The sequence below is a fragment of the Bos javanicus genome, chromosome 24, assembly GCF_032452875.1.
Source record: "Bos javanicus breed banteng chromosome 24, ARS-OSU_banteng_1.0, whole genome shotgun sequence".
Taxonomy (NCBI): domain Eukaryota; kingdom Metazoa; phylum Chordata; class Mammalia; order Artiodactyla; family Bovidae; genus Bos; species Bos javanicus.
Window position 1 is genome coordinate 22,071 of NC_083891.1, and position 64,298 is coordinate 86,368.

The window sequence follows — 64,298 nt, forward strand, 5'->3', positions numbered from 1 at the left end:
AATTTCTTACTCTTAATTTGGATCTAAAATAGAATGAATACCATTTTTGAATTTTCAAGGCTGTTCCACATTTGGTTTCACATTTAGTAAATTTAGTCATAATATTCCCAAACCCAGTAGGATACAGTTTCTGTGGTTCTCAGACCCTTTGTAGAGTGACAGAGATTGGAATTCTGAATCTCACGAGTCAAATTTTGGCCTTTGACTCTGTTCCCCTTTCACACTCCTTGCTAAGCTTGGGCTGTTGCTATGCTTGAAGGCTTGTCAGCTAGAAGGTTCCTATGGTAACAGGAATGGAAATTTCAAAGAAGAAAGAGAATAGGAGCACAAAGGCTTGGTTGATTTGAATTTGAACAAAAAATACAAGGTTTCCTGTCTTGCACCTTTGTTGAAGAAACCAGAAATTTGATATTAGAAAGTTATTTTTGAGTTTGTAAACTTCATATACCCTGGTCTTAATTTAGTGAATAAAAGTGCTGCTGCTTAGGGGAGTACTCAGTAAGAATCTTCTAAAAACTTTATCAGCTGAAGATTCTTTTTTCCTCCTTTATAGAGCTTTGATAGTCTGTGTTCCTTATATATATTCTCAACTTGGCAGTATGCTGGCTAACATTTAATTTTTACTTTGATGAAGTTAAAAATTGTGAAGAGTTCTAATCAGGGCAGTTTGCTTATTTGAAAAATATTAATGTTTTTTGTTTTGACATAATTGTATTGAGGTATGATTTGTATACAGTTAACTGTACCCATTGAACAGTGTTCAGCTTGAGTTTTGACAGAAGTATATATCTGTGAAACCATCATCACTATCAAGATATCATACATTTCCATCACCTCAAAAGCTTCCTAGGGATCTTCCCTGTGGCTCAGACACTAAAGAATCTGCCTGCAATGCAGGAGACCCAGGTTCGATTCCTGGATTGGGAAGATCCTCTGGAGAAGGGAATGGCAATCCACTCCAGTATTGTTGCGTGGAGAATCCCATGGACAGAGGAGCCTGGTGGGCCACAGTCCGTGGGGTCGCACAGAGTCCAACACTACTGAGCGACTAACACTGCTGCTGCTGCTAGGTCGCTTGAGTCATGTCCGACTCTGTGCGACCCCATCGACGGCAGCCCACCAGGCTTCCCCGTCCCTGGGATTCTCCAGGCAACTGACACTACTACGCTGCAAAAGCTTCCCTGTGCCCATTGTAGTCCACCCCTCTGAGTTGACTCCCTGCAGAAACAGCCACTGATCTGCTTTCTGTCACTGTGGATTAGTGTGTTCATTTTCTAGAGTTTTATATGAATGTACTTTTTTATGTCTGGTTTCTTTCACCCAGAATTGGGATTTAGATTTTAATGCATGTTTTATTTTGCTTCTTAAAAACACCATTCCAGTTGACAATTGACTTTTTCACTTGGTAGTTGATTGCGCACAGGGAATTGAGCAGGGTTCCTGGTGCCCATCAAATAGGCCTTCTGCAGCTTTATTAATTTGTAACTCTTTCCTAATCTGTTTTTAAGCTGTCATTTACTAGGAGCTGTATCCTATTTTATATATTCTTATTTGTATATGTTGTTGTTGTTCGGTCGCTAAGTTGTGTCCGACTCTTTGCAACCCCATGGACTGCAGCATGCCAGGCTTCCCTGTCCTTCACCATCTCCCGGAATTTGCTCAAACTCATCTCCATTGAGTCTGTGATGCCATCCAGTCATCTCATCCTCTGTCATCTCCTTGTCCTCCTGCCCTCAGTCTTTCCCAGCATCAGGGTCTTTTCTAGGGAGTCGGCTCTTCACATCAGGTGGCCAAAATATTGGAGCTTCAGCATCAGTCCTTGCAGTGAATATTCAGGGTTGATTCCCTTTAGGATTGACTGGACTGGTTTGATCTCCTTAATACTTCTATATATATTAACACCATTTTATAGAGGAAAAGCTGAAATTTAGAGAGGTTACAGAGAACAAACTGGTTAATAAGCTCAAGGACTCTGGACAAGAATGCCAAGGTTGAACTCTTGGGACTGTCTCTGTAGCTCTGTGATCTTCGGCGAGCTACTTAGCTTTCTGTGTCTTCTTTTCTTCACATTTATTATCAAATGGTATGACTAATGATAGTACCTGCCTTATGGGATTGTTGAGAAGATTAAGTTAGGTGTGTGAAGCACTTACAGCACTGCCCAGCCTGTAGTGAGTGTCCATCAATGCTAGCTGAGCCACAGCACAAGATACTTACAGCTAGTGAGTGACAGAAGCATACACTTAAAGCCTTATACTCAGTGCAAACAGCACAAAATGGTGATTCAAGTCAGTTTTATAATTCATGATGGGGCTCACAAATGCAGGTTTTACTAACATGGTAACATATCAATATCAGATTAGTTGGTATTGTATAGTTGAGGACTAAGCAAGTTTGAGACTTACTTAAGGCATACATATGCTTGTATGTATGATGTCTATACATACATCAGCATGTGAATATAATGCGTTTTTAAGCTTTGAATTTTTTTTTTTTTTTTGGTGGCACTGGGTCTTTGTTGCTGTGCACAGTCCTTCTCTAGTTGTGGTTTAAGAGGTTCTCCGTTGCAGGGGCTTCTCTTGTTTCAGAGCACAGGCTCGAAAGTGCATAGGCTTCAGTAGTCATGGAGCATGGGCTTAATAGTTGCAACTTGCAGGCTCCAGAGCTCGGGCTCACTAGTTGTGGCCCACTGGCTCAGTTGCCCTGTGGCATGTGGGATCTTCCCAGACCAGGGATTGAACTGGTGTCCCTTGCATTACAAGGTGGATTCTTAACCACTGGACCACCAGGGAATCCCTAAACTTGAAAATAGTTATAGACTCACAGGGAGAAGGCAATGGCAACCCACTCCAGTACTCTTGCCTGGAAAATCCCATGGATGGAGGAGCCTGGTGGGCTGCAGGCCATGGGCTGGCTAAGAGTCAGACACGACTGAGCGACTTCACTTTCACTTTTCCCTTTCATGCATTGGAGAAGGAAATGGCAACCCACTCCAGTGTTCTTGCCTGGAGAATCCCAGGGACAGGGGAGTCTGGTGAGCTGCCATCTATGGGGTCGCACAGAGTTGGATGCGACTGAAGCAACTTAGCAACAGCAGCAGCTCAGGAAATTAAAGGAGTATAGAAATTCTATATACTGTAGCTAGTTTCACTGGGGGCAGGGGGCTGGGGAACTGTGCCTTGCTCTTATGTAGCCATTAGTATCAAAACTGGGACCTTGGACTTCCCTAGTGGTCAAGTGGTTAAGAATCCTCCTGCCAGTTTGATACTGGGGGCACCAGTTTGATCCCTGATCCAGGAAGATCCCACATGCTTCGGGACAGCTGAGCCCAGGTACCACAACTACTGAAGCCTCTATTCCCTAGAGTCTGTGTTCTGCAACAAGAGAAGCCGCTGCAATGAGAAGCCCGCACACTGCAACTAGAGAGTAGCCCCCAGTCACTGCAGCTAGAGAAAGCCTGCACTCAGCAGTGAAGACCCAGCACAGCCAAATAAATAAATAAAAAGTTTTAAAGGCACAGGTGATCTAAAAAAAAAAAAAAAAAGGAAAGTTATCATAGGTATACTCTTTAGCCCGTTATCATACTTCACCCGTTTTTACATGTACTCATTTTTGTGTCTGTATATGCACATGTCCATGTATTTTTATTGTCTTTGCATTTGTATCACATGTATAAGTTCATGGAGCCATCACTTTGGTTAAGATACTGTGGAAATTCCCTGGCAGTCCAGTGGTTAGGATTCTGTGCTTCCACTGCAGGGGGCACGAGTTCAGATCCCTGGTTGGGGAACTGAGATCCCACAAGACCCCCAGCGTGGCAAAAAGAAAACAAAACCCCAAAATGATACAGAACTGTTTTTATCACCACATCTTTCTTGTGCTTCCTTTCTCCCTACCACTCTTTCCTGTTCCCAGGCAACCACTAATTTGTTCTCTGTCCCTATAATTTTGTCAAGAATGTTATATAAATAGATTCATACAGTGTATAATCTTTTGATTGACTTTTTTCGTTTAGCATAATACCTTGAGACCCATCCAAGTTGCTTCATGTACCAGTAGTGACTGTTTTTAATTGCTGAGAAGGATTCCGTTACAGAGATGTTCTGCAGTTTGTTTAATCGTCCACTGAAGGATACTGAGTTGTTTCCAGCTTTTTGCTATTGCAAATAAAGCTGCTCTGAACATTCATGTACAGGTTTCTGTGCAGACGTAAATTTTCCTTTCATGTAAATAAATGCCCAGGAGTGTGATTGCTGGGTTGCAGGATAAGCATGTATTTGAATTTTTAAGAAACTACTCAGCTATTTTCCATAGAAGTTCTACCATTTTACATTCTACCAGCAGTGTATGAGAGACGTATGTTCTCAGCATTCTTACCACCGTTTGGTATTTTCACTATTTTTTATTCAGCTTTTCTCAGATGATGTGATATCTTACATGATTTCAATTTGCATTTCCCTTATGACTAATAATATTGAACATCTTCATGTGCCATTCATGTATCTTCTTTGATAAAATGTCTGTTCATGTCTATTGTTCATTTTCAGTTGAATTGCTTTTTACTTTTGAGCTTTGAGAGTTCTTTATAGATTCTAGATACAAATCCTTTGTTGGAAATATAGTTTGTAAATAGTTTATTCTAGTCTGTAGCTTGCTTTTTCAGCCTTTTAACAAAGTCTAGGAGACTAGAAGTCTTAAATTTTAACAAAGTCCAGTTTACCAAGTTTTTTTCCTTTTAGGGACTGCATTTTTGGTGTCGTTTCTAAGAATTCTTCAGTGGGTCTGCAAATTCTCTGAAGTTTTATAGCTTTATGTCTCACATTTAAATCTATGATCAATTTTGAGTTAATTTGTATCAAGTGAGTTTCATTTTTTTGCCTGTGAATATCCAATAGCTTAAGCACCATTTGTTGGGAAGGCTATCTATCCTTCCACCATTGAACTGCTTTTGCTTCTTCCTCAAAAATCAGTTATCTGTCCTTGTATAGATTTATATTTGGGTTCTCTATTCTGTCTTGTTGATCTTTGTGCCTATTTCACCACCAATACCACAGTGTCTTGATTTTTGGAGCGCCAAAGAATTGATGCTTTTGAACTGTGCTGTTGGAGAAGACTCTTGAGAGTCCCTTGGACTGCAAGGAGATGCAACCAGTCCATTCTAAAGGAGATCAGTCCTGGGTGTTCTTTGGAAGGAATGATGCTAAAGCTGTAACTCCAATACTTTGGCCACCTCATGCGAAGAGTTGACTCCTTTGAAAAGACTCTGATGCTGGGAGGGATTGGGGGACAGGAGGAGATGGGGGACCACAGAGGATGAGACGGTTGGATGGCGTCAGCAACTCAATGGACATGAGTTTGAGTAAACTCTGGGAGTTGCTGATGGACAGGGATACCTGGCTTGCTGCAATCCACGGGGTCTCAAAGAGTTGGACACGACTGAGCAACTAAACTGAACTGAATATTAAGTAATCTGGACTTCATAGAATTGGTTTGGATTAGTTCTCTGCTGTTTTCTGGAAGAGATTGTGTAGAATTGGTATCCCTTTAAAATTGTTAGATTTTACCAATGAAAGCATCAGGCCTGAACATCTTTGTTCAGGAGATTTTAAACTACAAATTCAATTTGTTGAATCGTTACAGGACTGTTCATATTATCAGTTTCATCTTGGGTGAGTTTTGGCAGTCTGAGGAATTGGTCTACTTCATCTAAATTGTCTGGTTTATATGCATAGAGTTGTTTGTAATATTACTTAGGTATTTTTAACATTTTTATTGGAAAGTGAAAGTTAGTTTTGGTTGTGCTGGGTTTTCATTGCTGTGTGCAGTCTTTCCCTAGTTGCAGAGTGTGGGGGCTACTCTTTGTTTTAGGCTTTTCATTGTGGTGGCTTCTTTTGTTGCAGAGCCTGGGCTGCAGAGTGTGTGGGCTTCAGTAGTTGTGGCACATGGGCATGTCACTCTGAAGCATGAGGGAATTTCCTGGACCAGGGATTGAACCCATGTCCCCTGCATTGGCAGGCAGATTCTTAACCACTGGGCCACTAGGGAAGTCCTTCCTTATTATATTTTTAATGTCAGTACGGTCTCTAGTGATACCCTCTTTTTCATTCTTGATATTGGTTAAGTTGTGTTTCTCTGTCGTTTTAAATCATTTGTACTAGAACCTTATCAATTGTACTAAAGTTTTCAAAGAACCAGCTCTTGGGTTGTGTGATTTTTTTTAAAAAATTGATTTTCTGATTTCAGTGTCATTGACTTCTCTTCTTTGTTATTTCCTTTCCTTTGCTTGCTTTTGCTTTATTTTGCTCTTTATGGTTATTATGAATAACACTGCTCTGTTATGAACATTCATATGCACATTTTTGCTTCAGTTCAGGTCAGTCGCTCAGCCGTGTCCAACTCTCTGCGACCCCATGGACTGTAGCATGCCAGGCCTCCCTGTCCATCACCAACTGCCAGAGGTTGCTCAAACTTCTGTCCATTTAGTCGGTGATGCCATCCAACCATCTCATCCTCTGTCATCCCCTTCTCGTCCCGTCTTCAATCTTTCCCAGCATCAAGGTCTTTCCCAGTGAATCAGTTCTTCCCATCAGGTGGCCACAGTATTGGAGTTTCAGCTTCAGCATCAGTCCTTCCAATGAATTATTCAGGACTGATTTCCTTTATGATAGAGTGGTTTGATCTCCTTGCCGTCCAAGGGACTCTCAAGAGTCTTCTTCAACACCACAGTTCAAAAGCCTCAATTCTTTGGCACTCAGCTTTCTTTATAGTTCAATTCTCACATCCATACATGACTACTGGAAAAACTACAGCTTTGATGAGACGGACCTTTGTTGGTAAGTAATGTCTCTGCTTTTTAATATGCCGTCTAAGATGATCATAACTTTTCTTCCAAGGAGCAAGTGTCTTTTAATACCATGGATGCAGTCAGCATCTGCAGTGATTTTGGAGGCCCCCAAAATAGTCTGTCACTGTTTCCATTGTTTTCCTGTCTATTTGCCATGAAGTGATGGGACTAGATGCCGTGATCTTAGTTTTCTGAATGTTGAGTTGTAAACCAACTTTTTCACTCTCCTCTTTCACTTTTCATGCAGAGGCTCTTTGGTCCTTCTTTGCTTTCTGCCGTAAGGGTCGTGTCATCTGCACGTCTGAGGTTATTGATATTTCTCCCAGCAATCTTGATTCCGGCTTGTGTTTTGTCCAGTCTGGCATTTCACATGATGTACTCTGCATAGAAGTTAAATAAGCAGGATTATTTTTGCTTAGACATGATTTAAAATTATTTGGGGTATATTCCTAGGAGTGGAATTCTGGATCACGTGGCAGTTTTATGTTTAACTGCTTGAATAGTCACCAGACTGTTCTCCATAGTGGTTGCCTCATTTTACATTCCTATCAGCAAATTGTTTTTGTACCTAGTCCAGCAATCTTACTCTCTTATGTAGTCAATAGTTCATTTATATATAATGCAATTGGTGATGTACTTGGGTTAATATCTGCCATCTTATTATTCGATTTCAGTTTTTCCAAACTGTTTTTCTTTTTCTCTCTCCTGTCTTGACTTCTTTTGTATTATTGTATTTCTCTCTCTGATTACCTAGTTAGTTGTGCATTCTTTTATTGCTTACTCCAGAAATTATGATATGTACTCTTGACTTACAGTATTCTAATACAAATAATAACTTGGATCACTCCCATTAGTGTTCCTCTGACTCCTGTCTTTATCATTTTATTATTACACATAATTATTTTGTATTTTATATGTCTCTTAAGGCATTATTTTTTGTTTTTACAGAGAATATTCATTTCTGTTTTCCCACATCTTCCTATTTATTTAGGGGCTTCTAAGAGGCTCAAAGCATTTTATGAAAGAGTTACACATTTCAAAGTTTGTTGATATTTCTGGAAAGCCATTCACATGTAACATATTTATTAAGAACATGGGGTTTACAGTCCCATCTGTAACACTTTGAGTCTCAGTTTCCTCATGGAAATATAGGGAATAATATGTTAAATACAGTAATATCTACCTCATAGGTGGCTGTGAAGATTAAATGAGAAAATAAAGTTAAGCCTCTTACTAGAATGCCATACACAAAGAAAAATTTCATTATTCTGTTGTGGCAAGTACATAATTCCTGAGGTTTAAAAAAGAATTGTTCTTATATTCTGTATTAGAATCATCATTTTGTCTTTTAAACACTGATTTTCAAAAGAACATGTTTCCTTTCCTAAAGTTTCCCCCTTCATTTTTTTCTCTTTCATCCATCTAATCCAATTATCTATGTCCCAAGGAATATTGATACTAGAACCTGTGTTTCAATAATAGAAATGTGTTACCGTAATAGAAGCAGCTTAGCCAAGACTGTCAAGTTCACCTTAGAGCCATTTGTAGAATTAAAAAAAATTATTTGTGTAGAAAACAAACAACCCATTATTTCTATTTTCAGCCACAGAAGGCAGCCCATCTGTTGTTTATCTAATCTTGATTCAGAAACATACAAAAATAGAACAATAACATCATATCTAACTTATAATTTTAGTTTCATTTTCTGATAACAGTGTTTCCCCTTCACCAGACAATAACAGAAGGACCTGACAGAGGAGCACAGAACTAGAGAAACACTGTTTATGTGTTTAAAAGACAAACTAGAGAAGCATTGTTTATGAAAGGACCATAAGGAAATGGGTATGTTTTGCTCTTCCAACATTAATGACAGCAAGTAATTCTCTATGAATATATAGTATATACTACTAATCTTTTTTTTTTTTTCTGCTACTAATCTTTAAAGTTGGTAAGTATCCTGCCTGTGACTTCCTAGCACCAAACTGATTTTTCCTCAACATTGTTCAGTGCCTGTCATAGAGGGAAAGAGGGAGAGTTACTGAAAAAATATTCAAAGTCTCTTATAGGAAAATATTTTGAAATATTATATTTTAGAAGTATAGACTATTAAATTTATTTTAAAAGTATTCATCCTATTATGTACAGGCTGTAAAATGCTATCAAGGGGCACTTTTGGATAAATACTTTAAAATATACGAGTCATTTTGGCCTGTGTGAAACAGACTAAATAGCCTAAGCCATGAGTTCCGTTTTAGTCTTAACTCAGATCAACTGGTGGTGGTGGTGGTGGTGGTGGTGGTGGTCATTCGTTAAGTCGTGTCCGACTCTTTGTGACCCATGAACTGCAGCACGCCAGGCTTCCCTGTCCTTCACTATCAAAGAGCCCTGTCTTTTTCACTATCCAAGAGCCCTGTCTTTTTGGGCTACTGTTGTAAATCCCGTAGACTAGCTGATAAACAAGAGAAAGTTGTTTCTTGTAGTACTGGAGGCTGGGGAGTCCCAAGATCATCAGCAGGTGCCACGTCTGGTGAGTCATGTTTCCTGGTTCCTAGACTGCCTGCTGCTTCTCCCTGTCCTCGCAGCACGGGAGCCCATTCCTTCCTGGCCTGACCCCTCCCAGAGTGCCTGCCTCCTAGGATCATCACCACGTGCGGGGTGAAGTTTGAGGGCCCATAAACTGTCAGCCCATTGCAGTCCCTAAGTATACTCTGCATTATTTCAGTCTTTTGAAATAATTCGAGCTTTCCTAATAGCCCAGTACATGTTCTTTTTGTTACATGTTCGTTGGGCTCTTGAAAATAATATGTATCAGTGGGAATGCAGTGTTCCGTGTGTATCCGTTACATCAGGTTTGTCACTCATGTAATTCAGATTCCAGTAGCCACGTTGAGTAAAAGCAGAAGTAGGTGAAATTACCTGTAATATATTTTATTTTAACACACCCCAAATATTATCATTTCAGTGTGTAATCAACATGATAAAACCTAATGCAATAGTTCACGTTCTTTTTTTCATGCTAAGTCTTTAAAATCCAGCATGTGTTTCAGGCTTGCAGCGCATCTCATTGTAGAGCCAGCCACATTTCAGGTACTTCATGGTTGCAGGTGACTACGTACCAGGGAGCCCAGTTCCAGGAGAGATGTGTCTTTAACGTCTCCCACTGGGATTATGAACTCGGCTGTTACTCCTTTTCTATTTCTGTCAGTTTTTATGTATTGATATTTTGAGGTTATGTTATTAGGTACATTCAAGTTTAGAATCCTCATCTTCTTGCTAGACTGAACTTGTATCAGTATGAGATGTTCTTTTTTATTGCTAGTAATGCTTCTTTCTTTAGACACTATTTGACAGTGATGTTGCCACGTCAGTTTTCTGTCCGTGTTAGCTTGGGTATCTTTTCCTTTCACCTGTCTAAAAGACCTTCCATCTTAACATGTACCTCTGAATAGTGTATAGTTTTCACTGGAATCAGTTTGAGTATTGGCTCTGTTTATAATGTTGATATTTCAGTGTGTAGACACCATGTTGCTGTGTGATTTCTGTTTGTCCCACCTAGTCTGTGTTCTTTGCTCTTGCCTTCTTTTAGAAGTATGAAGTGTTTCTCTAGTTCTGTGCTCCTCTGTTAGGTTGTTGGGTGTACATTTGCAGACACAGCGTGTGTTTTACATTCAAGTCTAACTTAGTACTCTTACTGCCTCCCTGACACGACTGTTTCCTCCTTGTCACTGTCACACTTTAAACGGTTAGATATATTTTGGGCATTAACATCATTGTTTTGTAGAGTTAGTATTTACCCTCACAGTTACCTCATTGTTGGTCTTTACTTGTTTTTTATATTTCCATCAGAGACTACTTTTCTTTTTCCCAAAGCACTGCCTTAATATTTTTTTTTAGTTCATGTGTGTGGGTGATGAGTTGTCTCATTTCCATTTGCCCTCAAAGTCTCTATTTTGCTTTCACTTTCGAAGAGAGTTTTTGTTGGATGTAGAATTCCAGGTTGGTGGTTATTTGTTTTTCAGCATTTTACAGATGCCAGTCCATTATCTTCTGACTTCCTTGTTCTTGGAAAGTCAGCTCTCAGTGTTGTTGTGCCGTTAAAAGCCACACCCTTTTTCCTCTGAGTGCTTGAACATTTGCTTCTTGCCTTAGGCACCCGCAGAGCTGCTGAAACCAATGTGTGGTTTTCATTTTTGACTCAATGGTTTGATTCTTGAACCAACTCTTACCACTGTCCCTGTCAGTCAGTTCAGTCACTCCGTGTCTGACCCGTTGCAACCCCATGGGCTGCAGCACGCCAGGCTTCCCTGTCCATCACCAACTCCTGGAGCTTGCTCAAGCTCATGTCCATCGAGTCGGTGATGCGATCCAACCAGCTCATCCTCTGTCGTCCCCTTCTCCTCCTGCCTTCAGTCTTCCCCATCATCAGGTTCTTTTCCAATGAGTCAGCTCTTTGCATCAGGTGGCCAAAGTATTGGAGCTTCAGCATCAGTCTTTCCAATGAATATTCAGGACTGATTTGCATTAGGATTGACTGACTGATTGGATCTCCTAGTAGTCCATGGGGCTCTCAAGAGTCTTCTCCAACTCCCCAGTTCAGAAGCATTGATTCTTTGGCATTCAGCCTTCTTCATGGGCCAACTCGCACATCCATACATGACTACTGGAAAAACCATAGCTTTGACTAAATGAACCTTTGTTGGCAGAGTAATGTCTCTGCTTTTTAATATGCTGTCTAGATTTGTCATAGGTTTCCTTCCGAGGAGCAAGCATCTTTTAATTTCACCATCTGCAGGAATTTTGGAGCCCAAGAAAATAAAGTGTGTCACTGTTTCCACTGTTTCCCCATTTATTTGCCATGAAGTGATGGGGCTGGATGCTATGATCTTCATTTTTTGAATATTGAGTTTTATGCCAGCTTTTTCACTCTCCTCTTTCACTTTCACTAAGAGGCTCTTTAGTTTCAACCCCTGGAGGCATTTCTTATTCCCCTTTCTGTCTTTTCTCCACCATGAGGGTCCCCATTTATAGTTTTTAACAACATAGTTTAACAACAGACTCCTTCAATACATTCTATCCCTTTTCCCTCTTATATATATATTGTAACCGATCCGTCCTTCAGTTCACTGATCGTCTCTTCAGCTACGTCCAATCTGATGTTAAGCCCAGAGACTGAGTTCTTAAATTCAGTCACTGTTATTGTAAAGTTCTAGATTGGTTTTGATTCTCAGAAATTTTTCCTTTTGTCAAGTATATTTTTCAACAGGTGACATTTGCATGATACCTCTAGCATACCTCTGATACGCTGATATATATCTCATACCTCTGGATCTGGTTCAGTTCTTTTTCTCTTGGTCCTGTTTGTTGTTACACCCTCTTTTGCTTCTTTGGTTGCATGTTGGACATTATGTTTGGAAAACCCTAGAGGTTCTGAGTGATGCTGCCTTCTCCAGAGTTTCCTCTGACGCAGACCTCCAGTGGGGACAGAGCTGTCTGTTCACTCAGGGCCTGAGGGACTTGAGGCTTGGGGGTCCTTTTAAGCTCAGTCTCAGCAGCCTTCACCCACCTTCCCCCCCGACCCCAGGGAGGAGCTTTCCAGCGTCTCCAGTGTCTGGAAGCCTGGGGTGCCTCCCAGGGCCCCACGTTCTCGGCGGGTCCTGAAGCCCACCGTCTCTCCTGAGCACCACGAGGTGACTGATAGTCAGCCCTCAGCCGGTTTGGGCAGAGTGTTGGGTACGTTTTCTGACATCCGGACTGACTCGTCAGGCCTGCGCTTGACTTTTTGTCTCCACAGCCCAAGGAACCCTCCAGAGCTGTGTTAGCCAGCCCCCTCTGCTTGACTTTTCCCCTTCCTTTTCTTCACAGAGTCAGCTTTGCTCAGATGCCCCGAGGGAACGAGCAGCCCTCTCAGTCTCCAGCTCCCTCACTGAGCTTCGCTTTTGTTTGAAATCTTGGATTGTGGCTGCCTAAGGACCTCTTTTAAACCTTATTTAGCTTTTCTAGCTCTTGGTAGGCTGACCTACAAGATGCTTGCGTCTGTCACTGGAAGTGGAGACACCCTGGGGGGGTCTTCTGTCATCTGAAGCCACATGTAACAGTCACAGTAATTGTCTTGATCAAGTTTATTTGATACCAGGGAAAACAAGAACCAGGGGTCCTTGCTTGGTACCCATGGTTGTGTTTCTGGTCAGAGTCCCCAGCTTGCCTGGGCTGTTTCAGTGCCACGTGAACTTGGGAAGGAGGTGGAGCAGGCGGCCCACGCGGCCTGGAGACAGAGGAGCCGGTCTCCCCTCTGCCCTTGCCCCTGGCGGCCCAGGGCAGGCCTTGCAATGCCGGGCTGCTGGTGGTGGAGGCCAAGGCTGAGGAGGGAGGGGTTACGTGACCTGTATTCTGTGACATGGTCACATGTGGGTTTTCTTTTTCAGTTTGAAAAAATGACTGCTTTTAGTCTTCCCTCCAGTTTCACTTTAAGGTGGAAAATGAAGATTTTATTCGTAAAGTTGAGCACAGTGACCTTACAATCTTTTTGAAAGCAACAGTTGATGTTTCAAGAACACATCTCAGAGAACTCCAGTAGATAAAGCTAAAAAAAGAGAACGTGTTCAGGGTGAACTGCGGGTGGGACCCCAAACTGTACCCTGTCTCTCCCAGAGTGTGTAATTGGTGAGATGGGTGGATATAGGACCCCAAGCACCCTGGGGACCGAGGTCCTCAAATGACAGCAGAGGTCCGGGCTGAGCCAGGAGCAAGTGGCCTGTGCCCTGGCGAGTGGAGAACCGCGAGGGTGGGAGTGGAGCCAGGAGAGGGGTGGGAGACTCAGGCGGGGTCTGGGAGGCGCTGGCTGTCGCGGCTCGAGGCAGGGACACCCCTGAACCTCCACCATGCAGTCCCCACGGGGCAGAGTCGTCTGGCAGCCGAGGGTCGAAGTAAAGAGGGCGAGTTCACAGCAGGTTGAATGAACCCCTGTACCCACTGTGGGTTCATTTTAAGTGCCTGGAGTGAGGTTGGTCAAGCCGTTGCTGAGCTCGAGTGAGGGAGTCCGACAGGGAGGACCGAGCTCAGGGTGAGAGTGAGGGGCAGCTAGCGTGGTGAGTCCTCCTCAGCTGAGTGGGTTCTGGGGACGCCCTTGAGTTCAGGGCTGCCCTTTCAGTAGCCTCACTGGAGGCTTGTTTGGGGGGTAGAGGGGGCAGAAGCCCACTTAGAAGACGTGCTCATTCCCAGGGGTGGTGGTTTCTGAAGGAGTTTATACTGGTTGGTTCGACTGTGACCCAGTACCTTGCAGGGTCGTGTTTGACAGGGGGCCTGAGCTGTGGGCACAGCCTGCCTTCTCCTGCACTCCACACTCAATTGTTGTCTTTTTGGCAGCCCCTCCCCCCTCTCTGCACCCTTGACAGTGGACCTGAGCCCAGCCCCCCTGTTGCCACGGAGCCCCTTGTGACCGAGTGGGTTCCAGTTCTGGGCTCCTGGGAGACGTGCTGGAGGCGGAGCCTTGATGCCATTTGGTGGTCATAGTGTGAGAGCAGTGGTCATAGTGTGAGAACGGTGTGTGTGAGAGTGGTGTGTGAGAGCAGTGTGTGTGAGAGTGGTGGTCGTAGTGTGAGATTGGTGGTGATAGCTCGGTAGCTGAGGTATCCTACCGTGAAACAGCGGTTGCCCCCGAGTGGGGGACTGCCCCTATCCGCAAGGATGGGTCGCAGAAGGGCCCGCCTTTGGGCGTTATTCCAGCGCTGCAACCCCAAGGCAAAGGCGAAGACTAGGAAGGACTTGGCCTCGGCCCACGTCCTGGAAGCAGAGCGGCCTGAGGTGAGAGCAGCCGGGGGCTGGGCCCGTCAGATTGGCCCTCACCCGGCGAAGCATTGGGGTTGTGTTTCATTTTGTTAGCATGGTTGTGGGCCCTGCCGGCCAGGGCATTCTGGTCTTAGTGGGCAGGATCGACCCCAGCAGGTTTACCTTGTAAGAGGTTGTGCAGTTGCTGCATGGAGGATGGGCGGGGGCCCCACAAGAAGGGAAACACTGGCTGGAGAAGTCACTGGGGCACATGGACTGAGCTATAGAGTCAGTCCTTGAAGCAGAAAGGGTAAGGCCCTTAATGTCTCCCTTCTTGCAAAGAAAGGATATACGGGCTGGAGGAATCTCTGGGGCATGAGGATCGAGCTAGAGAGTCAGTCCTTGAAGCAGAATGGCTAAGCCCGTTAATGTCTCCCATGTTACAAAGCACAGACCAGTGTGTCCAGTATTTTAATGACAGGTACCTACTGCTTACGTGTATGACATACACCCTCATAACTACACATGTCTACTGCATGCCTCTTACAAGTGCTGGGCACTGTTCTGGGTGCTGAACACTCAGTATGTAGTAGTGGATACGTAGCCCAGGATTTTTTTAATTTCTGCAAAGAAAAACAGAAGAACGAAAGACTCCTTGTGGTTCAGTTTGAGCAAGTTCACCACGTGGACGGCCCCGCATGCACGCAAATTGTGGTAAAGTACATATAACATAAATTTAACATTTTAACCAGTTGATTGAATGACTGGGTGGCTTCTGTGGAGTCAGGCTAACAGATGGCTTTGAGGTGCCATCCGCCTTTTTCCCAGAGGAACACTCCAAAGCCTCGTGGCCTTGTAGACCTTCCTTTTTTTCTTCACTTTCCCCAGTGGCTCCAGGTCTGTGTGTCGTGTAAGAATCTCTTTATCCACTTTGTTGTTAGGTTTACGTTTTGGAAAGTTTCTCAAATGTCCCTGGGTCTTGAGAAGGCAGGCTTGGATTCCAGGTTCTCTCCTGCCGCGTGCCTGCCAGGTCGAGGTGGAGGCTGAAGGCCGGTCTGAGTTGTGGTGGTCTGTGTGGTCTTGGGGTCAGTGGACCCCTCTTCTCTGGAGGGGCATGGAGATCCTTTGTGTGGAGCCTGGAGAGACTTGACAGGGTCAGTCTTCACAGTCTTGCTCTCTTTTAAATTTATGTTTGCATTTAGTTTCTCATTTAACTGTTTTCTAGGAATTTCCAACTCCCGAAGGATACACCTACAGGGAGCAGCTTTGTAAAAGCAAAGAGGAAATCGCTCAGCTGAAAGCTGAAAGAAACAACACCAGGGTCAGTAGGGGGATTCTCACGTGTTGACATTTGCCCCGCGGGGGTCACCGCTGGCCTCCGTGTGCTGTCTTTAAACTTTGTCTGATTTTCAAGTCATTTTCCACATCTTCCCACTGAACAGACCAGGGTGGATCAGTTCTGGGTTCTCATACCTTGCTTCAAATTTCTGATGAGAGCTAATGTAATTTTAGTACATATGAGGGGGGAGTTCTCTTAACTTACATTTTTGTCCACGCTACACTTTGTGTGGGATCTTAGTTCCCCGACCAGGGGTTAAAACCCATGATCCTTGAAGAAGTGTGGAGTCTTAACTACTGGACCCCTGGGGAAGTCCACTCTAACTTTCGACTGAACTGGCAGGATTCCGACGTGCCTTAGCATGTTTCCGGCTATAGCGTGAGGCTGAGAGGAGTTATCGGCCCGGAATTCAAGCATGAGGTTGAAGGTGTTCCTTTGGCCCTGCCCTGCAGCTGCTGCTGGAGCACCTGGAGTGCCTGGTTTCGCGATATATTCCACCCGTCGGGATGACAGCAGGCAAGCGGCAGGCGCAGTCCCCAGCCGGCATGAGGAGTGAGGTGGAGGTGCTCAGGGCGCTGAAATTGCTCTTTGAACACCACAAGGCCCTGGACGAGAAGGTACCAGCCATCTGGCCGTCCTGGATTTGTACACTTGCTGCCTTGTTAGGCGGATGATGCACATATTTTTGTAACTAGTTGACTTTTGAGCGTCTTGAATTCTTGTATATACATTTTTTTCTGTAAGAATTCAGAGTTTTATATGGTTAAAAAGCGTTGCCTGCATACATGCTCAGTCGTGTCCGAATCTTTGCAACCCTGTGGACTGTAGCCCACCATGCTCCTCTCTTCATGGGGCTTCCCAGTCATGAATACTGGAGTGGGTGGCCATCTTCTACTCCAGGGAATCTTCCTGACCCAGGGATCGAACCTGCCCTCGTGCATTGGCAGGCGGATTCTTTACCACTGAGCCACCTGGGAAGCCCCCAGTTAAAAAGCATTAGTTGGCATGAATGTCTCAAGATTTATTATATTCTGTATATCAATTTGCAGTTAAAAACTGGGTAACAATTAATTTGGGAGAACATTTTGTTCTCTCAAACTTAGAATTTAAAGCTGTTAACAAGCAGATTCTCTTGACGTTAAGATCAATGAGAGACATTCAAGGTATTCTGTGACAGTATCCATGTATTAGGGTGAGTATACACTAAGAAGTGTACTAACGTATATACACACATCAACACACAGTGACTCGGCCCCTTTTATTTGAGTTGAGAGCGTGATTACGAGTAGCACTCGAAAGGTGTAGTTTGTCAGAAGAAGAATTAGGTGCCACACATAAAGAGGTAAGTTTGATCAGTCTTTGTGTAATTTCCGTGAAGGGTTTGTCATTTGAATCCTTTCATTTTAAAAAAGAATGGAGGCTGTAGTGGTGGGCATCAGATGTTATTTATCTTTCTGATTGAGGACCCGCCCACCAGGGTTATTTTAATGACTAGTAAACTAGACTTGTGGCTCAGAGTTGCAGGATCTCTTAAGTACCCCTTTGTCCAGTAGAAGACAAATTCTGACTCTAATCACCTGGTGGTATTCGGGATGGATAGCATCACCATGTATTTTCTTTTTATGTTGTGTTTTCAGTTTAGAGTTGAGTTTTCCAGGTGGAGTTTTGCTGTCTTTACTTATTTCTTTACTCTGATTCAATTTTTTTGGTTTTAGCAGATGATTCTTTCAGAGGAGAATAACCAGGAAAAGATACTAACGGACAGGGTGCTTGATGTACATCATGAGCAAGAAAACATGCCAAGTGCCAATGGAAAGGCAAGTCCTTGGTCTCGCTCTCTGTCTGGTTCTCGTCTTACCATCCAGTCTGTGCGGGGCTGTTGGGACCTCTCACCGATGCACCATGTAGGTCTGAGTGGCCACGAGGGTCCTGTGAGCTCCCAGAGCGCAGAAGGCAGTTTTGACCTCACAGATTGCCCGGAAGTACTGTGTTCCCTCCCTCCCAAAACCAGGCTGTGTAAGGCTTCCTTTCCCCCTTAGAGACCCTCCGACGGCTCTCTAAGCCCCAAGGAAGACATGGTTAAGAAGATGGAGCTCCAGGAAATCATAGAGAGGCAGTTGCGGGAGCAGAGCCAGATGGAGGAGTGCCTGGCAGCCCTCTCTGCCCACGTGAAACATCTGGAGGAGGACCTGGACACGGCCAGGAAGGACCTCCTCAAGTCCAAGAACATGAACAGAAAACTTGAGCGGGACGTCCGCGAAGTGAGTGACTGCAGCTGTGTCTGTTGTCCTGAGGTGGAATGTGGGTTTCTTGTTCTCCCGGGGATCTCAGCCTTGGGATGGCTGCGTGAGTAAGAGCAGAGCACTGGAGAGACCACAACTGGCTGCCTCCCTGCCTCTGCGTCGAGGTCTCTGGGGTAGAAGAGGCCTGGTCCAGGCGGTCCGTTGGCAGTGGACCAACATGAGGGCAGCCCTGACGCTGTGCCGCACCCTGGGTGTGGACTCCTCATTTCCACAGGTTCTAGGGGGCCCACTGTGTTCCTTTTTTAAAAATTCATTCATCCATTCATTCATTTATTGGCGTATAGTTGCTTTACACTGCTGTGTCAATTTCTGCTGTACAGCAAAGTGAATCAGTCATCTATCTATCTATCTATTTACGTATCTGTCTCTCTTTTAGATTTCCTGCCCATTTGCTTCACCACAGAGCACTGAGCAGACTTCCCTGTGCTGTACACTAGGTCCTCACTCGTTGACTTTATGTGTAGTATCAGTGCTGTATATATGTCAACCCGAGTCTCCCAGTTCATCCCTGCCCCCCGCTACTGCCTGTCGAATGTGTTCCTGATGATGCTGAAATTTGCTTCTGATTCACTCAGGCGAGTCTGGTGACACCTGTGGAGCCTGTTCTCTCGGAGAGATGGGAGCATGCTGTGTGGGCTCTGCTGAGGCAGCTTGCCTGGCCATCTTCTCGAGTTTTCTGAGGTTCCGCTCCTTGAAGGGATGTGTGACAGTGATACCGGCGGTCAGACAAGTCGAGTGGTGTTTGCTCACCCTCAGATCCTCAGGCCCGAGCTGTGTAACCATGTGGAATCATGATGACTCTGGCGGTCATGTCTGCGGGTGTCCTGATTTATGAGAAACTCCCTAGCGGTCACTGTGAAAACAGAGAGTGCTGGGGACTCAGGCCTCTTCCTGTGAGCCTCGCCTCTCCTCTGTGCACAGACAGACAGCACCCACCCGGCCCACCCCTCCCCCGTGAGACCGTCTCAGAGAGAACCCCTCCAACATGTGGTACAGCAGGTGTACTTGTTTAGTAGCTTGGTGTGAGTAATTCTGTGTGAGAACTCAAAACAGAAATATTTGCACCGGTTTGCATAAGCTATTCACACTACTGTTTGGCAACAGGAGATTAGGTGGCAGAGTTTAATACGTATAGAATTCTAGAAAACGCGTTTTCAAGACCTTTCACTTTTAAAGTTAGGGCTTTGCCTACATTGGTTACTTAGTGACCAGGGAGGGACCTGAAGTGGATTTTGAAGTGGCGGACAGGAGTTGCACCAGCAGCAAGTTCTGGTCCTGATTTGAGCGTTTCATCCATGTGGTGTAACTCTGCTTTTGAGGAACTAGGCTTGAGAAGGCTGCTCCCAGTTGTGTACAATTTGACTTCTGTTTCCACTCATTAATATTCTACTTTAATTCTGAGGAAATTGCATGAGACTTTTCCAACTTTCACTCGAGGAAACGAGCCTCAGAGCTCCCCGTTGGATCTGTTGAAGGTCCCTCCTTGTTCTGGGTCAAGCCCGCCTGTATGGTGTAGCAGACAGAGGTCCTGACTTCATGCCAGATACCTTCCCTCCTGGAATTCTTGCAATAACAGGGTAGTTTAGTATACTTTTCGTTTGCTGTTTGGGTTTATTATGTAGAAAAGAAGCTTGGTAAACCAAGTGGCTGGACAGAACGTTAAGACAGATGGGTGCCAATCGTGACCTTTGGGATAGGCGCATTTTTGCTCACGTCCGAGAAAACTGCCGTGTCTAGGACTTTTATTCTGAGGACGTTAACTTTATGTTTGATTTGAAACTTAGGACGACATCAGTAATAAACTTGAAAATGAAATTGCAAATAAGGATTCTAGGCATCGACAGGTAATGGCTTTTATGAACTGTGTCTGACTTTTATAGTAGTGAATTACTGAGGAAGGAAGGTAAAGATCTTTTCATGTGACTCCCACATTGGAAATCAAGTCCCAGTGTAAAGTTCTTATGACCCTAAAATACTGTGTTCAGAAGTGTGGATGTACATCATGGTAAATCAACTGTACTGGAAGGAAATACATTTTTAAAAAATTGCGGGTGACTGCAACTTACAGGTTTGAATTATTTGGGACTTGGTTTAACCATTTTGTGGAATTCCATTCCTGACTCTTTTGTTTTACTTGAAGGTGAATCTGTTGGCTTGTTAGAGTTGTTACCGAAAGAGTAGAGAGCAGCAGGGAACTTCACGGCAGCTGGCTGCCTGTTGGGAACTGGGGTCACTGTGACAAAAGGCAGGGTTAGAGCTCCGGTCTGATTAGGGTTTGTACTTCCTGTGGTGTGGTGAGCCTTACTCGCTCCTGTTCCCGAGTGGTCTCAGATAATCAGGACTTAACCAGGAAAACCAAATCTGGCTTCTCCAAAACAAAGTGAGTCAGTCTGGTGTGTGCCAAAGTGTATCATTGTCCCCACCACAAAAATAAAATACTAGAAAGCCATTGAAAAGTAAGATGGGGAATGCTAATTAAAAGCATCACGATATACAAAATAATGGCTGTAAAAGGCAAATCAGAAAATACTATGTACCATATGCTATTGTTTTCTGCAGGTTTTAAAGCATAGCATATTGTTTGTGTACGTACATAGAGGAATACGCACACAGAAAAAGTAAGAAAGCTGCTTAGAAACAAATGCTAACCTCTCAGGAACCTGAGCTTATAGATAGTTTAATTTTTTTCTTTTTTAAGAAAGAATCTGTCTAAATGTTCTACATTGAAAGTTTTTCAGAGTAAGAAGATCTGTTAAAAGAATAATCGTGCATTTACAAATACTAGTTGACTGGCATTTCACCAGGCATGCTCTTATCAGGTCTGTATTTCAGAGGAGATGAAAGCCATATTTTGGCTTACACGCCCGTAGCCATCTGCGGTCGGTAGGGTTCCCTCTAAATGATGATTCTGGTGACGTTTTAAGAAGGGTCTGTAGTGAACCCTTCTTCCCTTAACTTGTCAATAAGAATGAATAAGATTCTACAGATCTTCTTTAATATAGAAGAACTTTTTTTTTTTTTTTTAAGATGTCCTTGGGGAATGTTTAGGAAAAGCAAATACTCTGGCAGGAGGCGTTCTGCTCACTGAGACCAAGCCCAGGAACACTGAGAGAAAATATACCCTGAGGGAGCTTCCGAAACAGAATGAATCCACTAGACACGTGACGTGCATTTAGGTTTTGTCTCAGCTTACTTAAAGCGACAGTGGCTACACCTCTCGGCCTGTGTTGATCCTCTGCTCTCCCTTTGTAGACAGAGGATAAGAACCGCCAGTTGCAGGAGCGCCTGGAGCTGGTAGAGAAGCTGCAGCAGAGACTGTGGAGGGCAGAGACGCTGCCCGAGGTGGAGGCGGAGCAGGCGCAGAGGGTGGCCTCGCTCTCCAAGGTGCTGCTCTGGGTCCCTGGGGGGCGGGCACAGGGAGGGCCTGTTCCCCTGCTCTCCCACCGCGCCCCTGCCTGTGCTGCTCAGTCCACACAGGAGCGCAGACGTGGGGGTCATGCTGCCCGTCTGAGATGGGAGTGCTCCCTGAGTGTCAGGCACGCCCCACTTCTGCGTCATCCCTACGTTAATTTCCCTCCAGTTTTGTCCCGAGTTCTGTGTGTCCCTAGGACGCTTCAGCTCCGAGTCACTGCTGCTCAGAGTTCAGTCAGCCACTCAAAGCCTAGCAGGATAGAGACCTAGAAAAATCCCATTCTCGTTTAAGAGATGGCCAAAATAGCTCTGTAATGAACACAGTTTTAAGTTGTTATCCATACACTTGTTAAAGAAGTCCCAGCAGGGCACGTGCAGACCCGAGGCCCCACTCCCCACTCGCCGTCCCCAGGAGCCCGCGGGTGAGAGGCCATGTCCTTGGGATGTGGCGCTGCTGGGGGCACCGACCCCATTGCCAGCCAGCCAGCCCACCCTGTCCTTCTGATGGGAAAGGTGTTGCCCTGCGCTGCCAGTGTGCACTGGCTGAACATAGAGAGTCGGGCCGGGTCTGTGCTGACTCGGCTGTCGGAAGCCTTGCCAGGAGCTCAGTGAGCGCCTGAGGGGCCATCACGTCGCGGGAGGCCGCCGGTGTCCGGTGCTCACAGACCCTCCCAGAGCAGGGGCACTAACAGCCGCCAGGGGGCACCCTTCTGCCTGTGATCTTCCTCTCCAGGCTTGGTTTCTCCTCTCCCCTGGCATCTCTGCTGTCCATCCCCAGTCGGCCTTGTAGTCCGACCTTTTGTCTTCCAGAAGCTCTACCACTCAGGAGGCTAAACGGTTCGAACTTCCTTCCCAGCTTAGGAAGGTAGAACGTGTGCCTCGGGTTTGCCGCTGTCTGCTGCCCACGCGGGCTCATCACAGGCAGTCCAAGGAGGGAGCGCAGCGGCCATGGGTGTGGGGCCTGGGGCACGGGGAGCACGTCTCCTCTCACGAGCTGGTCACCAGCATCCTCCGTGAGCCATGTGTCACACACGAAGCCACGCAGGCTGTGTGAGCAGGCATGCGGGCGTGCCCCCGGCGAACCCAGGGCCCGTGGTTCGCACAGAGCATGGCCCGCTTGCCGCCCCTGCGATCACAGCCCGCGTGCTGTCAGGACAGGGTTGTTGTGAGCGGAGCTGATGCTGTTCTTGGCCGACAGGCAGGAGAGAGAGACACAGCAGCATCGAGGATAGGCTGCGCCAGATGGAGGCCCAACTGGAGGCAAAGAACAAGGAGCTGCAGCGGGTGCCTGTGCTGACAGGGAGGCGGCGTCTGGGCAGGAGACGTGGCTTGGGCGGGGGCCAGCACTGCCTTTCTCCACCACTCCCGTCTCTGGCATCGAGTGTGTGCCTGTGTGGCCGCATCTGCTGATCCGGGCACCCACCTCCTTGGGAGCAGGGCCAGAGGTGGTCCCCCATAGGCAGGGGGTAGGAGCCAGGGCTTCCCCACATTCAAAGAGGCTGCTTGTTGCTCTGACCAGCCAGTCCGGGGAGCTGCTTGGGATACAGGTGGACCTCCCAACTGCCCCTCAGACAAACCTAGGGGTGCCAGCCTGGGGCCCATGAAACTGAAGGCATGGCACCCAGGTGTAGAGCCTGCTTGCCTCGGACATGGCGCTGGAGTCCCACATGCCAAACCGCTGGTCCAGACACGGTGTGTGTGTAGGATGGCTGCCTCTAGACAGGAGAACCGCAGTTGCCCTGCAACAGAAGGCGCATCAGGAAAGGGTGATGGTGGAGGCTCACATCACTGAGTCCTGAGAGAGGTTTCCTGGAAAGGTTGGCCACACGGCAATACAGACCATCCAGGAAATGGAGTGGGGATCCCGGGTCCAGCCTCACGTGTCAGTACTGTCCCCACCATACCTGTGTTCTTGGGCCTGGACTGCAGAGCCTCACAGGCGGACTTCCAGGGGGCAGTGGTTCTGACTCCCATCGTGAGACCCGCGGTGAGGCGCCCTCCCCGCTTAGGCAGAGAGCTCAATATCTCCCGATCAGGTGTGCACTTCTTACTTTCATAACTGCTGCTCAGAGGCTGTTGAGATCGGGATGCTGTTTATGACTAGACTAAGCCAATTCAAAGTCAACTTTTGTTTTGCTTTAAAAATCTTTGAATGCCGATGCCTTATTGTGGAAGCTGTGACAGGTTTTGTTTCCTTGGGCTCAAAAATCACTGCAGACGGTGACTGCAGCCATGAGATTAAAAAATGCTTGCTCCTTGGAAAGCTATGACAAACATAGACAGCATATTGAAAAGTAAGAGACATCACTTTGCCGACAAACCATATACTCAAACCATATATGACAAACCATATACTCAAAACTATGGTTTTTCCGGTAGTAACGTATGGGTGTGAGAGTTGGACCATAAAGAAGGCTGAGCACTGAAGAACTGATGCTTTCGAATTGTGTTGCTGGAGAAGACTCTGCTTTAACAGAAAATAAACTTTTTAAATGTATTACGATGGAGAATTGCAAACATGCACAAAAGTGGATGGAGTAGTATAATAAATACCCATGACCCGTCCCGTCAATTAGTCTCAGCAATTTCTCATACAGAGCCAATCTCAAATAGATCATTCTTTTGTCTTCTCTCCATTTTTTTTTAATACAGTAGGTCCTAAAACAGCTTTTTAAACCTTGAAATTGATGCTCATCTTATAAAACACAGACTTGGCAACTTTGTTATTGCATTTAAAAATTGCTTGAGGTAATTATTTCCAGTTTTTTAATATGAATTTTCATATTGGAAAAGACCCTGATGCTGGGAAAGATTGAAGTCAGGAAGAGAGTGGATGACAGAGGATGAGATGGTTGGACGGCATCACCAGCTCAGTGGACATGAGTTTGAGCAGATGCTTAGCAGAAGTCAAGTTACATTTTCCTTATGGCTAGTCCACTGCTGTAACACGTATAGCACTTCTGGTTTTGAACACTGAATGTGTTTGCATTAGATGGATTTAGAGTGTGTGGCTGTTGTGTGTGGTTCAGAATTCTGAGTAGTCCTTTCAGGGATCACCCAAAAGCTCAGACAAAGCGTGAGCCATTCACTGGACTGTGCTGTGCGTCAGAAAGATAATACGAGCCACCTACACAATCTAAAATTTCCTAAAAACCAACGGGCTACTCGACGTCCTTCTTTCACCACGAGTCTTGAAATCCTTTGTGTGATTTCCACATCGGGCTTTGCACCAGCCTGTCTCATGTGCTCAGGGACTGCACGAGGCGAGTGACTGCCATGGCCGACAGCACAGAGCTTCCAGGTTGAGTTGAGTGACTCACAAACTTGGCCCGTTTGACTTGTTTTACCCCATGAGCAAGTGAAGTGGGCTGTAGAGGAATGAATGTGAGGAATGCAGGTGAGCTCCATGGAGACAGTTTAAAGCAGTGAGAGGAGGGAGGGCAATAGAGTGAGTCGTGTCCCCCTGACCCGAAACCCCCGCCTGAAGTCTAGCTTCTCTCTACAGACTTCATCGTTGTTAATGGCTTGCCATGTTTCCTCCAGAGAAACCTTTTCTACACCTGAGATGGAACTTCCTCTTCATTATGGTTTATAAGGGTTAATATTGTTCTGAGTGTTTCTATTTGCTAGGGACCCTTAGAGAACATTTTCTCAGAATTACAATGTTGAGGGTTGATACCTACTGATGTAACCTGTTCTGCACATTTTGGTGCAAGTCACTTTACATCCAGAAAGCAAGCGGTGCAGGCTGTGTCATTTGCTGTTTCGTAGGACCAGCTGATTCTAAACCTGGAAACCCTGAGAGCCGAAGTGGACCAGACGAGACTGCGAGGGGCTCCCTTCCACCACAGGTAGGCTGCTCCCCCGGGCAGCTCCCCTCAGCGCTGTCGAGTGTGACAAGGGCCTGTCTGGTGTGTGGACAGTATGACTGGGTGTTGCTCATGGTCGCACCTCAAGGAGCCTGTAGCTTCGTGGCCAGCGAGAGGGAAGAGACAAGCATCGTTCCTTAGGGTCAAACTTGGTACCACGGAGTGGTCGTCACAGGATTGACAACACTCAAAACCACAGGCAGAGGTTTGGAAGTAGGGGGCCGACCAGTTGATATTTGGGCGTATTCATCTGAGGGGCCTGACAGACTGTGACACTGACGTTTCTGAAGAGTCGCAGAAAGTTAATGACCTGTAGTCTTCTGACTGCGGTGGGAGGAATCACCTTGCTTGTGAATGAGGAGAGCAGATTACTGAGCATCCTGATTTTTTCTTCCTCGTTGTTATAGGGGCGGTAATTCTTATTAAGTATTTAAATGTTTCTTTGGCTTCTTCACGGAAAATGGTCACAAGTGAGAGATAAACTTTAGCAAAGGTTATTAAGTGCTTACTGGTGACATTCATTCATCTGTAGGAAATGGACTACTGCTTGAATCCTGACTTAGGAGACAGTTTGGAGCCCATACGCATATTTCTGTGTTTGTGTACTTAGGGGATCCTCACAGTCCAGAGCCCCCACCCAGCCTTCTTCTAGAGAAAAGGAGATGTCATTTGAGACAAAGGCAGAGCCAGAAACTGGTCCTGTGTCTGAAACCATGGTGGGTGGAGTTCAAGGAGAGCACGTGCCCTGCAGAACAGGAGGGGACGTGGCCGGACTTGGTGGCAGAGCTCCTCCAGGGTGAGGGGCTGGGGCTGTCAGAGGTGGGGAACCCCTGCTCCCGGGGTGGACGAGGTGAGTGTGAGGAGGACTGCGTAGACAGTGGAGGAAGAGGAGGTGGACACGGCCTCCTCCTCTTGGGGGTTTTTGGGTAACGAGGAGGGACCTGGTGCCAGGAACCGAGGCCTGACACAATTGGGGGCTTCAGATGGAGAAGCCTGGGGCCTGGTCACCAGTCCCGTGTGTGTCAGTGAGAGTGAGAGACGAGAAGAGGAAGCAGCCGCAGGGCAGGAGGAGCCGCTGTGTCTGAAGACAGTGGGCCACAGCGGCTGGTGCGAGGGAGGGGTGTCTCCAGGAGGCAGCTCTGGAGGGGTCACAGCAGTGACTTAGCAGCACAGGTGGGGCCTCAGAGTGGGGCTTGTGGGCAGTGTGGGCTGGGTGGGGGGCACTGTGCTGCCTCAGGAGGGAGGGAGTGGGGACTGAAAACTGGCTCACAGGCAGGGCAGGCATGGCAGGCACGGCGTATTTGGTGGGACCTCCCAGAGGAATTGGTCACCTTGTCTCTGAGACCTTCTCCCGGAGGAAAGAGCTTCGGGTGAGGAGGGGGAGAGAGATGGAGGCTGCACCCCGCGAGGGGACTGGGAGGTGATGGTTGGGGGTCGACCCAACCCGGAGGCCTCTGTGGCCCTCAGAGGACCCTCGAGGGTCCCCAGTCCACAGCGGGACTGTGTCGTACCCCCCACTCAGTTCCCAAGTGTGCTCTAGCCCCAGGCCCTTGGGTGGAAGTGGAGCAGAGAAGGGAACAGTTCTGTCAGGAGGGAGGGGAGATGGGAGGGAAGACAGGTGTGGCTCCGGGAGATTCCAGACTTCCATCTCCTGTGCAGCACAGTGTTCGCAAAACCGTCGAGCAGAGCAGCCTGTGACCCCGAGCAGGCTGAGCTGGTGGTTGGCCCTGGCCACTCTGCAGACGTATGGGGTGTCCTGTCCTCGGAGGAAGGCCCTGTCTCCTGGGTTTAGGGAATCCTGCACATGAAGGCACCACCCTCGTCCCAGAGACAAGACTGAGCAGAGCCCGGGCGGTCCTGCAGTGCAGGCTGCTCACAGTCAAGGCGGGGCTGCCCTGCCTCCCAGCAGGCCCCTGCTGAGTGAGCTCCTGGCACCTGCAGGCCCAGGCCTTAGTGCTCAGGGCCTGAGCATCTGTGCTGGGCCTTGTTCAGCCCAGACTCTGGTGACACGCTCACCTCTGCTTTAATGGGAGACACCAGTGGTGCTCAGCTCCGAGCTGTGGGTCCGAGGCTTTTCTGCTGCGGGTTGTCTGAGGCACCTTTAAAAACACTGAGAGCAGTGCAGACAGTGTTCCAGGCAGACTGGTGATTGTGATCCACAGACTTCCCGTGGGAGAGGGAGGTCAGAGCAGGCAAAAGGGGAGGTGGGGTGCCAAGGGGAAAGCAGAGCAGGTGCACGCCCTGCCCTGGGACCTGAGAGCGGGCTCCAGGGGGACCCTGGACGCCCCAACCCCAGACAGCCGATCCTGTCCTAGTCAGCTCCACACCCTCGCGTCAGCACTGCCTTCCCCACATACCGGAGTTTTCCAGCTGCTGGGGATGAGCCCTGAGTGTCTGCAGAGCAGCGGGCGGCCTGTTGCTATTGGAGCCAGGAGGGCAGTGCCCTCCCGGGGGCCCTTTTGCTGTGAAATTGCCGATCTTCCAAATGGACAGGCTTTGGCTCGTCTGACAGAGTGAGCTCTCTTTTCTTCTAACAGCGCTCTTCTTCCCCGTGTGTTTCAGCCGACCCCACTTGGGCAGCGCCCCGGACCTCAGGTTCCCTGTGGCGGACCAGCCGGCAGACTCCTTGGGCAACGGGGCGGTGCTGCGGTGCCCCCAGAAAGGCCGGCTGGCAGCGCTGCACGATGAGCCATCCGAGGCAAGGACCCCGCTGCCCTCTTCCCATCCCTGGTGGGCACCTTGTGAGGCACCTGCCCCCTCACACTGTGGTCCTGAGATGGGTTTGGAAAAAAGCGCTGACAGATTGCTTTACGTCTCCCCATTTTCCTTTTTCTGGCTAAGAGTTTACTTTGAAGGCATGCTTTTTTTCCTTAACCAATTTTGATTATTTGTGGCCTACTGTGAGGCCCAGCATGGTACTAATTAGCACAGTTTTGAAATCATCCTACGAGTAAATGGATACACATATCCATCAGCTTATAGTGAGAAGAATTCTCATTGGGAGTTTAAGTGCCTTTATCTTTTCGCCTCATTCATGCCATGTATTTGTTCATACACGTCTGTGTTTTGAGCTTCCATATTCAGTGAGCAGTTAGTTTGGGCCAGACATGGTCAGAAGTAGGACTCCAGCAGTGAATTAAAAACCATGTGTGTCCTTTATCCACTGCTACGTAACAAATCATTGCAAAGCTTAGTGACTTCCCAGGGAGCAGCTCACAGTCCCCAGTGCCTGTGCATTGTAGCAGGCAGGCCTGGTTCAGGGCCTCCTGAGGGCAAGGGAAGGCCCCCCAGGGCTGGATGGCAGGCTTTCAGACTCACCTGGCTGCTGGACAGGCCGAGGTCCCTGCCGTGTGGCTTTCCCATGGCCTGGCTTTCCTCGGAATACCGTCTGAGAGCGAGAGCGTGGGGTTTAGCCCGGGGCCTTTCACGCCCTGGTCTCGAGGCTGCACACCTTCACTTCTGTTTGCAAGAGTGAGCTGCAAAGTCCTGCCTCGCTCAGGGGCTGAGCAGGAGTTGCCCCTTCTGCCTCTTGAAGGGAGGAGGATGGAAGAATTTGTGGACGCCTTTTTAATCCCGCACAGCCTGTTGAACAGTAATGAGCAGGGAAGGGAGACCAGAGTGCCTGAGTTGTCCAAGGAGGATGGGACGATCGTGTGTAAACAGGGTGGCCAGTGAGGTGACACCAGGAGGGTGACCTTGAACCAGAGACCAGGAGGCAGGAAGAGAAGTAGCCACTTGGAGAAAGAAAAAGGGTCATGTCAACCAGCAGGGACAAGGGAGAGAGCGGGCCACATCAGGGAGGAGCCTGGGCTCAGGCCTGAGCAGCTCGAGGCCAGAGCCTGTTTCCTGAGGTGAGGAGGGCTGCCGGGGCAGGAAGCTAAGAGCCGGGCCTCAGCCCTGTTGAGGTGGACGAGCCCATTGGGTGTCCCGGGGACGTGTCAGGAGAACAGCTGAGTGTTGCGGCCTGCATCCGGGAGAGAACTCATTCAGCTCAGGGTGGACTTTGGGTTGTGGGCATACAGATGGCATTTAAAGGCACGAGCACAGTAAAGTCACCAGGCGGGTGCCAGTGGAGAGAGATGGGGTGCAAGGGTAGGGCTGTGGGGCATCCTGCATTCCAAGGTTGAGAAGGGGCGCAAGGGACTGAGGAATAACCACAGGGAGGGCAGGGCCTGGAGCCCAGGGAGAGACATGCTGGGGGCGGGGGGTGGCGTGGGGGAGGGCAAGGAAGGGAAGGGGCTTGGTAACACGGGTTCCTCGAGCCCCCGGGGAATTGCCCTGCAGGGCGGGGCTCACCGCCTGCTGGCAGAGAAGTGGAGACCTGGCGGGGAGGGGGACCATAGAGGCCACTCCCAAGGAGCTTTCAGAGACCCGCAGTGGGCGCTGCAGGGAGCCCTGGAGGAGGACTCTGCTGGTTCCCCTTGTGCGATTGGAAGGCGAGAGAAGGGAGAGGACATGCCGACCGGGCTGATGGGGGTGAACCCATAGGCAGCTGGTTCGCTGGAGCAGAGGAGGAATGATGGCAGGTGGTCCTGGAGCCAGCGAATGGGGTAGCCCAGCCCTGGGGCGGGGTCGTGATGAAGACAGGAGGCCAGGGCCCTGGCCACAGGGGTAGGGAGCCAGCAAGCCAGCACCTCGAGGCTGCCCCTCAGTTCCTTTGAGGTCATGTCTGGGAAAGACAGCAGGACCTGGGTGACAGTGTGGCAGGGGGGACGTTTTCAGAGAGAAGGGTGTGAGGTGTGAGAGCGGGAGGGCGGCACGGGGCCCCGCAGGCACTATCCCATGTGTCTCTGATGACAGAGCCACCCTTGCGGTGCGAGGAGCCATCCCCCAGAACAGCCCAAGGGCCTGTGTCCCGAGAGGAGAGCCGCGGAGGGGCTGGCCCTCCCGTCTCCTGGCTGCCCCTGCTCGCTCCTGTCTGTGGGTGTTCAGACCAGCCTGGGAAATGGAGGTCTGGGAGCCTGGGAGGACGGCACACTCTGGTGAACTGGTACCAGTGATGACCGCTGATAGGGACCCAGCGGCTGCCGAGCTGAAAGGTTCTTTTTTCTTATTTTCCTCCAGCCTGGCTGATGGAGGCATGGATGTATTTTTGTAATTTTCAGTTTCTGTCTCTGACTCCATCAGCCCACCCTTTTGAATAACCTCATAGGATTGCCTGCCGTCCACGCTGAGACCTGAGTGTCACCAGGCCATCTAGGAACTGGATTCTCCCCCTGCCTGTTTCTTGAGTCCTGTTCGCTTAAGAGATGGCAGTGTCTCATGAGCATGGCCCATTTATCCAGAGTCAGGACTTCCATGTAAAATTGGGTTCAGTTCCTGATAGACTTGAGCTGCCCTGAATGTCGCTGATGAGATGTGGTCCTCTCGTGCCTAGGTGCAGACCCCAAAGGAGCAGGACTGCGAGCACACGCAGCAAGCCAGCATGCTGGCCGACGTGGCCCAGGCATTTGAGAGTGACGAGGGCGTGTCTGACGACGAGGGCGACAGGGTCACCCTCTTCAGCTCGGCCACTCAGCTGTCGCCCGGCAGGCAGGCTGATGCCAAGACTCTGACCGTGATGATGCAGGAGCAGCTGGACGTCATCAATGAAGAGATCCGGTGGGTGATCCTTAACTCAGCACCAGAAACTCGGTTTCTCTGAGGAGCTGTCTTCTCCTAGGGACGTCTGAGTGTTCCATAGTAAGAAACCTGACCTCAGGTCTGCGTCAAGAATTTTCAGTTTTGAGATGGCCCTTGATTACAGAGCTCGGTCAGCCGGGGCGTTCTGTCCATGGTGTGGTTTCCGCACTCTGTGGGGGCGGCAGGAGGCATTGTGGGGTGTCCCCCCTCAGCTCTGAGCACCAAGGTGGGTGAGGTGCCGAGGCGGTGTCCCCTGCGGCCCGTGGACCCTCCTGTGTCCCTCAGAGCCCCCCATGTTCTGGTGAAAAGCCACCTGGTGAAAGCTGGGGTTTTGGGGTTGGCAAATTCCCACTCAGATCTGCATTTTCCTTTTTAACTTAATGCAGTGTGAAGATTGGCTTGTTGTAAGACAGTGGTCCAAGGACATGTGTTTGAGTTTTTCTCATCTCATCAGTATATTTAAGATGTTTTCTTTAGACACCGTCTTGGCAGTTATAACAATTTTCAAAACAGGATAGAATCCAAAGGCCTCCCTCGTGGTGAGCAGGGGGCCTTGGGTCTTGGTGCAGCCAGGTGGCTGGGGGCCCCGAGGCTTGCCTGGTGCCACACCCTCACAGCTATGCCCGTGTCCCGAGTCCACCTTCAGAATGGCCGCAGGCCGGTGACCCTGCACAGGACCAGGCAGAGCTGCTGCTCAGACTGTTCTCGCCACGTCAGCCCAGGCCGAGGTGCCCGTTCCTGTTGGCCGAGCGGGATGCTCCGGGGGAAAGGCAGGGGGTGTATGGGACAACCAGCAAATGCAAGTGGTGTCACCTGCCCATTTGACGCCAAGACAGACAGCTTTGTGGGCCGTGTTTGAGCACAGATGAGCTCAGAAAGATGGTCTTTCCACATCCCTGCAGGAAGTACGGAACGGTTATAGATTAATATTTTTATTTTTACAGCAAGTTGTCAGGTAAAAGTGATTTTTCCTTATTCGACAAGTAGACTTGATGTAAATGGTCAATTCTATCCATCAACTTGTTATCAACAGTGAAAAACTTTCCAGATGTATGAGTAGAAGTGAAGCTGGAGAGTTTACTTCCTGTAAGAATCTTGTATTTTAATTTGAAAATCATTTTATTTGCATAATCGTGTATTTAAACTGCTATATAAAAACATCCACCACACATTAGGGGAGAAGAGCAGAAACTGTGAATTCTAGGTTAATGCAGCACATTGACATGAATCCAGAAACTCAGACAAAACTGGTGGAGAACTTCATCAAGTGATGCGTTTGTATATATACAACCTTAAAAAAAAAAAAAAAAAGATCAACTCAGCACTTCATCTGGTCTGGAGACTTGTGTTTAGAAACTGCAGCTTGTTTGTGAATTGCTGTTTTGATTATACAGAGTTCCTGATTCCCAGTGGAAAAGACTTGAGGCACTGACGTGCATCTCTGCCCTGAGAGCAGGGGAGGTAAGGGTTGTCAACTTGAGGTATCTCTTCACAGGAAAGAGAGTTGCCACCAGGGCCCCTTCAGAATGTTAGAGTAAATAAGTGAAATCAAGCGTGAATGATCAGGGCCAGTTTTGTAAGACTCAACGCTAAGTTATTCTAAGTTTGAGAATATTCAAAAGAGGAAACGTAGAACCTTTTGGCTGAGATGTTCATTGAGCAACTGTTTCTGGAATTTGCTAATCATGACACAGAATGCCAGCCCAAATTTATTGTCCAGACAGGTTCCTCTGCTGACAAAGGCAGGTGACACATTTTATTCTATTTTAGGTTGATTGAAGAAGAGAAGGAGAACACAGAGCAGTGGGCCGAGGATACTGAGAGCAGGGAGGGCAGGGGGAGCTTAGGCAGCCTCCGTCGTTTTAAATCAGTGAGCTCCCTCAACCTGCTTCCCACCTCCTCTCATGCTGGCTCCTGCCCGCCCCTGCCCAAGCCCAGAAGGAGGCGGCACAGCCTGGCACAGGAGCGAGACCAGCTGGGCATCATGACTCTGGTATGTGTCTGCCTCCTCCCTGCCGCATCCCTCCCCCAGCAGGCTGTTTTCTGTTTGTTTTTTGTTTTTTCTCTTTATACCCAGAAGAAAATCAGGTACATTTGCTACGCTCAGAGGTCTAAAAGTTTTTAAACTGCCTAGTCTTTAATCATTCCACAATGGCACAGCGACAAATTAGTCTTGATATTTGGACCACTACTTAGCACGTCATCATGAACTCAGCCAGAGCCTGCCTCTGTAACGTTGGGCCTGGCCTGTGCTGGGCACAGCAGCTGCAGGGAAGTTTCTGCTCTCAGGGAGCAGACAGCTTCATGAAAGTAACCATAGGCAGCTCTCATGGCATGGGAAAGCCGTACAGCAGATTTTCCATTGGGGATGCCTGGCTGCAGGGTGCAGGGCATGCGGTGGGTACAAAACCAAGAATCTACACTGGTCTGCTTGCTGATGGACCTGGCCACGTGCTCAGTCCAGCTCTGCGTGTGAAACCAGGTTAAAAGCCCAGGGCCCCAGGGCCCCAGGGAAGACGTCAGGCTGCCTCACTTTTCCAAGTCTAAAACTGGGATGATGACCTAGGGCTTTTGGTGACAGAGTGTGCGGCTCTAAAGCACATGTTCCAGCTTTCTTGCGTGTTTAGCTTAGGTGTTGTGAGTGTATTGCTGTTTACCCCATGAAATCACGTGTACAACATTCTGCTTTGTAACTGGACTTGTATTGTCTCTTTTTTCTGTTACCACCCATTTCATGTTAGCTGCATTGTTAGTCAGCTTATAATTAAATTAACCGTGAATCATTTTAGCGGCCTGTGAAGTGGTAACTAGTCCATTTTGTGGTCTTTTGACACTGTTTTTATAATTTGCATCATTGGCTAATTAGTTGATATTTAAAATTCTTTGATGATTTCTCTGCGGATTCATGCTTGATTTCTTTCCAAATATTTGGCAAAGAACAGTTCTGTATGTTTTCCTTGCTGTTGGAGTTCTCTGACAGTGTGTCTGCTTTCATCATTGGTTTTGATTCCCTCTCTCATCCTGTTGTCTGCTTAGTCGTCATGAATCCAGATCCCCCACCAGCCCCCGAGGCTGTCGTTTACCTATCCATCTCCCCTCCCCCGTCCCCCCACTTCCTCTGGTCATAGCCGTTCTGTGGTCCACAGCATGTGTCCCCTTAGTCGGGTTTGTGCTTTGTCTTCATGTCTCATTAAATGGTGTTTTTCCCCCATAGCAGTAAGTCGAATTGGTGTATCACTGTGCAGTTACAGGAGAAGGCAATGGCAACCCACTCCAGTACTCTTGCCTGGAAAATCCCATGGACGGAGGAACCTGGTAGGCTGCAGTCCATGGGGTCGCACAGAGTCAGACACGACTGAAGCGACTTAGCAGCAGCAGCACGCAGTTATAAGCATAATATATGTAGATGGATCCTAAACTACATATCATGTGTAATTCATAAATGAGATTGTGCTTACATAAAGAAATGATCCTCTTAAGTGTAGAATTAATGGACTTTTAGATATGCAGATGACATCACCCTTAAGGCAGAAAGTGAGAGGAACTAGAAAGCCTCTTGATGAAAGTGAAAGAGGAAAGTGAAAAAGTTGGCTTAAAGCTCACCATTCAGAAAACTAAGATCATGGTATCTGGTCCCATCACTTCATAGGAAATAGATGGGGAAACAGTGTCAGACTTTATTTTTGGGGGGCTCCAAAATCACTGCAGATGGTGACTGCAGCCATGAAATTAAAAGGCGCTTACTCCTTGGAAGCAAAGTTATGACCAACATAGATAGCGTATTCAAAAGCAGAGACATTACTTTGCCACCAAAGGTCCATCTAGTCAAGGCTATGGTTTTTCCAGTTGTCATGTATGGATATGAAAGTTGGACTGTGAAGAAAGCTGAGCATCAAAGAATTGAAGCTTTTGAGCTGTGCTGTTGGAGAAGACTCTTGAGAGTGAGTCCCTTGGACTGCAAGGAGATGCAACCAGTCCATTCTAAAGGAGATCAGTCCTGGGTGTTCATTGGAAGGACTGATGCTAAAGCTGAAACTCCAGCACTTTGGCCACCTCAAGTGAAGAGTTGACGCACTGGAAAAGACTCTCATGCTGGGAGGAATTGGGGGAAGGAGGAGAAGGGGACGACAGAGGATGAATGGCTGGATGGCATCACCAACACAATGGACATGAGTTTGGGTGAACTCCAAGAGTTGGTGATGGACAGGGGGTCCTGGCATGCTGCGATTCATGGGGTCACAAAGAGTCGGACACGACTGAGCAACTGAACTGAACTGAACTGAACTGACACAATATCCTTTCTGTGTTGGTGCTTGTATTTAAGACTGTAAATCTCATCAGCTTTTGCACAGTTAATGTCTCTATTAGACTCGTTAAGAAAGTATCTTCTATGGTTAATGTAAAGACTGCACCTGCTATTATGCTAGCTTTCATTCTTACATATTTTCACAGGGAACTTGCTTTAATGAATTTATTGCGAGAAGTTTTAAATCAAATTCTGTGTCAGGATTTTACATTAATGTCCAAAAGGTGGTTAGATTTGTTCAGTGTTAAAATAGATATTATGGTAACTTCCTCATCAGTTAAATTACTAATTTAAAGTATAACATGTTTTTGATTAAGAGAAACGAACTTATAGAGAAATTTGGCTGAGAATAGACACCTGTTAAGGCCCTTTGTTGTACAGAATGCTATGCTTTAATAAATCATGATGTTGTAATAGAATGGTATCTTCTTGAGTAATAATTTATAGTGTTTCTCTAGTAAATCTCGAATAGCTTATTTAACTTCTGTGGTCAAAAAAAATGTTCTGTTTCCAGTCACATGTTCTCTAAATCTTCATGTCACTTACATGTTTGCCATCATTTTTGCTTTACTGTATTTGCCTCTACGGATTCTTGAAATTTTAGCTTCAAAGTCGCAAAGAATCTGATTTCTCTTCATTTCTTTGCATGCATCTATCAGCCTAGTGATTTAAGGAAGCAGTGTCGAAAGGTAAACTATTTAGTAATGTAGCACGCCTTTGTTTCTCTGTGAAGTATTAAAGAGTCCTTATCATTTAACGTGAATGAACACTGTGTGGTTATGTCTTGGTGAATAATTGATGTTTTAATGTAAGTAATGAAACTCACCCACCACTTAAAATGTGGTGATGGTTCTGTTGGAAATAGGTCATTCGTTGGGACAGTTGTAACATTTTGCCTTTCTCCCACTTGTTTGCCTTCTGATCATCTCATGCTTGTTTATAATAGACATAGTATTATTTCTTATTTTTAAAAATTTCTGTACTTATGTTTTTGGCCATGCTGCACAGCTTATGGGATCTTAGTTCCCCAAGCAGGGATCAGACCAGTGTGCCGGCAGTGAAAGTGCCAAGTCTTAACCTTTGGACCACCATGGAATTTCCGCTTAGTGTTTTCATGTAAGAAATGACTGAATCAGAGCCATAGATGTTAGATTTGCGGGAAGCCAATTTAATGATGGTGGGTAGGAGTGTGCAGGAGACTCTGTGTGCTGGGCATGTGCTTTCCGAGTCTCTCATCTCATCCTCAGGTGAGGTCCAGGCTGCTGCTATCCCCATTCAGCAGACATAGACACTGAGGCTTAGCGAGGCCGGGCACTGTGCCCAGGCTGTCACACCCAGCAGCATGGTGCGGACTGGTCTGATCAGAGCCTGGACACTTAACCATGGTGCTGTCCAGCCCGCTTTCTTCTAGAGGCTCTCGTGTCCATCACGGCATCCCTGATGGAGGGAGCATCAGGAGGGAGCTCTCTGCCTCTCCTCTCGGGTCACTTGGATGAGCCCCTGTTGTTGGAGTCCAGTGCCCCAAGGGCTGGCCTTCCTTGTCCCTCTCCTGCTCCCAGCCCGCTGACCGAGCACTCCTGGGCCTTCCCGCAGGACTGGGGTGGCCGTGCTCCAGTTCAGGCAGCTCAGTGCCCAGGAGACCTTCTGCTGAGCACAGCAGAGCAGCGCCGTCCCCCTGGGGTTGGTGACCTGGGTGTGCCGCTCGCCTGCTCTGTGGCCTGCTTTGCTCTCCTGTTCAGCGAGGACACGGCACTGCCCTTCCTAGCCACATGTGGCACCAGTGGGGCAGCTCCCATCCTGGGGGAGGGCACCTGGGCTGCAGACCCAGAGGCCTTCCTCAGGAGGAGGCCCGGGGGAAGGGGCTGGCCTGGGCCCTGACTCTGAGGCAGGTGTTTGTCTCCACTGAGTCCATAGTCAACCCAGGTGTGTCACTTCCCTGCTCTGTTCGTTGTTGTTTTCTGATTTTTATAAATGCTTATTTTAACTTGAATTTGAGATTGATCCCTGTTCAGTTCCATGTGGAAAATTTCTAGCCTTTGTAGCCTTCTGTTGTCTGAGGGTTCTTGTTAGAGCTCAGGGGAGGGAGCCCAGTTTATCCAGCTGCTGTTAAATGAGTTCAGCTGTATTTTGCACTAAGTTACTTTGTTGTCACCAAGCTCCTGTGGGGCTGCACGGGATCAGTATTCCTTACAGAATCCCACCAAAGAGGCACAGGTTAGTTGGTCAAAACAACGCACTCATTGTTTATAACAATACATGCCATGCATGTTTCCTAAAACCTCCCCTGGTTTAACCACACACCGAAATGTATCAGTGAGACCTGTTTGGACCCTGCAGGGTTAATCTGTTCCCACACTGTCTTTCCTTTCCTCACACCCAGGACCAGCAGAAACGCTGGGAGTCCAAGAGAGATCATCTTCTTCTTCTTCTTGTTTTTTGATTATTTTTTAATTGAAAGGTAATTGCTTTACAGAATTTTCTTTTCTGTCAAACCTCAACATGAATCAGCCATAGGTACCCATATATCTCCTCCCTTTTGAACCTCCCACTGCTCTAGGGTGATACAAGATCATCTCTTAGTGAAGACCTGGGGGTGCCTTATGGAAACCACTGTGAGCGAATGACACTCGAACTGCGTGTAAGTACTTCAGTGGGTAGTCCCCAGTCTGTATGTTACCGAGAAATACGATCCAGGCACATGGTGTTCGCGTGGAGGGGTTAGGTACCTTTTCTGTGTTTCTGTTGTTGTCATGGCTTCCAGTAACCTGCATCATCACTACAAATGATCTTGGATGGTGGCACAAGCTGTGTCTTTTTCTCCTTCAAACAGAAAGGTCTGGACGGCTTTGCTGAGAGGTTTTGTACTCTAGCTGTGGTGCTTCTGAGCAGCATCTGGCGATGAGCACAGTCCTTTCATCAGGGCAGTTCATGCCGTGCAGGATTCAGGGTGACAGCATCGCTCTGCTGTCCTGCCCCGCAGGGCCGTCTGGTCGCTGGATTCCAGGGAGGGCCGAGGCCGGCTGCAGGGAGGCTCCCGTCCGGGGTCTCTGCACTCAGTCAGATGCTCTCACTGCTCCATAGCCCCGCATTTTTTGAACAAGACAGTCCTTTAAGATGGCATTAAGCTATAACAAGGGTTTTTTTGTACTTGGGGGAAAGCATAGCTAATAGATCTTCAAATAAGTTTCTGGTTATAATGTAAAGCCTGTGTGATTGCCTTTTTCAGAACAGTCTATTGTTAGCCAATTTGACACTTACCTCACTCCCTCAGCTGCCAGCTATACGGGAAGAGGTAGGAGATGACAAGACCTCCATCAAATGTGAAACCTCGACCCTCGCCTGGCCGCGGTCCCTTCAGCTGGGCCGCCTGCACACGGGGGCGCTGCGCACAGCCACCCATGAGGACCTCAGGGACGCCCACAAGTAAGCGACCTGTGTGTGCATCGTCAGTTTCAGGAGCCCTGCGCCTCTTGTCTTGAAAGAGTTGCAAGGATGATTTTAAAGGAATACCACTGAGTTCGGTGCCTGTGTTTAGTGGTGAACTTCAGGTGCTGGGGAAGAAGAGCTCAGTGACCTCAGTGATTTTAGAAAACGTCCTTCTCTACAGATTGACTCCTGTGGGAGCTTTCTTCCTGCTCTTGGTAGAGGTCTGCCTGGCCTGGGGCACGTTCCTGACAGTGACGGCCCCGTGCCTCTCGGGTTCGCTCTTGAGGGTCCCTCCCTTTTCTGCAGGGGTCTCCTCTCAGGAGACCCTGTAACCTCCTATGACTGACACTGTCCTCATTCAGACCACTACTTGCTGAGCTCCCATCCTGAGCCAGGCAGCACTCGATGGGGGGCACGTGTGGTCACCTGACCAGCAGCCCTACACGGTGACCTGCCACGGCCGCGGACGGTTACCCTGTGGGAGGCGGGGGGACCTACCCAGAGCAGGGGAGCTCGTCTTCTCCTGGAGCATCATCACCTGCCGAGCAGCGACCCTAAGGGAGGGTCAGAGCGCCCTCTGCACCAGCTGGCCTGGAGTCAAGCCCTCCTCGGGGGAGAGCTCGAGGCAGAGAATCTCAGCTTCCCGGTGCGGTTGTCTTACGCCGCGAGCCTGCATTGCTCGTGTGGAGTGTGGTTGGTGAAGGAGACTCCAACTGTCAGCTGCGAGGTTGAGGCGCGGGTGTTGCTGGGTGCCCGTTTCTATCAGTAGCTCTTGTGGAGGGGTGTGTGTTTGCACAAGGCTGCCAGTTAAAGGTCGTTTTCTCTCCCCGAAGCTCCACAGGCTCTCAGGACAGCCCCGGGAATAACCCCAGCAGCAGCACCAGCAGCCAGGGCTCGCTGCACAAAGCCCCAAAGAAGAAGGGCATCAAGTCCTCCATCAGCCGCTTGTTTCGCAAGAAGGAAAAGGGCCGGCCTGAACACCCCAGCAAGGAGGCATTAGGACCAGGTGGGTGCTTCACCGTTCAGAGGGAGGAGGGCCTGCAGGCATCTCCCTTCTGTGTCTCCCCTGTCGTCCCATAAGGCTCCTGTCAATCACGCTGGGGGTCCTCCTGGGAGCAGGAGTGGAGGAGGCATCTGTCTTCTCAATGCGTCTGAGATGATCGGCTGAGTTAATGAGTGGATGGTTGGATGGATGGATGAATTAAGAGTGGATGGATGGATTGATTAGTGAGTGGTGGATGGATGAACAGATGGCTGGCTGGATGGGTGGATGAACGGAGCATGGAATGAATAAAGCAGATGATTGTACTCCAGTGCTAGAAACATATTCTACGAAATTGATTGAGTAGGAGCTGGGCGATGATTGTTTCATCCTAACAGTGACATGTGTTTGGAAACGGCCTAAGTGCTCCTCAGTGAGGGGTGAGGTACAATCTGTGGACACCCCACAAGGAACAGCCCGCCCTCCTTCCTGCCACCTTCCCCATCCCCAGGAGCTCATCAGGGGTTCTGCCCATGCCCCCCACCCCACCCCACAGCCACACAGGTCCTCCTGGGGTCCCCTCATCACACAGGGTTATCATCAGGCCCCCATATCACTCAGCTTCCTCTCCTTGAGGACAGCGTATGTTCCTGCCTCTTCAGCCACAAATTTGTTGAGTCTCGTTTGTGCTGGGTGTGGGATTTACAGGGGTAAGTAAAGCAGATGTGGTCTGGAGCACAGTTAAGTGACAAGAGAGAAAAAGGAGCAGATTATTAAATGCTATCCCTATTAGTAGTAAATACAATGCTGAGATGGATGGTGCATTGATTATGTACCAGATGCCGTGTGTGCCCCTTACCAAGCAGGTGCTGCCCCCTCCCGATTTACAGAGGAGGACACAGTGACAGTCACGTGGTTAGGGAGCGGTTAGGGCAGGTTCACACCCACCCAGTGGGACCAGGCACTTTGCCGAGCCCCAGCCACCTCTCTCGTGGATGAAACAGGAATGAGATGGCTCCATGGCATGATGATTCAATGGACATGAGTTGGAGCAAACTCCAGGAGATAGTGAAGGACAGGAAAGCCTGGAGTGCTGCAATCCAGGGAGTGACAAGAGTCGGACACAACTGAGCGACTGAACTAAAACCTGAGTGTGTGCTAACCTGTTTCAGTCGTGTCTGACTCTGCGACCCCAGGGACTGTAGCCCACTAGCTCCTCTGTCCATGGGATTCTCCAGGCAAGAAGACTGGAGTGGGTTGCCATGCTGTCTTCCAGGGCATCTTCTCAACCCAGGGATCAAACCCACATCTCTCATTATCTATTGCATTGGCAGGCAGGATCTTTTCCCACCTGGAAAGCCCCAGTGAACGCTGACAACTAGAAATGCAGAAAATAAGGGCTGCTCCTAAGTTAAACTGGAAGAGCAGCAAGCACAGGCTGTAAAGAGGAAAACACATGATGAGCCACAACAGCGCCAACAGAAACAAGGGATGCGTTCACCCACATAAAGAAAATATCTGTGCCATTCGGAATAGGAGCCCGTCAGCCCTTGGAGGGACAGTTGGAACCAGAATGAAAACCGAGGCCATGGTCAACAGTGCCCACCACACGGCCTGGGTGGCGTGGTGTCACTCACCGGGCTTCCTGTATCCCCAGAGCTGCTGGCAGTAACATCTCTGAGTGCCAGGCCGGGCAGCGTCCCCGAGTGAGCTAAGGCATCACTGCTCTCCTTCCAGTGCTGCTCTGGGGCCCTCTGTGGACGGCCACCCTCATCCCCTGCCCTGCCACTTGCTGGGGCCCGGCTGTCCCCCTGGGATCCTTTCAGCCCTTGAGCTTGGGTGTTCCCAGCCCTCTGCCACAGCGGACTGGGATGCAACTCAGGACTTGGGCTTGAGATATCAAGGAGACTGTGAATCTGGAAGGACACCACCCTGGGGCCTGTGAGAGAGCAGGAGAGCAAAGCCCCTATGGGGAGGAAGCAGAGCTGGGGGAACGTGCCCACAGCCTCCACTGCCTCCTGCACAAGTGCCTTTTCTTTGTCTCTCCTTGATCTGAAACAAAGCCCAGCTGCTGCTGCTCCGCAGGTGATTCCTAAAGGTGCACCTCCTGCCAGAGCTATTGTCCTGCTCCTCTGGGGCTGCCTGAGTGTGCTCAGGAGTATCAGACAAGTAGGGCTGCCACACCTCATACTGGAGGTGGGGGGCCTGATACTGGGGAAGGGTCGGAGGTGGGGGGAGGGTTTGAGGGTCGGGGAGGGCCTGATGCTGGCCTAGGGCCGTGACGCTGGACTGGGGTCTGATGCTGGACTAGGGTCTGATGCTGGGGGAGGACCTGATGCTGGACTAGGGTGCATCATTTGGATCCCCGTCAAGGTTGCCCTCGGACACCCCACCCTGTGACCGATGGCGAGCCTCGACACCTGCACTTTGTTCCCACCCTCGGCCCGCTGCCCACACCTCAGCAGCAGAGGGGCCCTGTCCCCGCAGATGCTGAAGTGATGGAGCCTCTTGTCTCCGGAGCCAAGGGCATGAACACACCATCGGTCGTCCTCTAGGGACACCTATGCTTCCGCCTTCTGGCCTTTCCATTGCATCCGTCCGTTTCTCTTAACAGAATGTCCGTGTGATGACACGGGCTCCCATTACCAGCTCTGGTCTGTTCTCAGTGAGAGTACAGCTTACCCTCGCCACTCTTTATTGGCCCTGGGAAATTTTGCTTCAGTACTTTATTGAAAGAAAGCAATAAATAATACTGTGATAAAAATAGTTCAAAAGTAGACTGTACATACTTTGTCACATATTTGGGAAGTTCACAAAAGATTAATAGGAAAATAGAATGATAACAATGAATTGTACAAGTAAATTAAAGGCGGAACCCACATGTAAAGAGACGTGCTGTCTCTGTCTACCAAGATACCAGCTGCATAATAAATACCACACTGTGACCTGAACGCATCTCTTGCTGGCTTTTTTAATGTGCCGCTGAAAAAGTAAAAATTACATTTGCTACTTATACAATCCAGAATGGCTATGTCATCACAATCTAAAAATGTACACCTAGGTCCATTCTTTAAACATGTTTACAATCATGTAAAAAGATGATTTACATAAAAATAAGGCCTTTGTCAGAGCTACACTACCCTGTCTGTCTGGGAAGTGGCACCTTCACTGTCCAGCTCGATGGCTCTGCAGCGGGTGCAGGGCATCGCGATTGGTCCCCAAAGAGTCTCACCGGAGAGGAGGGATCCGGGTCCACGGAGACTGGGTTACAGGAGAGATTTTCAGTCTTCTTCTAGGCATCCTTTCAGCCCAAATTTCATTAGAAGCTCACATTTAACACCCAGTACTTTTAAATCACTTCACGCTGCGGACAAAAAGCATTTCTTGCTAGAAAAAGTACAGTTTAGGCCAGTCGTTAACATCCAACAACAATTGGTTGAAATTAAGTTTGCTTATTTCAGAGTGATTGTTGGAGAGCTTGGTTACATTCTGGAAGGATAATAAAGCACACCGTGTCATGATGATTTTACAATCGCAGGAAAACCCCTTCTCTCATGGTTTAACACTGAAAAATTAAACAAGAATAATTACAATAAATGCATCATTTACAAAAGCCCTGTGTTTGTTCATAGGATTTATACAGACAAGCACTACAGTACATTGATTTGAAAGACTGAAATCAGGTATCAGAACATGAATTGATCTGAAAGGATATTCATAGCCTGAATATACAAGAAAAAGGAAGTAATTATATAAATGAAGTCATAAGTTTACATAAATATCAGAAACATTAAATTCTAAAATATTTTCTCTATGGTATTCATGAATTTTTCACTAATTAAAAACCCTGTAATATCTTCGGGTCCATGTAACAAGTATTAACAGTAAAGATTCCATCGAGTTCAAAATGTAGTCTTTGTTGTATACTGGATGCTGTATAAACATCTGGAGAATTCGTGCAGGTAAACTGGAAACACACACACAGAAAAGTCAGTCCTGGGTTGGCAGCTGGTGCCCCAGCCCCTGCCCCTCCTGACACCCCCACCCCCCACCCCATTTGGGGCTTCAGCTGCTTTGAGAATTCAGAGAAACACGGAGGACCAAGCAGATCAAGGAGAGAACTCTGTGGTTGACTTTATTCTGACATATAGCTAAAAGCTGCTGGTAAAAAAAACTCAAAAGCCCAATCCAGCTTTCTAGCTGAGATGTGAACAGGACAGAGCAGACAGCCTCCTGCCCTCAGAGTTGCTCGAGCAGGGCTGGGCCCCAGGGCCGGACCCACCAGAGGACCACCCAGAGCAGCATCTGCAGGGAGGGTGGCCCCTTAGCGGCGGCCGAGCCCCAGATGCCAGTGCACCTCCGTGTGAAACGCTGGCCTCCGTATGGAGAGGCCCAGGGCAGGGCAGCCTCATGAACCCTGACGCTCTGGGTCCTGTTCCCTCCGAGAACGTGCACGCAGGGCGTGGCCGGCAGCACTGCGGCTGTGGGAGGGATACCCATGCATCCCTATGCGAGGGGCCTTGGCCATGCTCTGACCACTCCGGCGGCAGTGGGGCGCCAAGGTCACGTTCTCTGCTGTGAGGGTTCTCCCAGGCTAACCTCCAGAGACCCACTGACCCTCCACTCCCTGGGGCGTGGGCTCCGTGGCCCCGCAGGACCAGGCCGGCCTGTACTCACCCCTAAGCACATCAGGAGCAAGTCCTGACTGTAGCAGAATCCAGCCCCTGCGTTCCCGCCATGCTGCCTGGTCCCATGAGTGCAGGAGGAAGGGTGCAAACACGGAGTACGGTTAGTCGTGCAACGTCACATGGGGCATGAGGACACACAACGCACACCCGCAGCAGTGCCCACTCCTACTGAGGGTCTGGGGAAACTTCTAGAGGGTGGATGAGCCGGAGAGAGCGAGCCTGGGGGCTGCCACGTGGGGGTCCCTGCCACCCGGGGTGGGGGGAGGGCGGTCAATGGCACATTTGATGACGTAAACGCGGTCATGGGGACAGATACTCCACATCGGCAGCTGCCAGTCTCTCCTTAGACCTACGGGTTCACAGAGCTCCACATTCACAGATTCCACACAGTCTATTGTTATTCAATTTTACACTTACCTCATTCCCTCAGCTGCCAGCTTTACGAGAAAGAGGTACGAGATGACAAGACCACCATCAAATGTGAGCCCTCGAGATCAGACGAGATCAGGCGCGTTCAGGGTGGTATGGCCGTAGAAGGAGGCGGCTGCCGCCGGGTGCCCTAAGAGCCCTGCGCTGTGCCTCCCTTTCGCTCTGACCTGCCAGTCGGGCCAGCCGGCCGCACCTCACCACGGGGGCTCGAGCTGTACTTGAGCCGAACGACCCGCGACCAGACTCTGGCCGGCCAATGCCGCCACGCCCCCGAACACCGCCACCCCGCGGCCAGCAAACGCCTGGCCAGGTTCGACAGCCCGGAGGGCTTCGGGAACCCCAGCGGCATGCCGGGCGTGCGTGCGTGTGGGACCTGGGGGGTGGGCCGAGGGGCGTGGAGGTCTCGGCGCCCTCCACCCTGGGCCTCTCCAGGCCCGGCCACGCTCGGTGAGCCGGGCCTCCCCCGATCCCGTTCGCTGCCCAGGGCCACGCGGCCCGGAGGTGTCTGGCTTTCGGCCCCGCCGCCGCCCGACCGCCGCGGCCCTCGGGCCTCTGAGCCTCCTGTGGGCCTAGGTGCAGCCCAGCCAGGGCCCTGAGCGCCCATCCTGCCCGACACCTGCCCAGTGCCCAAACCCACTGGGAGCCACGGAGGCGCGGTCCACCCGAGCGCCTCAGCCCCGCCCCTTCGCCCTACCGAGGCCCCCACCTTTCCCCCATGCCGCCGGACAAGCACACAACCTTCCTGCGAGAGCAGACGAGCGACAGGCAGGCACACGGACAGACACACAGACAGTCGACAGCCCTCCATCGCAACCTCGTCAGCCAGAGCCATAGCACCTGTGAGAGGCCAAGGCCAGAGGAATGGACGGGCCACCGGGTGTCAGGAGAGACAGAGGCAGAAAGAGATGAAAGTTCAGAGATAGACTCCAGGACTGTGAGAGGGAGATACAGAGAGACAGACAGACAGACGCGTGCGCGTGCGCACACACACACACACACACACACACGGAGGCAGAGACAGAGGGAGACACAGAGCGAGTGACAGAGAGACACGCAAACAGGAGACAGACAGGGGAGAGAGGATGGCATCGGATCTGAGACAGACACACTGGCACAGCCCGTGACACACCTCAGAGGAAGGCCACGCGGAAGAAGCAGCTTCCCCAAGGGAGGGGGGTCAGCTTTGGGCTGGGCCCGGCTGGACACGGTGCCCTGGGGCTGGCGGTCACCCGTGGGGACCCCAAGACTTCCTCGAAGCCGAGGTCTCAAAGGTCCCCTTCGGCCTGGCTACCTAAGGCGAGACCCAGCCTCCACCCCCAGGCCAGAGGGTGAGTGTGTGAGAGTGTGTGTGAGTGTGTCAGTGGGTGAGGGTGGGGTTGGGTCGACTTGGGGCCGGGTGGATACCCAGAGTGAAGGGGGGAGGGTGTGGAGGCCGGGGGTTGGGAAGCTTGCGTGTCCTCTTGCTGTCTCTCTCTCCCTCTTTCTCCGTCTCCCTTACCTGTGGTTTCTAGCTCTTGACCTGTCTCGGCGGCAGGGTGTGCGTGTGTGTGTGTGTGTGTGTGTGCGTGTGTGCACCTCCAAACCCAAAGCAACTTTCTATGGAGACATAGTGAAGGGTAAATGCATTCTTACTCATCTGATATATCCTAAAACACTGGACATGTCTGGACTCAAACTTTCAGGGCCGCCTTCCTGCCACTTCTGGCAAGCATTGATGGTGCAACTGTAATCCTCTAAAGGACCAAAAGTCCTATACAAGTCCAGACATCTGCTCTGTACAGTCTCTTCTTACAGTACAGAAAAGTATAGAACAGAATGACACATTCTTTGTTAATTGTACAGATGAATCAGCTGCTATCTGCTGCCTAGTCAACATGGTCAACATGAGGGAGTCAAGCAAGAGTTCCAAATCTCCTGAATGTGGTCCTTGGAAATACTTCTGTTCTTAGTTGCTCAGTTGTGCCCAACTTTTATGCTACCCATGGACTGTGGTCGGTCAGGCTCCTCTGTCCGTGGCATTTCCCAGTCAACAATACTGGAGTGGTTTGCCATTTCTTTCTCCAGGGGATCTTCCCGACCCAGGGATCAAACCTGAGTCTCCTGCAGGTGGATGCCTTCCCATCTGAGCCACAATACAACTAATTGCCTAGTCAAAATACAAAGAAAAGAGCTAGTGTTCTACTAAGTGGAAAGATGATTTAAGAAATGGAAGCTTTCCTTTGTTGGTATATTTGAATCTTTATTTAGTTTTATTTTATTTTTACGATTAAGGCTACTTGAACAAGGCAAGAGAGAAACCCCAGAGTTGAAAAGCAATTGACTTTTTAAAAGAAACATGTGGCAGGTGAAACTTTCTTCATTTTTTAGAGTTGGTTCAATGCAAAATCTTTACTCAACAAATATGACTCTTGTGAACTTTATTTCAAATCTCCACGATGAATCACTAAGGCATCAAGGAAGAAAGGAGTAGAGGTGGAGAAAAAAAGAGCAACCTTTCCCCTTGGCTCCATCTCAACCAGCTGCTTAGTTCCTTCATCTCATGGACTATGATCTGGGATAATCTTGTTTGTCTGATTTTTGTTTGGGGACCGTTTCTAGTCACAGGGCTAGAAACAGTGGAGGGGGTAAGCCCTTCTTTCCATTCCACATCAGACCCAGTGGGCAGTCCAGGCCCTGCCCACTGCATTGAGTCTGTAGCAACAGAATCACCAGTGATGCTGGTTAACAATGCATATTGCTGGAATCCACTCCATTCGCTACTGACTCTTTGAGGTGGTGGTCTGGAACCTATACCTGGAAACTTTCTTGATGATTCCAAATCACACCAAAGTCTGAGGACTATGGAAGATCTTCACATTTCTGCAAGAGCCGCACACCTCCAGAAGGAACCACAAGACTTGCCTGAAATGGTAAAGTTATAAGTATTGGACTGAAAGTTGGAAGGTCTCCACCTTTGCTATGTAAGTAAAATGATCTTTCTTTGAAATGAAAATGAATAACACTAAAAGTTCACATTGTTCTAGAGCATTAAATTAAAAAAACCCTGAATTATAGAAATCTGATGTGTGAGTTCCTGGAAAGCAAGAACCTATATTTATTGATATGTCTTCATGCCTTAGATCGTGCCTTGAATATAGTGTGCACATCAACAGAAGAAAGAAAAGAACTGAATCGACAAAGATACAAAGAGATCCAAAGTGCTGAGACAAGTGAAAAGTTGAGGCTTTGCAGAACTTTTCTGTCTTTCACACACTGAATAAATATTGAGCACCTACTATGAGCTAGTAGGCATGCAATATGTTTCTGGAAATAGAATGCTGAGAGAAGAAGAAACACAGTTCCTTCTTTCACTGAGACTAATCTAATGATAAATAACAGGCAGATACTTTGAGAACTTCTATAGGGGCCTCTTCCCTCACCAAAAACTGGGTGTCAGAGAAGGCTTTTCAGACTAATAATTGAGTTGAGACCCATAGGTTGAACCAACGTAAACCAGGGTTGAGATGCAAGAAGAATTTCAGGCAGGTAAAATAGCATCTTGGAAGGCTACGTGACAAGGGAACCTTAGTACATTCAAGAAATGAAAAATGCCCTATGGGATGGAACCAAAAGAGTGCAGAGGGCATTCCAGTGAAAAGAAATCAGAGAAGAAAGTGGGGACCAAGCAATGAAGGGATTTGGTCATATCTTCACTATGATGGGAAAATACAAGAGCAGTTGGAGCAGGGAGGTGATAGAATTGCATCTGCATTTTAAAAAGGTCATCTTGCTCCACATCACTCATGATTGGACAGACTCAACTCCAAACTACAACGAGGTTCCACTTCACATTAGTCAGAATGGTCCTCATGGAAAAGTCTGTAGATAACAAATGCTGGAGAGGATGTGGAGAAAAGGGAACTCGCCTCCACCGTTAGTAGGAATGTGAGTTGGTAGAGCCACTATGGAAAAGAGTATGGAGGTTCCTGAAGGAACTAAAACTAGAAGTACCATATGATTCAGCAGTCCCACTCCCAGGCATATATCCACCAAAAGTATAACTGAACAAGATACATGCACCGTCTGTGCACATATACCTGTGTGTGCGCGGGGGTGCGCGCGAGCTCGGGCGTTCGCCTGTGAGGATGGGGGGGCTGGGGGTGGGGCTGGGGGTAGGGCTGTAGCTGGGGCTGGGGCTGGAGCTGGTGCAGCTCCCCGGGATTGCCTGAGGCACGCCAAGGGAGCCCCAGACGGAGACCCGCGGGACGGTCGTCTGGTTTCCTGGAAGCCAAATGCGGAGGGGCTCGCTGGCCACACGGAGGCAACCCAGGTCTGCAGCGGGAGTCAGTGCCCTGGCCACCCACCCCCAGGAGGGGCTGGGGCTGCGGGAGCCCAAGAGTTGGGACGTGGGGCGGGGGCTAAAGGAGAGGGAAGGCAAAGAGCCTACAGCACCCGGTATGCCCAGGCGGTCTCCCACCCAAGTACTAACCAGGCCCGACCCTGCTTAGCTTCCGAGATCAGATGAGATAGGGTGCGTTCAGGGTGCCATGGCCTTAGACGGAGGCTGCTGCCGCCCGGCGCCCTCAGAGTCCTGCGCTGCACCTCCCTTTTGCTCTGACCTGCTGGTCAGCCATTCTGTCTACAAGTAATTTTACTCCCTCCCCTTTCTCTCCCTGCTTTCTGAGAGTCTCTCTCCTTCCATACTTGATGGTGTAATGAATGGATGCCTTAGATCATTTTCCCTCAACATTTTTTTCTCTTTATTTTTACATTGATTTCTATGAATTCATCTTCAAGTTTATGGATTATTTCTGCTAGCATCTCAAATGTGCTGTTGAACCTATCAGTTTTTCATTTCAATTATTTTAGTTTTCAAATCCAGAATTTATGTTAGTTTCCTTTAAAAAAAAATAATTTGTAGCTCTTCCTTGAGTCTCTCTGTTTGTTGACTTCGTATCATACTGTCATCTAATTCTTCAAACATTGTTCCATTATTTCATTTTGTAGTTATCATTATTTTGATATTTTATCTTTTGACCTTCATACTGAATTTCTAAGTGATATACTTATATAAGTTATCAGTGGTATGTTATACAAATGCTTTACTCACCACCATTACAACATTAGAGTTTTCTGAATTTAACTGTATACTTACCTGTCCCAGCAGGTTGATAAAGAGTCCAAGCCTAAAGCCCCTATAAGGAGGAGGCAAGCTTGCTTTCTTTTTCACATTCTTTTTCCTAAGACAAGTAGGCATTGTAGGGAGCAGTATCTCAGGTTCAAGGACATTCCTCTTTTTGAGCTTTGGATGTATGTTATAGGAAAGGGTGTGGGCAAAACACTCACATCCTTGAGATGCTTTTTGTCTATTCTCAGAGGCTAGTTGAGAAGTATATATGGCCCCACTTAAATTAGTGAGCCCCTTCTGATGTCTGTGTCAGAAGCTTTTTCTGTCACCTTCACTTTAAATAAAATATACACAAAGCTCTGAGTGACTGAGACTGTCTTTGGCCCCAGAGTAATATCTTCTTCTTCAGACACCATGAATCCAGTGGCATCGGTCACCGTTGACTGCTAAGTTATCATTTTGGGGGCTTGTCCAAGATCTTCGAGACAAGGTAAGAACACTCAGAGTTGAGATTCTTTTGCTCTTTTACTGTGGTCTCTACTTTACTACGGAGAAGGCAATGGCACCCCACTCCAGTACTCTTGCCTGGAAAATCCCATGGGTGGAGGAGCCTGGTAGGCTGCAGTGCATGGGGTCGCTAAGAGTTGGACACGACTGAGTGACTTCACTTTCCCTTTTCACTTTCCTGCATTGGAGAAGGAAAGGGCAATCCACTACAGTACTCTTGCCTGGAGAATCCCAGGGGCAGGGGAGCCTGGTGGGCTGCCAACTCTGGGGTCTCACAGAGTCAGACACAACTGAAGCAACTTAGCAGCAGCAGCTACTTTACTAAATCAGAAGCATGTGGACTGAACTTCTTTTCCCCAGTCAGCTTTTCCTGGTCCCTCTGACCATTTCATATCTGCTTGGGGAATTAAAGTTATTAACCTTGTGTGCCGGATTGTAGACTTTCAAGGGACTTGCAATCCATGCTGTTATTGTGCTTTTCTAGCAAGGCCCCCACTCCAAGTTTTACAGGACACTGCAGACAGGAGCACTTTAGGGAGCTAGCTGGAGCTCTAGCTCCAGGGACATCTCTCAGACTAGAAATCACCATCCTGATCCCACAGACACACAGGCAAGTTCTTGTCATGGCTATGCCTCTGGACTATATGGATTGAGGCATTGCTGGTGAGCATGAGATTCCTGAGGACACAGATTGGGACACCCCAGATTTGGGCAGATTGAAAGTGCATTGGGCTTCTTCCCTTAGTAGCGCTAGCTCTTAGCAGAGCAGACGAAGCCCTCCAGTGGCTCTTGTCTCAACTCCTTAGGTATTCTTTTTGTACAGTCTGATGGACAGGAATAAAAAGGATGATGTTGGCACTCCATGAATATGAAGGATTAGTTTTTCCTCGCAGGCGGGTCCTCCATCGCCTCCTTTGTTATTAAATAGACTCGTGTGGCCACTCTCAGGAGGATGTCTTGGGTTTTCTGTTCATCCCTTTATGACTTGCCACTTATAGTGTTATGAGGAATGTGTGCAGGTACACAGAAGTTGGGTGCTTCCCCTAGTGGTCTTGGCTCAGCAAGCATCCGGAAAACTACTCTGTTCCACCCCAGGTGGTGCTGGAATAAAAGGGAAATCAAACCAAGGTTTTAATGGTGAGGACCTGGACATTAATCTGGGATGCCATCAGGTCTAACCCTGGTGCATCTCCACCATGCCTGGGTGGTAGAACGAGGGGGGTTGGGAGTAGGACACCTCCACCTGTAAGAGACAGGTTAGCTCTGGCCAGGAAAGGAAGCTTAGATGGAAAATCAGTCTCCAACCCCGTCTAGAGCAGGGGCAGACACCTCTGGTAGAAAAAAGCCATGGCACTGGGCACTGCTTTTTTCTCTCTTACAGATGGGGCCTAACAGTCCAGAACCACCCCCCTTGAATAATATCTTGAAAAACTGGGATAATTTTGATCCTCAAGGCCTAAAAATCCCTTATATATGGGGTTTCTTTGCTTTAAGAGAAGACCTCACCTGCCCAGAGAGAGAATCCCTGCTGGGACATCTTATCGATCAGTCTACCCCTGTCATCAGAGCCAATTTGAGCACTCTCTGGTTTAAAGTTTAGCTATGAAGCTATGACTACATGAAGAAGAAATGACATTTTGAGCCCTGAATGGCCATATGTATTCTTTAGACTCCGGAGAAAACTAGGTAAAATGGAATCTTTTTGAAATTGCAAAACTGGGCCATTGGAGGAGCCAAGATGGCAGAGGAGTAGGATGGGGAGAACACTTTCTCCCCCACAAATTCATCAAAAGAGCATTTAAACGTCGAGTAAATTCCACAAAACAACTTCTGAATGCCGGCAGAGGACATCAGGCACCCAGAAAAGCAACCCAACTCTTTGAAAGGAGGTAGGAAAAAATATTAAAGACAAAAAAAAAAAGAGACAAAGAGGGAGGGACGGAGTTCCGTCCCGGGAAGGGAATCTTAAAAAGAGAGAAGTTTCCAAACACCAGGAAACCTTCTCACTGCCGAATCTGTGCCGAGCTTTGGAAGCACAGAGGGCAACATAACAAGGAGAAAAATAAATAAACAATTAAAACTCACAGATTGCGAGCCCTATGGTAACTCCCGCAGCAGAGAAGCAGCGCAGACGCCTGCATCCGCCACTAGCAAGCGGGGGCTGGGCAGGGAGGCACGGCGCGGGCTGCATCGCTGAGAGTAAGAATCTGGCCTGAATACCCTGAGCGCTATCTGAGCGAAATAATTTGGGCTAGCAAACCAGACTGTGGGATATCTACCACGCGAAAAGCCAGCCCCAACCTAAGACACCGCCAGGCCCGCGCACGGAACAAAGGGCTGAACAGAAATAGCTGGCTGCAGACCTTCCCCCTCCAGTGACAGGCAACCAGAGCCAGAAGGGGGCAATTGCAGCCCCAGAGAGACATTATCTATAAAACAGGCTTCTTTGCTAACTAAAACTTCTTGCGGGTCTGGACGGTCAACATCTGCCTGAGAAGGTGCGCCGGTTTTACACCCAGATAACCGAGTGGCGGGGAGGCGATAAGTCGCAGCATTGGTGCTCGCCAAACACCTCATCACCTGAGCTGCTCGGACCTGGGAAGAGCACAAAACGCAGGCCCAACTGAGTCTGCGCCTCTGAGGACTACCCAAGTGCCTGAACCTGAGCGGCTTGGACCTGGGAGGTGCAGGCAACCCAGGGCTGGCCTCGGATTGTTCCCGGTGGAACAACCTAGAGCCCGAGCAGTGTGGGCAGGGTGGCTACATGCGCCGTGAGCGGGGGCAGACCCAGGTGGTTGAGGCACTGCGAGCCCACGCCAGTGTTATTTGTTTGCAGCATCCCTCCCTCCCTCCCCACAGCGCGACTGAACAAGTAAGCCTAAAAAAAAAAAGTGTCCTCCACCGTCCCCTTTGTGTCAGGGCGGAAACCAGATGCTGAAGAGACTAGCAAACAGAGGAAGATATAACAGAGGGAAACGCCTTGGAAGCTACAGGCAATAGATCAAAACACTGTGGTTACTACGGACTACATAGGAAGGGGCCTATAGATCTTGAGAAATATAAGTCTGACCAAGGAACTAGCCAAAAATGAACTGAACCCACAACACCCACAACAAAACCAAGAAAGTCCTAGATATATTTTTATTATTTTTACGATCATTCTTTTTTTTTTTAATTAAAAAAAAATTTTTAAGTCCTCTATTGTTCCTTTAATTTTCACTTTTATAACCTATTACTTTGCAAAAAAAAAAAGACCCTATTTTTTTCTTCTTCAGCAAACTTCATATATATATATTTTATAATTTTTTGACCTTGTTTTTGTTTCTTTTTTTTTTTTCTTTTCTTTAACATTGTATTTTTGAAATTCCGAACTCTACTCTAGATTTTTAATTTTAGCTTTTTGGTATATGTTATCAATTTTGTACCTATAGTTTTTTTTTATATAATTTCTGTGACTTTTTTTTTCTCTGTTTCTTTCTCTTCTTCTTTTATATAACATTGTATATCTGAAATTCCAAACTCTACTCTAGATTTTTAATTTATGCTTTTTGGTATTTGATATCAATTTTGTACCTGTATTTTCTTTATAATTTTTGTGACATTGTTCATTTTTGTTTGTTTGTTTTCTCTCTTTATTTTTCTTCTTCTTTTTTTTTAACATTGTATTTTTGAAATTCCAAACTCTACTCTAGATTTTTAATTTTTGCTTTTTGGTATTAGTTATCAATTTTGTACCTGTACTTTCTTTATAATTTTCACGACCTTGTTTGTTTTTGTTTGTTCGTTTTTTCTCTCTTTCTTTTCCTTCTTCTTTTCTTTAACATCGTATTTTTGAAATTCCAAACTCTACTCTAGATTTTTAATTTTTGCTTTTATGTATTTGTTACCAATTTTCTACCTTTAAGAACCCAATCTTCAGGACTCATTTTTCACTAGGGAGCGAGATTACTGGCTTGACTGCTCTCTCTCCATTTGGACTCTCCTTTTTCTCCACCAGGTCGCCTGTGTCTCCTCCCTAACCCCTCTCTACTCTACCCAACTCTGTGAATTTCTGTGTGTTCCAGACGGTGGAGAACACTTAGGGAACTGATTACTGGCTGGATCTGTCTCCCTCCTTTTCATTCCCCCTTTTATCCTTCTGGCCACCTCTGTCTCCTTCCTCCTCCTTCTCTTCTCTGTATAACTCCGTGAACATCTCTGAGTGGTCCAGTTGTGGAGTGCACATAAGGAAGTGACTACTGCTACCCCACTCTCTCCACTATTGATTCCACCCCATCTCATTTGGGTCACCTCTAACTCCCTCCTCCCTCTTCTCTTCTCCATGTAACCCTGTGAACCTCTCTGAGTGACACTCACCGTAGAGAAACTTTTCATCTTTAATGTAGATGTTTTATCAGTGGTGCTGTATAGAAGGAGAAGTTTTGAAACTACTGTAAAAATAAGACCAATAACCGGAAGCAGGAGACTTAAGTCCAAACCCTGACTCCAGAGAACTCCTGACTCCAAGGAACATTAATTGACAGGAGCTCATCAAATGCCTCCATACCAACACTGAAACCAAGCACCACACAAGGGCCAATAAGTTCCAGGGCAAGACATACCAAGCAAATTCTCCAGCAACAAAGGAACACAGCCCTGAGCTTCAAGATACAGGCTGCCCAAAGTCACCCCAAAACTATAGACATCTCATAACTCATTACTGGACATTTCATTGCACTCCAGAGAGAAGAAATACAGCTCCACCCACCAGAACACCGACACAAGCTTCCCTAACCAGGAAACCTTGACAAGCCACCTGTACAAACCCACACACAGTGAGGAAATGCCACAATAAAGAGAACTCCACAAACTGCCAGAATACAGAAAGGACACCCCAAACTCAGCAATTTAAACAAGATGAAGAGACAGAGGAATACTCAGCAGATAAAGGAACAGGATAAATGCCCACCAAACCAAACAAAAGAGGAAGAGATAGGGAATCTACCTGATAAAGAATTCCGAATAATGATAGTGAAATTGATCCAAAATCTTGAAACTAAAATGGAATCACAGATAAATAGCCTGGAGACAAGGATTGAGAAGATGCAAGAAAGGTTTAACAAGGACCTAGAAGAAATAAAAAAGAGTCAATATATAATGAATAATGCAATAAATGAAATTAAAAACACTCTGGAGGCAACAAATAGTAGAATAACAGAGGCAGAAGATAGGATTAGTGAAGTAGAAGATAGAATAGTAGAAATAAATGAATCAGAGAGGATAAAAGAAAAACGAATTAAAAGAAATGAGGACAATCTCAGAGACCTCCAGGACAACATTAAACGCTACAACATTCAAATCATAGGGGTTCCAGAAGAAGAAGACAAAAAGAAAGACCATGAGAAAATACTTGAGGAGATAATAGTGGAAAACTTCCCTAAAATGGGGAAGGAAATAATCACCCAAGTCCAAGAAACCCAGAGAGTCCCAAACAGGATAAACCCAAGGTGAAACACCCCAAGACACATATTAATCAAATTAACAAAGATCAAACACAAAGAACAAATATTAAAAGCAGCAAGGGAAAAACAACAAATAACACACAAGGGAATTCCCATAAGGATAACAGCTGATCTTTCAATAGAAACTCTTCAAGCCAGGAGGGAATGGCAAGACATACTTAAAATGATGAAAGAAAATAACCTACAGCCCAGATTGTTGTACCCAGCAAGGATCTCATTCAAGTATGAAGGAGAAATCAAAAGCTTTTCAGACAAGCAAAAGCTGAGAGAATTCAGCACCACCAAACCAGCTCTCCAACAAATACTAAAGGATATTCTCTAGACAGGAAACACAAAAACATTGTATAAACTCGAACCCAAAACAATAAAGTAAATGGCAACGGGATCATACTTATCAGTAATTACCTTAAATGTAAATGGGTTGAATGCCCCAACCAAAAGACAAAGACTGGCTGAATGGATACAAAAACAAGACCCCTACATATGTTGTCTACACGAGACCCACCTCAAAACAGGGGACACATACAGACTGAAAGTGAAGGGCTGGAAAAAGATTTTCCATGCAAATAGGGACCAAAAGAAAGCAGGAGTAGCAATACTCATATCAGATAAAATAGACTTTAAAACAAAGGCTGTGAAAAGAGACAAAGAAGGTCACTACATAATGATCAAAGGATCAATCCAAGAAGAAGATATAACAATTATAAATATATATGCACCCAACACGGGAGCACCACAGTACGTAAGACAAATGCTAACAAGTATGAAAGGAGAAATTAACAATAACACAATAATAGTGGGAGACTTTAATACCCCACTTACACCTATGGATAGATCAACTAAACAGAAAATTAACAAGGAAACACAAACATTAAATGATACAATAGACCAGTTAGACCTAATTGATATCTATAGGACATTTCATCCCAAAACAATGAATTTCACCTTTTTCTCAAGCGCACATGGAACCTTCTCCAGGATAGATCACATCCTGGGCCATAAAGCTAGCCTTGGTAAATTAAAAAAAAAAAAAGAAATCATTCCAAGCATTTTTTCTGACCACAATGCAGTAAGATTAGATCTCAATTACAGGAGAAAAACTATTAAAAATTCCAACATATGGAGGCTGAACAATACACTGCTGAATAACCAACAAATCACAGAAGAAATAAAAAAAGAAATCAAAATTTGCATAGAAAAGAATGAAAATGAAAACAAACAACCCAAAACCTGTGGGACACAGTAAAAGCAGTCCTAAGGGGAAAGTTCATAGCAATACAGGCACACCTCAAGAAACAAGAAAAAAGTCAAATAAATAACCTAACTCTACACCTAAAGCAACTAGAAAAGGAAGAAATGAAGAACCCCAGGGTTAGTAGAAGGAAAGAAATCTTAAAAATTAAAGCAGAAATAAATGCAAAAGAAACAAAAGAGATCATAGCAAAAATCAACAAAACCAAAAGCTGGTTCTTTGAAAGGATAAATAAAATTGACAAACCATTAGCCAGACTCATCAAGAAACAAAGGGAGAAAAATCAAATCAACAAAATTAGAAACGAAAATGGAGAGATCACAACAGACAACACAGAAATACAAAGGATCATAAGAGACTACTATCAACAATTATATGCCAATAAAATGGACAACGTGGAAGAAATGGACAAATTCTTAGAAAAGTACAACTTTCCAAAACTCGACCAGGAAGAAACAGAAAATCTTAACAGACCCATCACAAGCACGGAAATTGAAACTGTAGTCAAAAATCTTCCAGCAAACAAAAGCCCCGGTCCAGACGGCTTCACAGCTGAATTCTACCAAAAATTTAGAGAAGAGCTAACACCTATCCTGCTCAAACTCTTCCAGAAAATTGCAGAGGAAGGTAAACTTCCAAACTCATTCTATGAGGCCACCATCACCCTAATACCAAAACCTGACAAAGATCCCACAAAAAAAGAAAACTACAGGCCAATATCACTGATGAACATAGATGCAAAAATCCTTAAGAAAATTCTAGCAATCAGAATCCAACAACACATTAAAAAGATCATACACCATGATCAAGTGGGCTTTATCCCAGGGATGCAAGGATTCTTCAATATCCACAAATCAATCAATGTAATACACCACATTAACAAATTGAAAAATAAAAACCATATGATTATCTCAATAGATGCAGAGAAAGCCTTTGACAAAATTCAATATCCATTTATGATAAAAACTCTCCAGAAAGCAGGAATAGAAGGAACATACCTCAACATAATAAAAGCTATATATGACAAACCCACAGCAAACATTATCCTCAATGGTGAAAAATTGAAAGCATTTCCTCTAAAGTCAGGAACAAGACAAGGGTGCCCACTTTCACCATTACTATTCAACATAGTTTTGGAAGTTTTGGCCACAGCAATCAGAGCAGAAAAAGAAATAAAAGGAATCCAAATTGGAAAAGAAGAAGTAAAACTCTCACTATTTGCAAATGACATGATCCTCTACATAGAAAACCCTAAAGATTCCACCAGAAAATTACTAGAAATAATCAATGACTATAGTAAAGTTGCAGGATATAAAATCAACACACAGAAATCCCTTGCATTCCTATACACTAATAATGAGAAAACAGAAAGAGAAATTAAGGAAACAATTCCATTCACCATTGCAACAAAAAGAATAAAATACTTAGGAATATATCTACCTAAAGAAACTAAAGACCTATATATAGAAAACTATAAAACGCTGGTGAAAGAAATCAAAGAGGACACTAATAGATGGAGAAATATACCATCTTCATGGATTGGAAGAATCAATATAGTGAAAATGAGTATACTACCCAAAGCAATTTATAGATTCAATGCAATCCCTATCAAGCTACCAACAGTATTCTTCACAGAGCTAGAACAAATACTTTCACAATTTGTATGGAAATACAAAAAACCTCGAATAGCTAAAGCGATCTTGAGAAAGAAGAATGGAACTGGAGGAATCAACCTACCTGACTTCAGGCTCTACTACAAAGCCACAGTTATCAAGACAGTATGGTACTGGCACAAAGACAGAAATATTGATCAATGGAATAAAATAGAAAGCCCAGAGATAAATCCACACACATATGGACACCTTATCTTTGACAAAGGAGGCAAGAATATACAATGGATTAAAGACAATCTCTTTAACAAGTGGTGCTGGGAAATCTGGTCAACCACTTGTAAAAGAATGAAACTAGACCACTTTATAACACCATACACAAAAATAAACTCAAAATGGATTAAAGATCTCAACGTAAGACCAGAAACTATAAAACTCCTAGAGGAGAACATAGGCAAAACACTCTCTGACATACATCACAGCAGGATCCTCTATGACCCACCTCCCAGAATATTGGAAATAAAATCAAAAATAAACAAATGGGACCTAATTAACCTTAAAAGCTTCTGCACATCAAAGGAAACTATTAGCAAGGTGAAAAGACAGCCTTCAGAATGGGAGAAAATAATAGCAAATGAAGCAACTGACAAACAACTAATCTCAAAAATATACAAGCAACTCCTACAGCTCAACTCCAGAAAAATAAACGACCCAATCAAAAAATGGGCCAAAGAACTAAATAGACATTTCTCCAAAGAAGACATACAGATGGCTAACAAACACATGAAAAGATGCTCAACATCACTCATTATCAGAGAAATGCAAATCAAAACCACTATGAGGTACCATTTCACACCAGTCAGAATGGCTGCAATCCAAAAGTCTACAAATAATAAATGCTGGAGAGGGTGTGGAGAAAAGGGAACCCTCTTACACTGTTGGTGGGAATGCAAACTAGTACAGCCACTATGGAGAACAGTGTGGAGATTCCTTAAAAAACTGGAAATAGAACTGCCTTATGATCCAGCCATCCCACTGCTGGGCATACACACTGAGGAAACCAGAAGGGAAAGAGACACGTGTACCCCAATGTTCATCGCAGCACTGTTTATAATAGCCAGGACATGGAAGCAACCTAGATGTCCATCAGCAGATGAATGGAAAAGAAAGCTGTGGTACATATACACAATGGAGTATTACTCAGCCATTAAAAAGAATACATTTGAATCAGTTCTAATGAGGTGTATGAAACTGGAGCCTATTATACAGAGTGAAGTAAGCCAGAAGGAAAAACATAAATATAGTATACTAATGCATATATATGGAATTTAGAAAGATGGTAACAATAACCCAGTGTACGAGACAGTAAAAGAGACACTGATGTATAGAACAGTCTTATGGACTCTGTGGGAGAGGGAGAGGGTGGGAAGATTTGGGAGAATGACATTGAAACATGTAAAATATCATGTAAGAAATGAGTTGCCAGTCCAGGTTCGATGCACGATACTGGATGCTTGGGGCTAGTGCACTGGGACGACCCAGAGGGATGGTGTGGGGAGGGAGGAGGGAGGAGGGTTCAGGATGGGGAACACATGTATACTTGTGGCGGATTCATTTTGATATTTGGCAAAACTAATACAATTATGTAAAATTTAAAAATAAAATAAAATTTAAAAAAAATTTAAAAAAAAAAGAAATTGCAAAACTGGTTCTTTTTGCACATGTAATTACTAAAAGTTTGACTTGTGAAAATACTCTTTTGGGGAGCCCTGATCCTGCCTAAGAAACAGAAGCATGCCTGGGGAAAAACCTGAGTTAACTCTTATCATGTCCTTGAGATACACAGCCCACTCTATCTGGGACTCCAGCCATGAGCTGGAACTCAAGCCAAGAAAATAAAAGGGACAAAGAGACATTTTAAATTTCAGGTGGAAAATGTGAGGTTTCTGTCTGTCCAGATTTGTGTGTGTCTCGGTGTTTCTCCATCCTTGGAAAAAATTGCTAAAGGCTAAGTGGTTCAATGAGCTCTAATTAATTGGCCTAAAGAGAAGTAAGTGCTTACAAATCAAACAATTCTAAATTCAAGAAAATTAAAGTAAATGAATTTGAGGCTTGTGTGAACTGGGAAATAATCATTACTGAATTGATACATGATATTGATGTTTGTTTATTGATCTAATTAACAGAGACATTGTGAAGATACTTTTATAAATGATATAACTTTGGGTAATTTATCCTTACCAATCTACAGAATGATGATGTAAAGTACAAGTCATGGTTTCTGAAGAAAAGTAAGATGTGTGTTTTTAATAAAAAGTAATAAGGAATGGAATTACATTCTATTAAGGAAAAGCAAAGTAAGTCTAAACGTACAGGTGGCTGTCCTCTAAATGGACAAATGAAGTGATGAATACAGAAAGTGTAAACAGGTGTGTTGCAAGTGAAAGAAGAGTTTTGTGCATGGTATAAGTTTGTTAAGACATTAAACTGCCTTTGAAGTCTTATTGTTACTATGACTAAGTGAATAACTATTGTTTCACAGTGAATATAAGCTGTTACTAAACTGGAATTTGGTTTTCTCTCACTGATTAAAAGAACAAAGATTTCTTGGAATGTGGCTTTTGATAATAGACTACAGCACATATGAACAAAGCTCATTCTGCTTCTACAAAAGTTAACACGTCTTCAGGGAATTTAAAATGGATTAAAAATGGCCATAAACCAAAGAGTTGGGGCTATGAGAGGTCCAAGATGGCCACTTGGCTTTTCCTGGCTCCCTGACAAACCTCACTTTTATTTGATAATGCCTTTCCTGGCTTCAGGATTAATATCTCAGAATAGAAAAAAATGGTTAAAAGGTGCTTTCCACAATCTCCAGTGATCAGGGCACCCACTTTGCTGGACAGGTCATACAGACGCTCACAAAAACTTCATGAGTCTCTTCGAGACTATTGCTTTCACTGATGTCCTTGGTCATTGGGCAAGGACAGCAGAACAAAGGGATCAATTGCATGGGATGGAGTAGACTGCTAAATAGGACCACAATTTTCATGACTTTTTGTCTGACATATTATTGACTTTTACTCTGTGTTTTCAGATATAAAGAAGCACTTCTCCTCGAGTTACTGATCGTTTAAAACAATCTAGTGATTTACTCCTATGGGTAAAATTATACCTTTTTTCTCTCTGCCTCATCCCTCCAGATACTGGAGACACTTGGGTTCTGAACAGCCTTATCAGGTAAATAAAAAGACTGTCTCCTGACATATACAGAAATCTCAACGTATACTGGGGAGCTGTAAAAGAAAAATCCACCTAACTGATGTCAGGCCTATGGCATCTATTATGTTTCATTGAATATTAAGTTCCAGTTTTTTTAATTAAGGTCTGTATTTACTAAGACTCACTCCTTAGATAGTTCCTTGTGGTTATGTTACATTGCTAAGAGGTTTAATTAAGTTGTTAAAAAGGACATTCTGAGTTTGTTTCTAAAGCTTATCTCAATAACCAGTCTTTGAATAAAGATCAGATGCTCAGGATCTACAACCAGGATATCAACAGCAAGCTATAGTCATTTAGCAAACTAAGTCAGATGACATGGAGATGTCACTGGGCTACACCTAATAGAAGTTCTTGACTTAACTTCTTACTTATGATTCTACTATTACTGCTATTGTTTTCGATATTGCCTGTTTCAAGAAGTGTTGTTCCTTACATTATCAAGTGTGTGACTGAGCCACTAAGTGAGTCACTGTATGACTTAGCTGTAAAAAGAAGAGAAGTGAAAAGCAAAGGAGATAAGGAAAGATATAAGCATCTGAATGCAGAGTTCCAAAGAACAGCAAGGAGAGATAAGCAAGCCTTCCTCAGCAATCAATGCAAAGAAATAGAGGAAAACAACAGAATGGGGAAGACTAGAGATCTCTTCAAGAAAATTAGAGATACCAAGGGGACATTTCATGCAAAGATGGGCTCGATAAAGGACGAAAATGGTATGGACCTAACAGAAGCAGCAGATATTAAGAAGAGGTGGCAAGAATACACGGAAGAACTGTACAGAAAAGATCTTCACGACCCAGATAATCACGACGGTGTGATCACTGACCTAGAGCCAGAAAACCTGGAATGTGAAGTCAAGTGGGCCTTAGAAAGCATCACTATGAACAAAGCTAGTGGAGGTGATGGGATTCCAGAGGAGCTATTTCAAATCCTGAAAGATGATGCTGTGAAAGTGCTGCACTCAATATGCCAGCAAATTTGGAAAACTCAGCAGTGGCCACAGGACTGGAAAAAGTCAGTTTTCATTCCAATCCCAAAGAAAGCAATGCCAAAGAATGCTCAAACTACCGCACAATTGCACTCATCTCACACGCTAGTAAAGTAATGCTCAAAATTCTCCAAGCCAGGCTTCAGCAATACACGAACCATGAACTTCCAGATGTTCAAGCTGGTTTTAGAAAAGGCAGAGGAACCAGAGATCAAATTGCCAACATCTGCTGGATCATTGAAAAAGCAAGAGAGTTCCAGAAAAACATCTATTTCTGTTTTATTGACTATGCCAAAGCCTTTGACTGCATGGATCACAATAAACTGTATAAAATTCTGAAAGAGATGGGAATACCAGAACACCTGACCTGCCTCTTGAGAAATCTGTATGCAGGTCAGGAAGCAACAGTTATAACTGGGCATGGGAAAACAGACTGGTTCCAAATAGGAAAAGGAGTACGTCAAGGCTGTATATTGTCACCCGGCTTATTTAATTTCTATGCAGAGTACATCATGAGAAACGCTGGACTGGAAGAAACACAAGCTGGAATCAAGATTGCCGGGATAATATCAATAACCTCAGATATGCAGATGACACCACCCTTATGGCAGAAAGTGAAAAGGAACTAAAAAGCCTCTTGATGAAAGTGAAAGTGGAGAGTGAAAAAGTTGGCTTAAAGCTCGACACTCAGAAAACGAAGATCACGGCATCTGCTCCCATCACTTCATGGGAAATAGATGGGGAAATAGTGGAAACAGTATCAGACTTTATTTTTCTGGGCTCCAAAATCACTGCAGATGGTGACTGCAGCCATGAAATTAAAAGACGTTTACTCCTTGGAAGAAAAGTTATGAACAACCTAGATAGCATATTCAAAAGCAGAGACATTACTTTGCCAACAAAGGTCCGTCTAGTCAAGGCTATGGTTTTTCCTGTAGTCATGTATGGATGTGAGAGTTGGACCATGAAGAAGGCTGAGCACCGAAGAACTGATGCTTTTGTACTGTGGTGTTGGAGAAGACTCCTGAGAGTCCCTTGGACTGCAAGGATATCCAACCAGTCCATTCTGAA

The 64,298-nt window shown here is 46.6% G+C and overlaps 1 protein-coding gene, 2 long non-coding RNA genes and 1 pseudogene across 3 annotated transcripts; 1 reads left to right on the forward strand and 3 right to left on the reverse strand.

Annotated features, from left to right (window-relative positions):
* Nucleotides 1-12,945: 12,945 nt before the first annotated feature.
* On the reverse strand, nt 12,946-14,305 carry LOC133237422 (uncharacterized). The gene is made up of 2 exons (XR_009733180.1): nt 14,117-14,305; nt 12,946-13,424 (listed from the first exon to the last, which is right to left on the reverse strand). It is a non-coding gene; the product is annotated as an uncharacterized LOC133237422 (long non-coding RNA).
* Nucleotides 14,306-14,319: 14 nt separating this feature from the next.
* Nucleotides 14,320-39,964, forward strand: LOC133237860 (liprin-alpha-1-like). The gene is made up of 13 exons (XM_061400485.1): nt 14,320-14,644; nt 15,834-15,929; nt 16,400-16,564; nt 17,663-17,764; nt 17,987-18,208; nt 21,503-21,634; nt 25,433-25,512; nt 28,093-28,228; nt 30,908-31,131; nt 32,923-33,145; nt 38,016-38,096; nt 38,730-38,881; nt 39,718-39,964. The coding sequence occupies exons 1-13, from the start codon at nt 14,528-14,530 to the stop codon at nt 39,962-39,964; spliced, it is 1,977 nt and encodes a 658-aa protein (XP_061256469.1). The 5' UTR covers nt 14,320-14,527.
* Nucleotides 39,965-42,577: 2,613 nt separating this feature from the next.
* Nucleotides 42,578-45,298, reverse strand: LOC133237423 (uncharacterized). Its single transcript, XR_009733181.1, has 3 exons — nt 44,972-45,298; nt 44,544-44,610; nt 42,578-43,833 (listed from the first exon to the last, which is right to left on the reverse strand). It is a non-coding gene; the product is annotated as an uncharacterized LOC133237423 (long non-coding RNA).
* A 4,104-nt stretch (nt 45,299-49,402) lies between these two features.
* On the reverse strand, nt 49,403-49,521 carry LOC133237869 (5S ribosomal RNA; annotated as a pseudogene).
* Between the last annotated feature and the right edge of the window lie 14,777 nt (nt 49,522-64,298).

What these genes read in the sequence shown, in the direction of transcription:
- LOC133237860 (XM_061400485.1), top strand. Translation starts at nt 14,528, where the DNA reads ATGGGTCGCAGAAGGGCCCGCCTTTGGGCGTTATTCCAGCGCTGCAAC. An exon ending in TGGAAGCAGAGCGGCCTGAG is followed by an intron (nt 14,645 to 15,833) that starts GTGAGAGCAGCC and finishes ACTGTTTTCTAG; the next exon opens with GAATTTCCAACTCCCGAAGG. An exon ending in TGCCAAGTGCCAATGGAAAG is followed by an intron (nt 17,765 to 17,986) that starts GCAAGTCCTTGG and finishes TTTCCCCCTTAG; the next exon opens with AGACCCTCCGACGGCTCTCT.